Source organism: Eschscholzia californica, unplaced genomic scaffold (assembly GCF_041429995.1).
Source record: "Eschscholzia californica isolate CP2 unplaced genomic scaffold, dmEscCali1.0.p SCAF_3, whole genome shotgun sequence".
Lineage (NCBI taxonomy): Eukaryota > Viridiplantae > Streptophyta > Magnoliopsida > Ranunculales > Papaveraceae > Eschscholzia > Eschscholzia californica.
Genome location: NW_028238420.1, coordinates 19,203,091 through 19,259,573, shown reverse-complemented (window position 1 = coordinate 19,259,573; position 56,483 = coordinate 19,203,091). Strand labels below are relative to the sequence as shown.

Below are 56,483 nucleotides of genomic sequence, written 5' to 3'. Positions count from 1 at the left end.
GACGGCCAAAACGGATTTCTCTTTAAACTGATTTATGAAATCATTAAGAATCGAACCAAGTTTTTTCCGAAATGACCCGGGGTTTCTCGAGCCCAAAACGGAGTTTTTCTTAAAGTTGATTTTAGAAATCATAAGAGATAAAACGAGAACGCACCATTAGTCCAATTCTTCGAATTTAGACTTAAGGTCTGTAATGTGTCATGGGATGTCGACAAAAGTATCTCCTGGATTAACATGCATATATAATTCTAAGCCTTGATATATTATATGATTGCATGTGATGTGAATGCGGGAAACTAGTATGGCCATAGATTTATTTCTTTATTCTTGTTTTAAGCTCGGATGGGTCATGCTTTGTAATTAATTTTAATTTCAAGTTTATACGATCTGCGAATCGTTAGAGTCTTGTAATTAGAGTTTAGGGTCTATGAGTCCATTGAAAAGCTCAAGGATGAAATCCAAAGGCGAGTGGGAGAATTCAATAGAGGTTCAAAGATGACGATCTAAGATGAACCAAAAGGCGAAACAAGAAGAAAACCAAAGGAGATTAGATCTTCTAGGTTAGGGGACATACTAGGATCCATGTCTACTTGATTTACTTTCTCGCGCGCATTTACTTACTTATTTACGCTTTATGTCGTGGATGTTAGTTAGGCTAAATAGTTCACTATAATAAACGCCAGACTAGCGTAAAAGTCCCCAAAACGTAATCTTGAGTAATCGCCTATCCAGATTAAGACACTCGTTGCTCCTCTACCTTGGGACATAGCGGGTAGGTCTATCGAAGAGGCCTACACGTCTAAATGGTTCTACTCAACGAGATCAGCAAAAGAGTCTTGGATACTCGAGGCAAAAGGATAGATTAGTCATTCATTAATGAAATCTATCAACCAAGAGTCATAAGGTATGATCAGTGAAGTAGTTCACTCACCCGGAACGACGGAGTCAAAGGGTAGGGCTTTCGTCCGCTTTACTCTGAAGAACCGGGGTCTTGGAATCACTTATTCAATGGGGGACGATTTTATTGAATAATGTGGGAAAACAAAAGTTTTTCAAAAACGATAACGAGTTTTAAAACTTTGCCACTTCTTTATGTAGTTTTAAGATGACACAAATGAGTTCAACTCTGAATCACACCTAAGGGAGGTGTTGATCAACTTCCTAGAATGGAAGAATAAATCGAGAATGGTTCTCAGATTTAAAAAGAAAGCGTACTAGAATACCCAATCCCAATGTTGACTCATACCGAAGAAGATCAAAAGCCATTTGCAAGCAATCGTATAACATTCTCTTTGGAAGAGTAATGGATGCTAGCATAACCATTAAGATAAATTGAGGAAGAAATTCCTACAGAAGTCATAAATGGGGAGGTACGAGACCTCCAAGGCAATCTGAAAGTCATCCTAAGGGAAGACAACAAAATACATCTATCACCTAATTCAATATCGATTGAACAAAGATAGATAAGACCTTAGATGAGTCACTCAGGTTGTTACGAACAAACTGAGCAGAACATACGGGAATATCCAGTCTAAGAAAGGTTCTTAAGATTTGGTACAGGGAATCTAAGAAAGAGTTCTTGAGATTCAAAAGGGCAAAGGATCAGTTAAGTGAGACAAACATTTGATCAAAGAAAAGCAGTTGCCGAGTACATGATCAAGAATATTCCACATTATTGTGAATGTTTCCAAACAATGGTTAGACAATTTAAAAGAAAACTACCTTTAGCACCTGGAGGACAAATGGAATGGAATTATGAATTCCGGTTCCGTATCCTTGTTAAAAAAGTTAAAAACAAGTATCGTAAAATTCCTTCATCAGGTATTTTAAACCGGATCTGCGGCTCGGTAAAGCTCAAGAAAATCACATACTTGACTAAAAGAAGTAAAGATCAAAGAGGGAGCAGAAGCAGTAATGCTAGGGATGCTGAAAGGGATCAAAGTCTTCTTTTAGACACTGATCTAGCTTAGAACTTAATAGTAATTATTTTGTTCTTCTAGAAACATTTGATGTTTTAAACCAGTGGTAAATTAACTAAAGGTTAACATTGATAATGGCTGATATCAAGAGATTCAAACTCATTAACTTCAGCATTGTCGATTAAGTCTTAAGGACTAATTGACAAAGTCACCCCTTTTAAAAGGGCATAGAGACTAGTAATCTATTAGGACTCATACGGTGTTATGCAGACCTATAAGTTTACTTGCAGAAGCTAACGAGAGGCTAAAAGTGTTGAAGCCGTAGTTGTTGCAAATTCTACATAAGAAATTAAAAGCCTGAAATCTAGTAAAGATTACTAGAAATTATCAAGGTAGAAGATAGCAATCTTCAAATTAATTGATAATTAGAAAAGTTTAAAACCGACTACCACGGTAGTCAAACTAAACTGTCACCTAAGATATAATATGAGATTCATACACAGTCTAAGGCATGAGGTGAATTTGGAATAAACCTTGACAAGTAAAACTAAGTGGGTTAAAAGTTTTACAAAAGAGGCTCAGATTTACAACTCTCGTTATCGGAAATAATAGAGTTATTTCGCAAATCGTCTAAATTTGGTTTAGTATTTAAACGACAGTCCATAGACAATAAAACATTCCGAATAGTTTGTCAGATACGTGATCTGATGAATGAAACCCTATTAGGTGAACTTGGAATATTTATTGTCAAATCCCTAGTCCAGGTCATTGCATGGACAACAATGACTCACGAAGACTAGCATGGGAGTCGATGGGATAACGCAGTTTCATGGGCTATAGGAATAGTGTATTCGATTCGACTACGTGGGTGTGTCAAAGTTTTACACACTGGATAGCCCTCTAATGAGAAGTACATCACTCTTGATGAACGTCAAATACTTCTCAAAAGACAAGATTGGAGAGATTCCTCAAAACATGAGTGCTCAGCTCATCTTATGTAAGGAATGTCCGACTTTGGTTCCGTTAAACGTCGCGCCGTAAAAGGAGGTTATAAATGCGGATACTGAGAAGGACGGGATAGACATGAAGTTGAGTGGGTGCGCAAGAATGGATTATGTCCTCCCAACCATGTTAGGATGCAGTGTCCTCGGGCCACTTGACGAGCAACAACTGAATATGCATGGCCGTGCTCAAATGGATTAAAAGTTAATCATTTGTTTTGACAGTTGTACTCGAGATCAAGAAAGTCTGAATGACGTGACGTATCAGATGGGATACTAAGTGACATGGGAATCGAGCATTGTACTTGTTCTAAGTCCAAGTGGGAGTAGAAGGAGTAGAAGGAGTTGAAGGAGATGTCCTTTGACCAAGGTGACAATGCGAACAATTTGTCGGATAGGACAATTGATTTGGAAGATCATCAAGTCCGATTGATTTAGGGATCGTAGAGTTGTAGCTAGAGACCAACTACGATCGTCGAATTACGAAGTAATTCGCGACTAACTTCGATCGGATCCTTCAACGGGTTACACATAAGAGTGTCAAATTGATCTAAGATATGACTAGTGGGAGTGAGATATAAAAATGATAATGTCCCATAAACATATCTCATAGGCCTAAAAAGGAATTAGGCAAAGATAGTACAAAAAGGCCAAAAACAGGGTTTTGGGGCCTTAGCCGAATCGGGCACTTCTAGGGCTCGGATTGGGCTGAAATTTTGAGGGGAGATTTCTGACATATCCAGTAGTATGAATGCCAAATTTCGTGGTGTTTGTACACCTCCTCATTAAGTAATTGAGAAAATATTATTAGATGCTATTTTCGACTATTTCCTTAAATCTTATTCTAAAGGGTGTTTTAGGAAACCTTTGAGGAGGTGTATTCTCATTAGGGTTCTATATAAACACTTTTAGGATAGAGAATAAGGTGTGGAATTTCTCTCTATGTTTTCTTGCTCTACCATATCAAGTAGAGAGGAGAAAATGAGCTAATTCCCATTAACTATCTATCTAGTCAAGAAGAAAGGAGTTCTTCTTCCAACCACCATTGGTGTGCTAGCTAAACAACAAGGTGGGAGATCAAGTTGATTGCTCGTGACCCAAGTAGAGGAGCTACGCTTGAAGCTCTTGGTCTTCTCATAGGCAAATGGAAAGGTTCGAGGGAAAACTAGCGAATAAGGTATTTATCTTTCTAGTTTTACTTAGTATTATTATGGGCTTATGCATGTGATCCTGGGAATACTAGTGTAAACATTAGATGTCTTATTTCCGCTATAAACACTAGTAGAAGGGTGTAAAACCCAACAACCTCCACTATAGAGAATGGGTACCCAACCACTAGACCAAGTGGCGATCGACTTCTTTCAATTATACGTGGTTCTACTTTTATGCTACAAAAATTAACAGATTTTTTGCGTAAGTCAATGTTAAACTCGCTTCGGGCCACTAAAAATATGTTGATGTTGGTGCTATCGTGTTAGATGGTATCGTTTTAGAATTGGAAGTTTGTTTAGAAATCTCTCTCTCTCTCTCTCACTAAAAAAAACATTAACAGTGGGTGGGGTCAAGGTCGGCCCTGGCCCAAAGCGAGCAAAGCCTCGCTTTGGGCCACACAATTTTGGGGGCCACAATTCTGTTATCAATCTTAAGAAATGAGGGGCGCCTGTAATAAAATCAATGAGATAAAGCCCATTGTTACTGACTCCCACTTTTCCTTGTTTTTGAGTTTCACGTGCCTGTTACCATTCCTTTTAGGAATGGTTAATTACAATTTGGCCCCAAAATGTAGCTAATTACAGAATTTGCTCTCATATCTTATCTAATACTCAAATTTAGTACTGAAAATGTAATTCCATCACTTAACTTTTTTTTCTTTTTGTATTTTACTATTTTTTTTCAAAGTATTTCCCTCTTTAATCTTTTTATATTCTCAACCATTTTAATGTCTCGAAAATGACTCGCGCTTTAAAGAAGTGTGAGTCGACCATTTGCAGGTGTGTCTCACATACACACATCGATCTCACCGTTATCTTTTTTTTTCTCGTCTTTATCTCCTCTTTATATCTCTCTCCTCCCCCTTATTTCTTTCATTCTCGGATATTCATGGAGAAATACCCGACGAGACTCCTAAGATTTAAGTTAGTAAGAAAGCTATATCTCCGTTTTTTTTTCTAGTAGAGAGTGATATTGATAATCTGAATGAGTATAACCTAATGAGGCTCTGAAGATTTTTTTTTCAGTATGATTTATAACGCAACTTTAATCAATATAATTTGTATACAAGAAATTGAGTCGATTTTTTTATTGGTTAAACTCATGTGAACACTTTCCAAACTTCAACTACTTGTCGAACTATACAACTATGTGTTAACTTTTGCAAACGTGTGTGTAAATCTTGCATATACATGACTTCTAAAAATCCTTCCAAACTTACATACAAAATTCATGCTAAATAATTGATCGATCTCCAATGGAAAAAAAGTTTTTGGCCAAAGTAACTTTGCAATTATATATAATGTATAGGGCCAAACTTAGGTAATTCGCTTCGGGCCTCACAAAAGTCAGGGCCGGCCCTGGGTGGGGTTTGGAGGAAACAAAAGATTACTAATTTTTTTTTCCCACCAAAAAATTTGTAGTCCGAAAAATCTCTATATGTTCCCAAAACATAGACCTTTCAAATACTTCTAACGCTTAATATGTTAGTTATAAATGACTCTAAGACCAAAACATTATGTTCTCAACTATGGCGTTTTTTGTGTTCTTATTGCATGAATTTGAGTCGTCTGAACTAAATGGACCCAAACAATTCGAATAATCCAACGATTTTGACATTACGAACTACACAAAACGAACATTTTGAAATCTGACTTGAGTCGAATCAGATCTCGAGTCGGATTAAGATGTAACTTAGGTGCTGTTTGTTTTTTTATTTGTGTCTGAATCTGAATTTGCTGAAACTGAATTGTCTGAATTAAATTTGCTGAATCTGAATTGACACAATTCTTTGGCAAGTTGGATGTTTGTTTTTTCATCTGAATCATAACATCTGAATTAAAAAAATTAACTTTTATACCCCTATTTGAATTTTGGAAAAGAAAACAAAGAAACCCTTAACATCCCTCTCCCTAATAAAAAAGAAAACCCTAAATAAAATAAAAACCTTGAACTTTTCCTCTCTAGCAGTCCGTCTCTCTCTTCTCTCACTCTCCGGCGAGAACTCCCTCTCTCCGTCAAGATCTTTCTCTCTCAGGCTGTGGTGAGATTTGTCTCCCTCTTTATCTCTCTCAGTTTCTCCAAAGAAGGTTCAATCTCTCTGTCTCTCTCGGTTCCTCCGTCACTGAAGATCCGGCGAGATCTATCCCTCTTTCTCTTTCTCTTTCTCTCTCTAATTGAAGATATAACAGTTTTCGGTTTCTATATCTCTTTCTTTGCCGAAGATGGGCAGAGTTAAACCCTCGCCAGATCTGGCGAGGGTTACATCTTTTTCTCTATATTTTGTGGTGTTGTGAGGGTGGTTGTTCTATAGTGATGGTGGCTGTCTGGATTGTGATGGATTTTCGTGGGTTGTAGTGGTGGTTTTTGGATGGTCGCGGTGGTTTTTTGCCGGTGTTGGTGGTGGTTTCTTGCCGGTGTTGGTAGTGGTTTTTTGCCGGTGGTGGTGGTGATTTTGTTGGTGGTGCTGGTGGTTTTTAAGTGGTGGTGGTGGTGGTAAAATTGTGGACAGAATTCACGGGGGCAAAAGTGTCATTTAACAAATTTCAGATGTTGAGACAATGTTTCAGACTTGTTTTTAAGTCTGAAATTTATGGACTTTTTTTCAACCAATTCAGACCATAATCTTAATCAGCTAAACTTTCAGATTTTTCTAAATTTGAAAACAAACATCTGAAATCTGAATTGGCTTCCAATTCAGATTTCAGATCTAAAAATAATAAAAAACAAACAGCACCCTAGAGAAAAAAAAGAGCCACTACCGCACTACCTATGTGCACAAGTAGTCTTAAACATAAATTGAGTTTCGTATTTCTTTTTGTATCAATTGTATAGTAATGATAAAATCTGTACCAAAAAGTTAAAGAGGGAAATCAACAAGGGAAATACTCAAAAATAAAAAAACTCAACAAGGGATTTGATCAATGAACCATCTGATGATACTGAAAGGAAGTTTGATCAGAGAAACTGCCATGTTTGCAAGTCCGGCACAGCAGATACAACACGGGCACAAACAACTGAGCACACTCCTGCAATTCACCATTACAAAATCATGATTAGATCTTGCAACTTTTTCCTATACAACGAAATTTAAACAGATTTCCTATCAAGTATTTCAAAAAAGAGAACATATAGGTAGTGTCAAAATCTCAATTTTTTTTAGTATTTCTTGATGAAATGGAGAAACCAAAAGATTTCATGGACATTACTGATCATGTTGGGTTGTTCAATTTAAATTTGAAAAGGTCTACTTTGTACCAGGAAAATTGTAGAAACTTACATGAACCTAACCCGACCCACTTAACCCTTATATTTCTAACACTTTCAATCGGTTGTAAACTCATTATAATAAGCTAAATAGTGATACATATGGTACTTCTCTTGCAATTCTACATGGGCTCCGAAAAATTCAGAATAAGAGTCGAGTTTCTTTTTATTAAGAATCAGAGACTTAAGATCTCAATTCCATATACTCTCATTACAAAAATGTTAAAGGGCCTGAAGTTTGGAGGAGCAGACCACAGGCCGAAAGGTGATGTGACCAGCACTAATTGGTCAGGCCATGAAGAGAGAAAAAGGTCAGACCAATTGCGAGCCGGCCATGTCACCTTTTAGCCCGTGGGAAGCCCTCAATTTCGGGTCGTTTAGCATTTGTCTTCTCATTATATTGTTCTATTGCCAGAAAGTTTCACACCAGATAGAAAAAAAAATTAGATATTGCATGAATTATGATAATAATCTTTAAATCTTACTACAAAAATCAGAAGAAAAGAAAAGTAGATAACTACTCTCCAAGGAAACACTTTCTTTGAATATTTCTTTGAAAAGTTAAACAAAATTAAATACGGGAGTATTAAGTTCTTTTAAATGTAATAAATCAAGCTTTAATAGGAGTAGAAAAATAATTGAAGTTTCATGATAGGAAAACCCAAAATAGCTAGTAGAATTTTTACGATAAACAATAATAATATGTTTTTTTCTTTGTTATATGAGTTTTCAACGACTCTGTCGTTGTCCTGATTTCAAGACTTTGTAAGCCTTTTTATTCTGGTTGAAAGTTCAAGTCTTGTAAGTCTAAAAAAGAAAAGAAGAATAATGATAGCGAGAAAATTCAAAACACAATGGCTCAAATTTACGGGATGTTTTGGAGGGAGAAAAGGCATGGATGAGATAGAACGTTGACGCGTTAATTCTATTAAAAAGTGTTAAAAAAAAGTTTAAATAGTAAGTTCTTCTAACGTATACTAATTTCAACTTTAATATAAAAAGAATTTACGCTTCATTATAGATACCCCCAAAATAGCTAGAATGTTTATGGTTTTTTGACTTTACCCTCTCAAATACTAATAGGTAATTGACTTTACTTCTGAATAATTGATAATTAAGTTTGTTCCTATTAGGCTTATTATTTTGTTAAGGACACTAAGACAATGTTAGACGTATCAAAAGAGAAATGATTACTAAGAATAATGATCGGATAATGTAATTTTAGTATCTGTAATAACTTACTTTAGTGTTGTGTTTAGTCAAGAATATGATTTGTAGACACTTGTTTTGTCTGGATTATTTAATTTATTATTTCAATTCTTTACGCCAAATATGACCGTAGTAATTTGACAAAAGGGTAAGTCAAAGGGATACCCTCAATTACTAATTAGTACGGGGAAAGTAAAATCAAAATAGTCCAATTTTTTAAGATTAACATTGAGTAACTTGTTTCTTTCTTTACTAAATAAGTTTTCAACCTTTCAACAAAAAAAAAAAAACTTTCAACAAAAAAAAAAAAAAAAACAAAAAAAAAAAAAAGTTTTCAACCCCTTCACTTATTGCCCCAATTTCAAGACTTGTAAGTAAAATAGAAAAGAATTAAAACCATATCAAGTACATAACCTATAACTATTTCAAAGTTAGTGCACATAGTTTACTTTATAAAGTTCCATACTTGCATTACTTAATTGCTTTTCAAAATCTTGCAACAAAAAAAAAAATACTTTTCAAAATTAAGTTACAAATTTGAAGGTCTGACTAACAATTTGACAGCGTTTGAGAAAAAAATTTAACTCCATGAAATCAATGAAAGAAAGCCTGTAGTGGTTTTTATGGTTTTGACATGATATATTTAGAGGGTATTCCTATTCTATAGATGAAAGAAAAATCTTTCAAAGAATAAAAACTAGAAAGAGAGAGAAAGAACTTACCCAATGACCCAAATAACAGCCCCTACAAGAGATAAAACCAATGCGATCAAAGCAAACGGTAGTCCAATCAAGAAACCCAAAGGCCTGCATTCTCCTTCTCCCATTCTCTCTCTCTATCTCTCTCTTTCCCTCTCTAGTTATATATGTTTCTCTCTCTAGGAATTTGTTTTATCTTGAGCAAACGACCAAACCCTTTTTCACAACAAGTAATTTGAAGCAGAACGATGGAGAGCAGTTATGAACGATTTGGTTTCTCTTTGTAGGCTTTACTTTTACGTCGAAAAAGCCCTTTCCGAAGAGTTGTTCAATTCTTTCTCGCATATAATTATAACTTGACGAAAATAACCTTGAGTCTTACGGTTAATTTAAAAATATGTAGTGACGGGTTTGGAAAAGTTTATGGGTATTTTAGGTAATTAACGATTTCCATTTTTCGGGGAAGCTTCTTGTTACTAGACTAGATGAAAGCTTGACTTATGGAGCAATATAGTTTGTGGAATTTCAGTTTGAATATTTCAAAGAAGTCGTTCAAAATTGATACCTACCTCTCACTATAAGAGCTATCTCCAATGTAAAATTAAAATAGAATTTTAATTTTATTTGTTATTTATCAAGTTTCAATTAACAACCCTTTTTCATTGATTTTTAACAAAACAAAAAACCCTTTTTCATTGATGACAATATTAAGAGTCTCTATTCAAAAGAAGTCTCCAATCCAACACTCTAAAAACATAAAAATTGTTTAGGGATCTGTTTGTAATGCCTGAAAATAGAGTAGGAAAACTTAGTGAAGGCCATTTTACTACTGTCATATACCTCTATCCTTTTCATTATGTAAACCTTTTATACAAAAATGTCACTTAAAAGTGAGAGACTCTAGTAATAATAAAATATAAATCATTAGTCATTTTTTATATAACTTAAGGTGGCCAATACGTGGACAACTGTTTCTTTTTTTTATATGGACAACTATTTTCGGGTCCGGTGGAGTCAATTATGCTTGACTTAGTTGACTTTGATTTAATCAGGGGACAACTCCATAAAGTCTTAAATACTAACAGTTACTAACTTTTGGACCATTAACAAAATAATCGTTCAAAATTGAAAACCTAAGTTGTCTTATTCTTCATCATCTTCTTCATCATCTTCTTCTTCCTTCTTCTTAATCTTATTCTTATTCTTGTACTGCTACTAAAAGTAAACTATAGTTTCTACCACTTCCTTTTGTTTTTTATCAAATCCTAGATGAATGAAGAAGATAAAACTCATCAATCTCCACTTCCCTTATTTTTTAGTAAACTATAGTTTCTACCACTTCTCTTTGTTTTTTAGTGAACTATAGTTTCTACTACTTCCCTTTGTTTTTTCTCAAACCCTAGATGGGGTTTAATCAAACCCGACATTGATGAGGTAAACCTCTAACTTTTTTAATTTTATTTTGTATTTTCATTTGGGTAGTTTGAAAGAATACAAAACGATTTCAACGCAAAAAATCGAAGTGAAGAAGAAATTCTCAGAATTTCGTGGGAAATCCACGAAAATATGCTAGATTTTCGTGGCAACTTTCCTTCTGTCTTGCCAAATTTTTGTAGGAAATCTACGAAATTGACAAGTCAGATTTTTTTTTTACAAAAACTCAAAAATTAAGATTTCTCGTGTTTTGTCGATTTTCCACGAAGCACGAGCAACTCTACTTGTTTGTAAAAAAATCTAGGGTTTTGAAATTTTGATTTCTAAGTTTTTAAAGTTTAACGGGTTTTAGGGTTTTTAGATCTGGTCTTTCTGGTTAGTAATATCCTTCAACAATTCCCTTCCCTTTGTTTGATGTCATAATCTTCTCCAAAAAAATTCTCTCTCTAAAATTTTGGGTTGATGATGAAGTAGTTAGAAGAAGACCAAACTTACTTAAGGTTTATGGGAAAAGAGGGAGGTGTTAAAATAATACATCTAATTCTAAGAAGCTTGAGTCAAAATAATAGAGAGTTGTCCCCTTAGAAACTGGTGTCCATATAAAAAAATTTATTATTTTAGTTGTCCACATAAGATAGTTGTCCATATAAGAAAAACAGTTGTCCACGTATTGACCACCTTACTTAAAAGTTATATTAACAAAAAGGGGAGTGCTACAATGACAATTTTTTTTTAACTTAATGTCATCTCAGTTACAAGCGATTAGAGATATATGTACATAAGGGCCTGTAGGGTCGTGTCTCATCACGATCCATGCATGGATTTGAACTTTCTTCCTTACATTATATTGCCCATCCATTGAGTCAATGACCCTTAATTCCCACAGCCAACAATTCTTCACAGTTTCCCACCCAACATAACCTTATCAAAATCACCTTTAGGGTCCGTTTGTTACGTGGGGATGCTTGAGTAAGAAAATTCAACATTTTCTGATAGGTAAGAAAGTCAATTTTTTCACATGTGAAATAAAAAGTTTAACTGTTTGGTAGGTTGTAGGAAAGTTTGGAGGTGCTTTTAAAAAGTAATCCACTTTGAACCTCAGGGGTGCCGATAGTCTTAGTTGCTCCTCCGTGGGTAAGTCCTCCTGCTATGGTATTGATATTCCCCACTACTCTGGTGGACTCCTCTGGGACTTTGCTCGCCTTTCTAAAAAAGTAGGGCCCTGCTCGTTGGTTTCAGATATCGACCCGATTCCTGCCCTGTTTATTGGCCTCTTGTTTCGGTATTCGTAGGGTCGCTGTTCTTTGTGGATGTACTTATCCAGCTCTCGCTTTCTTATCATCTCCTCAATCAGATTCTTGAGGTGCCGACAGTCGTCGATCTTGTGGCCGTAGCCTCGGTGGAAGGCACACCATGCAGTTATATCTTTGGATCCGAACTCTCCTCGGTCGTCATTGGGTTAGGGCAGTTCAGCCTTTCCTTTCGCTATTAGTACCTGCAAGATTTCCTGCTTTGCTCTCGGTCCCTGGGTCTCCTGCTTCGCTCTCGGTCCCTGGGTGGCCTGACTTCCTCTAGTTCTCTTTTTTCGGGGGCGTTCACTTTCGTAAGGAATGTTTGCCACATCCTTCATCCGCAAATAGTTCTCCTCTGATAAACTGTTGTAATCTTTCTATTAGTTCTGCGAGGCCACTTGGCTTTCTCCCCGAGATATCTTTGATTACGTCATCCTGCCTGAGACCTCTCTACAGGGCGACAAAAGCGACGTTCGATTCCAGGTCAGGGACCTGTACCATAAGATTGCAAAATCTTTGCCAATAGTTTGCTAGAGTTTCGCTCTTTCCTTGTACCACATTGAACAGCTCGTCGGTTCCTCTTTTGATACTAGTGCTTCCTCGGAAAGCCTCGCAGAAAGCTTGGGCGAGCTGGTCAAAAGACTTTATTGACCCCGCGGCTAGCGCTTGGTACCATGCTGAGATGATCCTTTTAAGATGGTGGCGAATACCACACACCATATTTTTCGGTTGGTCGTACATAAGTTCATCCTCGTAACATAGTTGTTGATGAACACTCCTGGGTCCTGCACGCCGTGATAGTGGTCCAGCGTGGGACACTTGAAGTTTGTCAGTTTTTCCGACTCTAGTATTTCCCGGCAGAGAGGTGGCAGCTGAATTACCGTCCTTCTCCAGAGTTTGTCATTCTCCTTTTCTCTTGTTAGTTCCGCTACCTGGTGTATGAGCAACTCGCAGAGGGTAGGGTCGTCCACGCACCCCTCGCCTATCCCAGCATTCTTGGGGATATAAGGTTCGTCTGGGTTTTGCCCGCCTTGTTCCCTCAAGATACTTTCCTGACGCATCTGGTCGCCTGGTTGCAGGGTTAGGGTTTCAGGTGCATAGGTGTCGCCAGGCGAAAAGAGCGTCCTCGCGTACGTCCTGAGCACTTCTTTCCTTTCATTGGGTGTTGCAGCCCTCTTGGCTGTCTCAGCTTTGCGGAGGATTTCCTCCAATCTTTTTGCCTCCTCGTCCCTTCGGAGGTAATCAGTTTTGAGTTGTTTAAGTTCAGCCGCGAGCTCATCTGCGCTCCGAAGCCTGTGGCGTGTCCCACGTGGAGTGTGCTCGTCTGAAGACATGTTTGCCTGAAGAGCTCAGGGAAGTAGTTAGTTCTGAAAAAGTATTGAGTAGGATTCGGGTTACCAAATGTGATGATTTGCTGGAGAGATACCCTCCTTCTAGCGCCAAATGCTAATGTTGAAAATTGGGTCCCGGTTAAATCAGCATCGAAATGGGAGTTGATGCATGACAACGTCCGTTATGATGGTATATTCTGTTATGAGAGGAGAGATTCCCTTGTTCAGCTCTGCTCCAGCTCCTCGCTCCTTGATCTTGTTTGTCTGTTCCCAAGGAGGGAAAACCTGCAAAGGGTTCGGAAACTCCTCCGACGCTCAAGACAGTCAGGGTGTTCTTTGCAGTAAAAGAATGAATGTTGATTGATCCTTTTGAGGGGCAAGCTGTGATAACTCTATTTTTGGGGGTGATCCTTTTAGTATGAAGAAATCGTATTTTTGGGGAGAGGGTTTGTTTGTTCCCAAGAGACTTGTCCTCTGAAGGACGATGTGGGGAGCCTTTTATAGGAGAAGTTAGGCCGACTGTGATTAGTGGCGGTGGTGAGGCGGTGGCCGTCAAAACCGTAATAGAAGTTACCTCTTTTGCGTATCTAGGGGTTCTCTTCGAGTCTATCCCGGATCTCTAATAAGTGAAAGTTCCTAAGTTCAAGGATACTTTGTATATATCTTGCCGGAGTGATAGACTCTAAAGGAGAAGTTTCCTCCTTTAGATACGTGGAGCCCAATCGGGCTTAAACACTTCAAGATGTGTGGCCGACTGAGATCTTTCTAGAAAGTCTGGGATTAAGTCATTAGGTTGCGCAGCACTGATATCTTCCCAGTTTTGGGAGTAAGATATGGGCCGAACCTGTAGAGACCCCCCTTATTCCTTTAGAGATCCTAGGGCTGATCTGTCCATGCTGAGGGCGTTTTGTGCAGGGCTGGTTTCTTCTGGCCGACCTCCCAGTTAGGGGAATGTGTGGAGGACCATCAAGGATTTTAACTGTCCTGCTGCCTTAAGCTGAGCTGTTCTAAGAGACTTCTGGTCTGATCTTTAACTCTTCAGACGTTAGTCAACGTCTGGACATTTTATGCATCATCCGATAAGTTATGGTATGATGACTTTAGCCCAACCATTCAACCCTCTCCTCATTTGAGGCAATTCCTGGATTCAGATATACTGGTGTCAACCACCATTTAGATTGTCCAGCCATATAGTTACTCAAAAATTATTGTTCACGATATTTAGTTGATTCCGAACACAACTTCGAATATAATCTCAAACGACTTAATGGTCCTCGTGATGAAATGATTGAGAGTAAGGAAATAATTCAATAAGACCAAATTGAAGCACAATATCATCGACTTTGATCTCCTAAAAGGGCGAAATGTGTACTAACCAATACAGGCAAGACGCTTTGAGACCAAAATATTGTGTAGTTATATTACTCCTCCCATACTTTATTGAAAAATTTCACTATGATGGAAAATTTTGAGGTTTCAGTCTCAAATTTTGAGGTTTCAGTCATTAATATTGAAGCGCAATATCAATGACTTTGATCTCCTAAAAGTGCCAAATGTGTACTAACCAATACATGCAAGACACTTTGAGACCAAAATATTATGTAGTTATAGTACTCCTCCCAAACTTCATTGAAAAATTTCACTATGATGGAAAATTTTGAGGTTTCAGTCTCAAATCTTTTGCTTGGCTAACAATAACTGGAGAAAAATGGGACCAAGTCGATTGAAACCCATATTTAGATTGTAATATATTTCTATCTAAATGACGAACAATGAGAATTTAGGTTCCAGTAAACCTGAAATCAGAAGCATAAAGACAGAGAGAGTTGAAATCACTAAACTTCAAAATAAATTATGAATGTTTAGGATTTTATATTCAGTCGATTCCAACCACAAGTTGGAACATTATCTCAAACATCGACTTAATGGTCCCCGTGTAGAAATGATTGAGACTAATTAATTCAATAAGACCAAATTGAAACGCAATACCAATGACTTTGATCTCCTAAAAATGCAAAACGTATGCTAACCAATAAAGTTCCTCTATGTACCTGTACATATCAGTGTGTATGTTCTTCCCTTTTCTTGGTTCCCAAATTATTGAGATATCACTACCAGGATCATCGACCCAAATACCAGGAGCAAGAGTTTAGCTTGAAATGAAATCGGTACACTTTTTTAGTTTGGAATTCTCACCTTCAATGTTACCACTGTTTCCTGTCGTTAAAATCAATTATATGTTTAGTTCGAGCTATATACTTTTATCATCTCAATTAAAAAAACACAAGTATTAAAAAAATATGAAGTTGAGACATTGTAATAACTAATAAGGACAACATCTCGCATGCTTTATCACAAAAATGGTGCCTAACAACCATATACGCAAGAAAATCGAGTAGGCTACCATGCCTATCCTTGCCCTGCCTTGTGGCTCATGAAAAAGCGGTCTTTAGATACACAGATTTAAGATTATAATAGTTAATAATGATTCGTGATTACTATAAAACATAGATTCTAGGATTATGTTATTGACAAACAAAGAAGGCCATATATTTGCTAATCCTATGACACAACTCAGAGACACACATTTCCCTCGTATCCCTTGGCAATGAAGGTGATGGATTGCTTCTGGTTCCAGGGACTGACCACCCCGAAGATCCGTCTGCTGCCGAGAATATTGTCAGTGGAGATATCCCAACTGAAGTCGAGCCAAACCCTCAGCCGGTGTTCGAGATATCAAAAAAAGGTTTGAATAAAGGGACTGACCACCACATGCAACCGATACTATAAGGTTACATTATATATCAAAACCAATCATCCAAGTAGGAGAAGAAAACAATTTTGTATTTAAATTCGATGTAGAAAATGGTATTCGAAAGAATAATATGTACAACCATATTAAGCTAATTACCGATCAACTATTATAGAAAGAACAATTACAAAGGTAATGTATATAAGAATATGGAAGAAATAGATTGTTGTAGTGCCTTTATTATAGTAAAACCAAATGGAAGCTAGAACCGTGTCAATTGTTAAATAAGTAACTAATGCCACTTCAAAAGAAAAACAAACATTAAAAGTCTAAGAACATAAATAATAAAAATAAAATATCCTCATGGTGTAGATGTAGACTCTGATGAAATTTTAGCATTTGAATCAAGAAAGAATTTGGATTCGTCCGAGTTGTTTAATTTTTCAGACTTCACCACTATAACTTGCACCCGTTCTTCATCATTTGAAGTTTCAACTTTTGGTCTCACATTGAAGATATAATGATTGTTGATTACACCACTAATGGTGTCCATAAATGTTTCATCACTTTCTTCTTTCGAAGCATACAAGTCCTCGGCTGAAATGCCCATTATCTCTTCTCCGACTTCCTGAAACGCAGTGACATATACTGTACCTGTGGAGTCTTGAAGTTGTAATTGTAGAATATACCTAAAAATACACTCAGTAAATGACTTATCACATTTGTGGCAATGCCACTGACAATCTTCAACCATTATAACTTTTTTGCTGCACTGACGGCCTCCAATCATTAGTGGGCAAGAAGGATATGCAAAGTTTTCAATTTTCACATATGAAATAACATCGCTAACAGTGATGAAGTCAGGTCTATCAGAGGTCCCCAATTGATCGTTTTTTATTTGGGAAATAAGAGTACGCTATTTGTTAAACATTCTTGATGAACCTGAAGAAATTGGTTTGATAAGGGCAGTGATTCTAGTGGTGTTGACCCATGTTTTTAAATCTTTCACCTTAGGAATGTCTAGTTCAACAAATAATTGAGTAGAATGTTAAATTGATAGAGACACAAGAAATATAACTAGCAAAGGTGCTTTCATTGATTGAATGGGATACATATTTATAGAGATTACAATAGGGTTTGTAGAGAAATAATAAATAAGGAAATATTACAAAGAGGAAACAATTAAAATTACAATTGCTATATTATGTATTTCTTTCTATCTTGGGGAGATATCTTCTAGATATCTTCCTTTTCTTCAATATACTTCAATATAGAAGGAAGTGTTCCTACCGATCTTCCGTTAAAATCACTTACTATTACGGCCTTGACATAAAACTGGATTTACTCCAGACTCAAGCATATCCTGAATCTTATCCCCTTCTTCATTGAAAATATTTCCCCACAATGTGAATTCTACACTAAAGCCTGACATGTCTCTCAGTTCAAGGGTTCTTTTTTGAGTTTGAGAACCATCCTTTTTTAGTGATAGTTGTAGTTACATCTAACTTTGAAACTACACCAATTATATAAACAAAAGAATTAGGTTGCATGGTTTCAACCTGCCTTATGGGTTGAAACTTAAATTTGTAAGTAGGTATTCACCCTCTAAACACAATTGAACTGTAGAGTACCTCTTTAGATACATTTCATAGTCATTGTTTAGGTGGTTAAAGATCTTTGAGGCTGGTTTCATGATTCCATTAGATATCATATACACTTTTCCAGTCTCAATGACATCATAAAATTTGTCGACTAACTCGTTAAAACACCTCACATGCATTTCTCCACCATCAGAATCAAGAACATCGAATGAAAATAATTTACCTGGCCCCTTTGGATTTGTGTAGGTTATAATTGTATTTTTTTTAGTCACCCTGGCTTTAATTGACCATCTTTTTAGGTACAGACTCAGAGCCTTAATAGGTATCTCTCTGACAACAACATTTTTCTTAGAAACAACTAACTCATCGCTTTGGGTCGAACAACTTGACCTCTTCATTTTGCTACATAATATTTGATACAAGTAATTATTAAAAGAAACCAGCAAACATAAATGTATGCCTAAAATCAACACTAATTTATCAAATACGGAAATGAACATCCCGCCATGATAAATCTAATACTAAAATCAACACTAAGTTATCAATAACTACCCCACCATGACAAATTACTAACTAATAACCAAAATAGGTTATACATCTATAAGAAACATCAAACTCGATTTAGGTTTGTCTCTTTTTTGTTAAGCTCTTATTCTGGGAAGAAAAACTACATGGTGTATGCATAGGAAATGGAGGACATTTCACATAATAAAGTAAAGATGAATCTAGTATCACTTTTATCTAATAACAAATCGAAAATGATTCAGCCTATCAAAAGTAACTAATAAATGAGATTCAGATATATTTCTAACCACTAAGAAGAATACAATCCGATGTACGAGTGGCATGAGCTCCCTTCAACGAAACAAATAAGAATAAATGTTAGATCTGCAAAAGAAAATGAATATACAATAAGAGAGAGGCCATCAGATCCATACTAAAATTATTCATTCATAAAAATTCAGATTTGTTGTCAATTTATTGATTTCAGATCAAAATATTTTATAATCTGTTTCATCTTAAACCTACCAAATTTACTGATTTAGACTTAACCAAGCTCATTTTGGATTCAACTCTTTTTGGTTAAGCTCTTATATTGAACAACAGATGTATGTATGGTATGGAGGATGATTCATGTCAGAAATGTATACTCATATGAATTTGTGAATTCCAATCTACTGATTATAACTTCATTTATAAATTGTAATGTACTGATTTAAGCTTTTGTAAAGAAAGTAGAAAACTTATAAAATGTATACTGAGATGGATTTGATAGTAGAATCGTCCAAGATGTTGTGAAGGATTTTTATACTTAAAACCCTAGAAAGACTTCGGTTGTTTTATAGAAGAGTTTGGGTGACTGAAATTTTGTGATTAATGAGAATCAGAACGTTGAAGAGAGTCGTTGAAATTCTTCATTGCTGATATTTATTGTGTATTACCATCAGTCTCTTAGAGGGAGGGAGACTGGTGAGGAAGATGGAGTTGTTACGGTAGAGAAAATATTGGGACTTCGGTTCTTTGTGACAACAGAATTTATGTCATAAACACAAACCAATAGAATTTTGCATATCAAAATTGAAAAGTAGGATATACAATAACTTGCTCGGGATAAGCTCCGTCTTCGAAATAGAACTCTTGTCTTCCACCTTTAGTAGGATCATATCCGGGTTTCATCTTTGCCACATCACTTGTTAGCAACACGTAAACCCAACAGTACACAGTACGAACTTACAGTTTGTTGCTCATATGGAATAATTAAAAGACTCATAACCAAATTACACTAATCCATAATCAGACAATAAAATTGGAACAAATCAAAGGCTTCAGATTTTCCAGGCAATACTAACAACCCTGTTACCATGTTTTTATTCGGTCTTCATTGATCTAAATTACACGAACCGTAAAACATAAACCCTATAACTTAATCCCAATAATGAGCAAGGAATAACTTGTTAGCAACACACAAACCCAACAGTACACATTATCAACTCTTACAACATAGTTTAAACTTAGCTTCCCAACACAACAAATACTATCTAAAACTACCCCAAGAAGAAACAACTCTATGACAATTAGTTAATCATATATGATACAAAATAATGTAAACCTGTGTGAAAGAACTGAAATGGAAACACGAACAAGAATGAAAGGGAATGACATAATGAACACCATTGAGGATGATATGTGAAGACATAAGATTAAATAGAACTGCATCTAAAGGATTGAATTTATGCATTATTTAGGGGAAATACATATAAACGGGGTAGTGTAACTAAAAACGACGAAAATCAAGGCATGAGTGTGTTATCCACTTCCTTTCCTTTAGATGCAGCAGGATCTGAAACTGCCATCGGAAAGTAGATAATTTTGCGGCTAATGGCATTGACACCCATCAAAGTGAATTTTCGTTGGCATGGTGCGCAATAGACTCTCAGGTACGACATGTTAACACCTTTCACGCTTTCGGTGTTGGGACAATGTCTCTGTCAACGGGGGCAATCAGGTCGTCTGTAAACAGGGATAGCTGGTATAGCTGCATTAAATGATGATGGTGAAGGTGGACGGGTGGGAGATTGCGAGATCGATGTCGACGAAGAAGGAGAAGGTGGGCTATTAACAGATGGGGACGATAGACGATTGCCGGATGAGGATGATGCACACGATGATTCCGCCGACAAAGATATAACAAACCTGTTGAACAGATTATGAATTAAAACTTCAAATTATGACATGAAATTGACAAAGACAAAGAGAAACACATATCCTATCGGACAATTAACCCCCAAAGATTGAAGTTGTGGAGAGGTGCACAATGTTTTTTTCTGAACAATCTTTATAGAGAGGAAGACCAAAATTTATTCGGTTACAATATCTTACCTAGAGAAGTTTGATTCTTTGTTGAAGAGAGGACCATGAAATCTTTTTTTTGAGGATCTGGTTGGTGAAGATTAGGGAGCACCATGAAGATATTTGGGTCACTGATTACTACCGCTAAGATTTGGGGAAGAACATACCTTCAGAAGTTTGATTCTTTGCTGAAGATTAGGGAGATACTTCTTCCATGAAGATCTCTTCTTTTCTGAAGATGTTGGTGTGTGATTCACCATTTCTTCTGTCATGATTTCAACAATTAAAAACCATTAAATCACCATAAAGAACGAAGAAAGAAAACCCTAAATCTCTGAACCTAAATTGAAAAACAATGAACCAATAAAAAATAATTAACTGGCATGATTTCAACAATTAAAAATCATAAAAATCAAAGAAACAGAACCCTAAATCTCTATACCTAAATTGAGGGGAGAAAAGTACAAGTCGATTTAATTCGACCATGAGAAAAGTCATGAGGAACAATCATGCAATTGTACAGGCCGAATAAGTTCGACTAAGAGCAACAAAACTGTTAAAAGACAGTAAACTGCGATTCCTCACAAAAGGAAATAAAAGGTAAAGATGGAATCTAAATACCTACCGCACATTGCGAATGTGATTCGCAGGAGAAATCTCAAGTAGTTGATAGGAATCCAAATTGTTGCTCAAAAGCCCTTAAGGTCAAAAGTTTATCTCAAGAACTAAGAAGATTAAGTTCTTTCTGAAGAGATAAAAGACCTGCACAGAGACAGAAACCAACTCTAGCTTTTGGCCAAAAGCCGAAAAGTATGGAATCTATATCTCATCAAGCCATGAAGCTTGATAATTTAGGCAACGCAAAACTTAAATTAGTTTTCCATGATAAGAAAACTGAGAAGGATGGAAACCTTAGAGTTTCCCAAAACTAGATAAGACAAATAAGATTCTCCTAAGCCAAGTTATGTCCATACACATGCTTCAGGAGTCCATCAACGGATTGAAGCACGCAAGAGTTGGAATCTTCGATTCATTGAGGTAACCGAAGTAGTTTGATTCCTGAGGAATGAAGAAATCTTGAATCACGAAATTTCAAGAAGGTAAGTGGGAGTAACAAACCTTCCCGGTCCGTATACAGAGTACATACAAGACATTGAGTACAACATAGAATTGTTGTTAAAACAGTCAAGAACTGACCCAATAAAGGATCACACACAAAAGGATAAAATGCCATTTAGGGCATCAAAGGTCTATAAGTATAGATCGATTAGATGATAGGATTAAGAATTCTTGAAGTCCAAACTCGAAAGGTCCATGACTCGGAAAAGTCTATGAGAACTTCGACCCAAAAACCCATGATAGAGAGCGTTGCAAGACTCGGAGTCTAGAAGACACCAATGAGCAAGCACGCATGAGAGAGATAGTTATGTACAAAACATAAAGTCGATCATGTATGACATGATTAGCATTTAGACATCAAGAGCACTGATGTCAACATCCAAATTCGGATTGAAGAATCTGAAACACTACCTAAGTGCATCCTAGAAGGTTGTAGGATGAAGTAGTACTAAAGTTGATTAGCAAACTTCCAGACATGGAAGGAAAGTTGGCTGAGAGCGTTTCTAGCCGGGAACTATTGCAAATTCTACAAAAGAAATAAAGCCTTAATACAAGTAAAGATTACTAGAAATTATCAAGGTTGAAGAGAGCGATCTTCAAATTAATTGATAATTAGCAAAATTTAAACTGACTACATCCGTAGTCAAACTAAACTGTCACCTAAGACAAAGTATGAGACTCATACACAAGTCTAAGGCATGAGGTATATTTTGAATAAACCTTGTCAAGTAAATTGAGTGGGTAAAAAGAGTTTTATAGAAGAGGCTCAAATTTACAAACTCTCGTTATCAGAAATAAATTAGTTATTTCATAGTCGTCTAAATTTGGTTTAGTATTTAAACGACAACCCACGGATAATAAAACATTCCGAATAGGTTTTTCTTAAAAGACGAGTTTGGAAATCATAAAAGTCAAACCAATTTTTCCGAAATTGACCTCGGCCATTGAAGGCCCAAACGGAGTTTTTCCTAAAATTAATTTTAGAAATCATTAAGGACAAAACCGAAACGCACCATTAGTCAAAATTCTTTGAATATAGACTTAAGGTCCGTGTGACATATAGATGTCAACAAAGTATCTCATGGGGTAAATCATGCATTATATGATTATTATGATATGAATGCATGTGATGTGAATGTGGAAACTAGTATAGCCATAGAAAGTTATTTGTCTTTCATTCTTGTTTTGAGCACAAATTTGTGCACGATGTAATAAATTTAATTTCAAGTTTATACGATCTGAGTATTGTTCGAGTCTTGGAATTAGAGTTTAGGGTCTATGAGTCCATTGAAGAAGCTCAAGGATGGGATCCTGATTCCAGTGGGAAAATTCAATGAAGGTTCGAGGATGTCGATCCAGGCGAACTAAGGCGAAAGAAGAAGAATCCTAAGAAGATTAGATCTTTTTAGGCTAGGGGCCATACTGGGATCCATATATGCTTGATTTGTTTTCTTACGCGCATTTACTTATTTATTTACGTCTCTGTCGTGGATGGTTAGTTTAAAGTTCATTATAACGCATGCTAGACAAAACGTAAATAGCCCCTAAAAGTAATTTTGAGTAAAATGCCTACCTAGACTAAGACACCCGTTGAGACCTTGATCTTCGATGGCGGGTTTGCCTCTGCAGAGTTTCATCTATTATCTTGGACAATGCAGGTAGACCTATGGCAGAGGTCTACGCGTCTAAATGGTTTTACTTAACGAATCAACAAAAGAGTTTTGGGTATCGAGGCAAAAGGATGGATTTGGCATTTACTGCCTGCAGTCCATCAACCAAGAGTTATAGGAGTATGATCAGTAAAGGAGTTCACTCACCCAGAACGACGGGGTAAGGGCATGGCTGATTTTTTTATAATATTGAGGAAGAATCGTCATGGAAGCTCAGTTGTTTTTCTTGAAACATGTAGCAACAGTCTGGGTTTTCTCTTCGAGCCATTGATATAAGTTCGAACACCTCCTCGGCAGTATAAAATTTACTCTCCAATTAAGCAAATCACTAACTTAAAAAGTGTGAGACAAACTGTACTGGTCAAAAATCGTACTAGGCCCACTTCGCCTACATGTCGCCTGGACCCAGCCTACTACAAATTATCACTTGGGCCCAACCCACTCGTCCACTGGTTGGACACTCTCCAACGTGAAATTCGACCCATTGGAAGTCTAAAGGTCGCTAAGCCCTTGCGAACGTCCATCTAGACGAACACTAACCCATCAAAACCAATAATACTCCAAGCACCCCTTGTGAACGTCCACTTGTTATCTCTAAATCAGTACTCTAGACGACGATAACCTACCTTCGAACTCCAGTAAACTTGAAGCTCTTTTAGAATCACTAATCCATTTCATTTCTCCATTAGCCAGAAGTTCCGATCGAGTGGACCTCTAGACCTGCTCCAAGAGGCCAACCTGACAAACTATCTCGTAAAGTCGAAGTTCTTGTCACTCTACCAGTCGAGCCACATGATGATGCATAAAATGTCCAGACGTTGACTAACGTGAGAAGAGTCAAGATCAGACCTGAAGTCTCTTGAAACGACTCGGCTTAAGGCAATAGGACAGCTAGACACCTGGGAGGTCAGCCAGAAGAAATCAGCTCTGCACTAAACGCCCTTGCAGTGGATAGATCAGCCCTGGGATCTTAAAAAAGAATAAGGGGGGTCTCCACGGGTTCGGCCCATATCTTACGCACAGAACTGGGGAGATATCAGCGCTGCGCGACCTAATGACTTAATCCCGGATTTTCTAGAAAGATCTCAGTCGGCCTCACATCTTGAAGTGTTTAAGTCCGATTGGACTCCACGTATCTAGAAGAGGAAACTTCTCCTTTAAAGTCTATCCGGCAAGATATATACAAAGTATCCTTGAACTTAGGAACTTTCACTTATCAAAGATTCGGGATAGACTCGAAGAGAAACCTAGATACGCAAAAGAGGTAACTTCCCTTACGGTTTGACGGCCACCGCCTCACCACCGCCACTAATCACAGTCGATTTAACTTCGCCTATAAAAGGCCCCCCACTTCGTCCATCACAGGACACGGTCTCTTCACCCCAGAAAAGATCACCCTATAGTCAGAGTTCTCATAACTCACCCCCCAAAAGGATCGATCAATATTCATTCTTTTACTGCAAAGAGCACCCTGACTGTCTTGAGTGTCGGAGCGGTTTTCGAACCCTTTGCAGGTTTTCCCCCCTCGAGAACAGACGAGCAGGAGCAAGGAGCAAGGAGCGAGGAGCAAGGAGCTAGAGCAAAGAAGCAGAGCTGAACAGAGGAATCTCTCTTCTCCAAAAATAATATAGCATCATAACGGAGGTTGTCATGCATCAACTCCCTTTTTCATGCTGATTTAACCGGGAGCCAATTTTCGACATCAGCACCACCCTCCGACGATACAACACGGCGATACCCTTAGCATTCCATTTATTTACTTTAATTATGTGAGGGGTCGAAATCGCGGGTCATTAAGTCGATAGGACAGGGTTGTTGACTGGAATTCGAACCTTCACCTGTTAATATTTTTAAGGGCACCAACGACGTCTTTGGGCTTAACCTGTGACAAGAGACAAAACACACGTGACCGTAAGATCCCTGGGACACTAGGATGGTGTCGGCCTAAGGGGGCTCCGTCGGTCAAGTTAGTAAGCTTGCAAGAGAAGTAATGAATACGTGGATATTATCCCTAGAATGTTACCGTTGGTTGGATAATGGTCGGAGTTTAGACACGACTGGTAGAGTGGCCGGAGCTCGTTCTCTACAGGTAGACTGACTTGTTTGAAGAGAGATTGTGACAGCTTATGAGGTCTGTGTTTGGCTAAGGCAGCCCTGATGAGGTTAGCCTCGTTCAGGGGTATGTATCGTAAATAAGGCAGCCCTAGTGAGGTTCGCCTTGGTCGGGAGTATGAATCGTAAATAAGGCAGCCCTAGTGAGGTTCGCCTTGGTCGGGAGTATGTATCGTAAATAAAGTGGAAAGCTTTTAGGGTCTAACCTCTTGCGTAATCACGTGGTGATGTAGAAAGAGTCTGACTTCTCTAAAGTGAGCAAATCCTTGATAAAGTAGGTGAATCCTTGATAAAGTGGTTGGAGGAGAGATAATAGACAAACCCTTGATAAGTCATATACTTGTACTTTCTCGGGAAAGTATGTATTTGTTTCTTCAAAGGTCCCGTACTTGATAAGGTCATGTACCTTGGTGACTACTTAATAAGGTCTTGCTTCCTCTATAAACAATACTTGATAAGGTCCTGCCCCCTCTATGAACGGTACCTGATAAGGTCTTGTATCTGAATGTAAGAACGTAACAGTACTTCGATGAGAGGAAGGGAGCAGGACTATGTGATAGAGAGGGATTCTATGAAAGAACAAGACTATTAGAGAGAGAAAGTAAGTTGTGAGTTGGTATTGTAATGCTTGACAATAATGTCAGATGAATATTGGGTCTATTGGACGATAACCAGATGTATTTACCGATGAACAGATGCTCGGGTGTTTTTTGTCGGAAGCTGGGATGTCTTTGCCAATTTCCAGATGATCTGTATTATCCTTGGTTCAGTCGTTTTATAGTGTGTTGGGTTGATCGTTACCCAGTGATGAGTTGTCTCTTTAAGGCGTTAACGCATAGAGTTGTCATCATAAATGTGAAGACCGTAACCCACCTAACGGGTATAACCGGAATATTGTCATCTTGAATGACAGTAATGTTTACCCAACGGATATACGGAAAAAGGTCTATTGAGGAGGTGAGGGCGGACCTCTTTATCCAGGACTGGATGTGCTTGTGTGTTTTATCGTTGCTTCGGGGCGTCTAAAGATAAATGGATCAGGCTCATTAGCCATGAATTTATGGGCTTTGGTCATGGTGTAAGCCCATTAATCGTAGATTTCTAGGGGCGCTCCTGGTGACGTATTTTGGCCCGTACTAGTTTACTGACTTGACCGTCGGAGTCCCCTTGGTCGGCACCATCATAGTGTTCCCAAGACTTCACGGTTCAACTTGTTTTGTTTTTGTTTATCTACAGGTCCAGCCAGAACTTCGTCCATCTCGAGGTCTAAAGCCCAAGTTTGTCGGTGGTCCAACAATCGACCTTTTGTTAATTGTGTGACTTTCTACCGGCCACAGTAATTAGGTCCAAAGTGCAAAATGACTAAAACCCTTTTTGTGGAAAGATAAGACCCTAATCCCTTTTTGTGTTTTGTTTTGGGCCTTATCCCCATGGACCCTAATGCTGAACTTCAAAGTTCTTAAAAACTTTAAAGATCCTAAGAAAGTTCCGAACAAATAACCCCACTAAAGATCCTTAAGAACGAACAACATTATTTGAAAAATGAAAACTCCGTTGAAAGCTATAATATAACCAGTTGAACTTCAACCATCTTTTAAAGCATCACTTGATCTAATGATCATCAACCGTCGGATTAGAAGCTTTAACTTTGTTTTATAATTTTAGGCAAATACAAACACAATATGAGAGATGATTTATAAAGAAAAACTCTAAAAAAAAATCCTATGTGGCACTCTAAATTTTAGAATTTGAGTATTGCATTGGAGATGAGCTTGGAGAGAGAGAGAGAGAGACCGACAGAGACCAGATTGTTAGAGAGAATTCGATGGAAAACCCTTCCTTTCGGGCTAATGTTTGTGGATTTGGTGTGTGGGCATAACTAAAGTCAGGTCCAAGTCTTTGGACAAAGTCAATGAAGGTGGTATGTAGTGGTTGTAAAACTCGTTTTGCCCTTAAAACTTTCAAAAGCTCAAACACCTCGTTGGGGCTTCCCTACTTATTGGGCGTAACAACAAATTGGGCTTAAATCCGCTTGGATCAATTTGAAGCTTGACCCAAAATCGTGACTAAAATCTCTTCAAGTGATAGATGAGAAATAAATCTTGGGTTTTGGAACGATTTTGAAGAGTGAGAAAATGTTCAAGTTCGTGGGATTTTTGTTCATCTTTCTCTCTCTACTTAAAATCAAACCAACTGTTTCTCAACATGACGAATCTCAAATGATTTGCACAGAGAAAACTAACAGCTTGATTTGCGACCTTCATGACATTAAAGTCGTGATTGATCGATTAGGTACATTTTAAATTCTTCCTCCTTTTCTGATCAGTATTCAATTTTGTTTTCTATAGTTCAATTTTGATTAAAAATGCCACAATTATAAGTAAATGTGTTTGATTATGTGAATGTTGATAAATTTGAATGCAGAATCCACATTGGGGGAAAGAATTGAAAAATTAAATACTAAAATTGATTTACTTGAAGAGAAAAAGAAATTGATTGAGAAGATGGACGATGCAATTCTTTCTCTGGAAACTACTTTGATCAATATAAAGGTTCAAAGACTTTGATTAACTCATAATTTCTCTTTTTTGAAGCTTTCACAACTATATTGAAATCTTTGTCATTATATCTTGATAATTTTATAGTTGACTCCTTTTGTTTTTCTTAAATATGAATTCATTATGTATATGGTAAATTTAGTTTAGAAAATTCATTTTGGTGTTTACTGTACTATAAAACATGAAGTCGAGCTTAATATGAGGTATCATTTTTTTTACTCGACTTGCTCTAATCACATGTGTGGAGATGTGACGATGTTTACTGAAGTCGATGAGACATTCGGGCAACAAGTAAAGGTCGGAAATAACACCAAAATGACAGTAAAAGGGAAGGGAAATGTCAGATTACATTTGAATGGTTTTAATCATATCATTACAGGAGTATTTTACGTGCCGGAGTTAAAGAACAACTTGCTGAGTTTATGGAAGTTACAAGAAAAGGGGCTTGCAATCCTTATATATGGAGTGTGCAAGCTCTATCACCCAAACAAAACTTTAATTGTTCAAACCACAATGTCAGCAAATCGAATGTTCATTCTGTTTGCTAATACACAAGGGAAGAAGGATGCAACCTATTTTTACACAAGTTGAAAAGATCTCACTCACTTACGGCATCCTAGATATGGTCACTTGAGTCGTAAAGGTCAGTAAACCTTGTAAACGAAGAATATGGTATGTGGACTGCCTCACCTTCCTCCCATCGTGGTGATGTTCATGGATTGTTCTAAAGCGAAGCAACATCGAGATTCTATTTCTACGAAGAGTGCATGGAGAGCAACTCAAAAGCTGCAGCTGATACACGCGCACATTTGTGGCCTAATGGCTCCTCCATCAAACTGCACGAAGAGGTAGATTTTTATGCTCTATTGACGACTTCAGTCAAAAAACATGGGTTTATTTCTTGGTAGAAAAGTCTGAAGCTTTAAATTCATGTGAATGCTTTAAGAAATTGGTTGAGAATGAGGCATGCTTGTATATGAATTGTCTACACACTAACAGAGGAGGAGACTTCAAGTCAGATGAGTTTTGCACATAACGTGGCATAGAAAAGTAGCTTACTGATGCTTACACCCCACAACGAATGGCGTGGCTGAGAGAAAGAATCGGACAGTGATGAACCTGGTCTGTTTCAATGCTTTCAGAAAAAAAGATCCCTAAAACCTTTAGGCCTGAAGCAGTGAATTGGACCATATATGTGTTAAATAGAAATCCCACAAACATTATTCACTAAAAGCAGTGAAGGTAAAGTGCTCATGGTAAGTATATATGTGGACGATTTAATTTAACACCGGTGATGATGAAAATATCGTATCTGATTTTAAGATTTCTATGATGGAAGTCTTTGACATGACTGACTTCTGAAAGATGAGATTTTTCCTTGGCATTGAGGTGTTAAAGAAATCTGATGGAAATTTTATTTGTCAACGGAAATATGCAACTGAAGTTTTGAAGCTTGAAGTATGTTTGGGAGTAAGTAAACAGTCTAATTGTGCCAGAATTCAAGATAAATAGAGATGATTATGGAACTGCTGTTGATGGGGCTTATTTCAAGAAAATTGTGAAAAGCCTAATGTTAGTGTAATCAGTAGATACATGGCTAAACCTATTGAACTTCACTTGCGTGCTGCCAAAAGGATCTTGAGATATCTAAAAGGCACTACTAACTACGGGATTATGTATCAGAAGGGAGGGGCAGATGAAAAGTTGCTTGCTTTGACAGACAGTGATTGTGCAGCTTATGTAGATGATCCTAAAAGCACATCTGGCATTTGTGTTTATTTTGAGTGCGAGAGCAGTCTCATGGCTACCCAAAAAAACAGTCCACAGTTACGTTGTCAACCACAAAAGCTGAATTTGTGGCAGCAGTTAATTGTGCATGTCGGACTCCATGGGTGAAGAGGGTGTTGAAGAGAACGGATCATGCACATCAAGGTTGCACTACCATTATGTGTGAGAGCAGTTTCACTTCAACAATCCAGTCATGCACGGAAGGAGCAAGCATATTGATGTACAATTTTCTTAAGAGATCTTACTAAGAATAGAAAAGTGGAGTTAATTTATTGTGGAACTCGAGACCCAGTTGTTAATTTAATGACAAAGCCTTCGAAGTTAGAACTAGCATTCCAAAAACTTAGAGAGATAATGCGAGTATGTTAAGATACAGATGTAAAACTAATTGCTTTCTGCTGTTAGTTTGAGGGAGGGAATGATGAGTCTCACGTATGGAGTCTAGTATTTGGGTAAAGGTTTACTTAGTCTACTTACCTGTTTTTTAAATAAGTCAAGTTCTTAAGTTCTAGGGATTGTCACTTTCTGTTAATCATGACGCTGAGAAAATGCAGTCATGAGTTCGATTTAAGGTATCAGTTATTGTAGAGACTATCTAACAGTAGACTTTGCACTTCAGTAATGAACAAGTCATTTATTCCGTTTTTGTTGAGCTTTTGCATAGTTCCATTCAATAGTTTCTAACAGTCTATTGTGCCAAGAAGGATCCACTATCCTGCAACTGAGTGCAAATAAAAGATTTTTTATTTATCAACTCCAAAAATACCAATTGTAGGCATTTTTCACAACAAATGTGCATGTCCAATTATGTAGTAGCTATAAACTTTAGTCACATTGTGAACATATATCAATTATACACTTGTAGGTGAGTTTTTTTTTCCTTGAGATGGATAAAAGAAAGACCCTCTTGAATCCACATTCACTAGATTCTTGTTTGATGCTAAATTCAGGCGTAATAATTTGTATATTTGCTAACGTATAAGATGTATTGCTTACATGCGGTAATAAATTTGCCTTTAATTCAGAGAGAATCAGGATCAGCTGTCGAAAAGGTTAATGCACTAGAAGAAGAGGTATGTCTTTCTTCTTTTATCTGACCTTTTTGCTCCTTGTTCACTGGTCATATTATCATGGTATGTTGTGAAGGATTTTCAATATTCTGGTTAACTGATGTCAGAAGAGGGTTTCAGGTTAGACTTCTTTGGGCTGCATCAAGAAAGAACAATTTTGAACTTCACAGTTTAGAATCTAAAATTCAAGATGTGGGTGTTAAACAAGAATTGGTTACATCAGAAGTTAGAAAGGTAAGTTTGTTCTCACATCCATTTTAGTCGTTCCACACATTCCTCTTATAAGCATATTACTTGCAGTTGTAGTAGTGTTTCTCGTGAACTACATTCGTACTCATCAGGTTATTCATTGTACTCTTTACTACCAGATTGAGAGTATTGTAACAGAACAATGGGTCCAAATTCGGCAGCTTGAGCAAGGACTACAAGTTACAGAAGTATTGCTTCCTTGAACATATGTTTAAATGCGAAGTATGAAACTAAAGGTAGTTTGTTAGTATTATCGTATTATAGCTAAAAAATTGTTTTTTACCAGATGAGGACTTTAAGGACTCGAAGAAAACTAGGGTCCTCCAGATGCACATTCTTGAAGGTAATATGTTCCTTGAAATTCAAAAACCAGTATTATTTTTCTCTTTAGAATGTATAATAATTTGGGCGTAGATAATCTTCTGAGTGTGTAGAAAACAAGAACAGCTGGAGCTATCAACCATTTAATTATATGATAAACGCTGTATCTTCCTCGTGGTTCATTGTTAACAAATATTTGTACTTCGTGTATCTTATAGTTAATCAAGAACTTATATGGAAGCTATCATTCAAAACTCACTTGGGCCCTTAGCAAAGAGTCTCCTTTAAGTTCTTACACATCTCAGGCGCTTTATCAATTCAAAAAGATCACGTCAGCAGTTAAAAGATATCATCACGAGGTACATCCATTACTGATTCATTCCCTATAAATCGGTAGAGAGAAGCATTTGAGAGTCAATTCTCTATATATCTACGTTTTATATGGAACTCGAGTTGCATGTTTCATTCTTATATATCAAGACAAATAGTATCAAGGTTGCTGATTACCTTGTCTGATGTTTGGTTAGAGGATAGAGTTACCATGTGTTGAAACTGTCGTGTTGCAGTCTCTTCTAGACCCAGAGTGTCTCTAAAGCTTTGTGCTCCTCCTGGTGGGCAGAGAGGCAGTGAACCTACAACTACAAGTATAACACAAGAAATAACCTAATTGGCGTTTCAGACCACTGAAGATCAATTTTTGATGGGCTTGGAGAGACCGCAGATGTAGTCCATAGTGAAAAAAGTGTGAGAATCTTACAGTCAGAATTTCCCAAAATGATATTTTTGTGTATTTTCACAACAGGCTGACAGATTCAGTGTCTCTGGCCTGGGAGAGTGTGACATGTATCATATGATTCCTTTTGTAGGGCTTTGGATTTGCTTCTTTTATAGATCTGTACAAGAACATATTTTTGAGGTTCATAATGCTCTTTACGTTCTCCAGAACTTAACACAAGCTCATCAAAGAATGTCGATTCCATCTTCTATGCATGTATTGTTGTTGTTTCACCTATTTGTATGATGAGATAGTAAGACCATGGCATTATGGAGATTTGTGTCAAACCACAACTACTTGTTTGGCAAGTTTTAGTTTTCCTTAGAATCCATCTTTCTGCTGAACTAACCTAGTGGTTTGCTTGTAGATGCAAGGTTTTGTCAAACGAGAGATGGAAAGGAATGAATTTACAGCAAGTATCGCCAACCAGGAAGTGGTGTTCTTCGTGGTAAAGTACCACTAAAATTTATGCTATTAAATTCAAAATAGTATATTTGCTTTACTTTTGGACTCTTAATTTACTAAAGGATGCCATCGTTTCATCATCAATTATAGATTTGAGTTTCTTTTTTTTTCATTTCAGGCCTCTGTCCTGGTTACATTCCCGTTTTTTAGTATCTGGATGTTTCTCCTATCATAGTCTGATAACGAAGGAAATAAAATGTGAAGCCTTTTGTGAGCAGCAAAGTTGGAGGAGAGCAGGTAGGTAATATAGTTACAGCATTCATTTTTGTATCCCCTCAACATCTTCTAGTTTGAAGGGGTTATAAATGTTGAACTAATTATATCTAAAGTGCCAGGTTTCATGTTTGAGACTTCCTTTTCACTTTCACTGTTATAATCAGTCAGAAAATCAATCGGCCTCGCCGATGCTGCTCTAGATAAAACCCGGAGCTTAGGTTGCAGATTACCTTCACCATGGAACTGTCTCGACCCCATGATTCAGGAGTTTAGAGCAATGTTTATAAAACAAAGATTAATGAAAATAACCTTCATTGTTTCAGTTTGAAGTACTAAACCAAAAGCAATAAACAAATTCATTTAAATAACATAACTACATCTATCAATTGGCCACTCAATAACCACGTAGGATTTTTTAGAGTTTTTCACAAAAAAAACTTTCTCCACTGCAACACTCAATTTGGATCTCAATAGCATCATTTAATGTTGAGATATCTCGAAAGAAACTCAATATTTGAGATTTCTTTTGAAGAACTCAATCGGTCACTCAATATTAAAAGCAAATCTACTCATCTAGGAAATGACACCTAAGTTATTTTGAAGTTTTTAGAGTGTCGCATTGGAGATGTCTTTTGAATTGAAGTTCTCAATATTGACATCTAGGAAAGAGAAATTCAATTGAGCTTTGACACATAATAATTTGAGTTTCTTTGGAATTTTCCATCGTAGATGCTCTCAGAGGAAATTTTAATTCTAAATTATCATCTTGATATATCTAATATTGTTTAACTCGTCATTAACTCATCATGTTTAAACTTTGCCAATAAAAATTAAGTCTTTATATAGGTGCGGATTCTTTGGGACATAAAGAAAAATATCTGGGGCATAAAGACTAAGTCGAGATTGACTTAGGTGAAATATTATTTTTTAACCCAAAACTTCACGTTGTTATTTATAGCTCCTAATCTTCATCTTGACCTCTCCTCCATCACCACAACTTCCGACCACTACCATCATTTCCAACCACCTTATCTCTCGCTCTCTCTCTCTCTCTCTCTCTCTCTCTCTCTCTCTCTCTCTCTCTCTCTCTCTCTCTCTCCTCATTTATTATTCGATTTTGTTCTACAAATCGCTGAAGTGTTCTCTCGAATCGAGAGCCGTCTTTGATTTGATTCCAAATCAACTCAGCCATTACAATTAGGGTTCAACAATCACTTCTCAATGCAATGTTACTGATTTCAATTTGAATTGAGGTTAGTTACATCTTTAATACCTCTTCTAGGACCTGAATTGATAGATGAGAGACAATGAGATAAAGAGGAAGAGAGAGAGGGAGGGAGAGATGAAGATTTGAGGATAAAAAATAAAATATTTAATATTTGGACCCAAATAAAGATGTCTCGTAGGTCAAATCTTGTTGACCTTGAGACTTCTCTTTATACTCCAAAGTCGTGGCCTTTATATATATCTTCACAATAATTAAATGTTCTTTTACAAAAATTATCATATCTCATAAGAAAATAAAACAACTTTAGAGATTTACATTGGAGAGACAAAAGTTAGAAGATCTTTATTTTAGGCCAGCGCTTTGGGGAAAGCTAAATAGTTTCCGGGGTGTGAAGACTTGGTCAAAAATTGGTCAATTTTGTTTGACAATTTTATTTAGGGGGAAAACAAAATAGCTTCTCCACCTCAGCTCTCTATCTCTCCACCTCACCTCACTCTCTCTCCACCTCACCTCACTCTCTCTCCACCTCACCTCGACCAAATCGGAGAAGACAAAGAGGTGAGGTGGAGAGAGAGTGAGGTGAGGTGAGGTGGAGATAGATTGAGGTGAGGTGGAATGTTTTTTTGTTATTTCCCCTTAAAATTTATTTCCCCGAAAAATCTCTAAAATTCTACATATTCCCTTTAAAATTTCACACCCCGGAAACTATTTAGCTTTCCCCAAAGCGCTGGCCAAATTTTACCACATATAAATAAGAATCTGAAACTTGACAAATTGGATTATTGTAGTTTTTTTTCCGAATTTTGCATTGGAGATGCTCTTAGGCCAAACTAAAACTAAGAAGGTTCACGGAGCGCCACGAGGCGTAGGTAAGAGGCGCGCACGAAAAACAATGAGATGTTTTAAATGAAGTCTTGGGTCGTTTTAAGAACACCCACTACCAGGGCGTTCCGGGTAGGCCCGTAAACGGTAGCTTATCAGATCGAATATAGGCATATCCGAATTCGATAAGCTATCCGAATCCGATAATTATCCGACGGATATTAAAAATCAATATCCGAATCCGATAATATTAACGGAAATCGGATAATATCCGAAACTTTAACAAAATTTCAAATTTGTTTCTTTAAAATTTTTTTACTATTAAATCTAAATAATAAATCTCAACCATACATTTTATATATTATTATGAATAAATTTAAATTTTTATTAATTTTTTATATTTCTTATCGGATACGGATATTTATCGGATCGAATATGAGTGTATTCTTATCTCATAAGCAATATCCGAATTCGAAATTTCGAATATTTTTTTAAAATTGGAATACAGATGCGGATCTGATGTCGAATATCCAATAAGGGATCAGGCAAGAATCTTTATTGATTTTAGAGTATCTCTACTCAATCTTAAAAACCTTGAATGCCACATAAGATTTTAGAGTTTTTCTTAAAAACTCTCCATTGCAAAACTCAAATTGGATAACCAAGATAACATGGAGGTAGTTAAAGATATTTCAAGAAGGTACTCTATCTCTGAGACTGATATTCGAAACACCTTTTGGCATCATCATATTTGAACCCAATGTCACCAGTAAATTTTCGATATCATGCGCATTGGGGAAGGGTTTAAACCCTTAGATGCCTTGAGGGTCAAACCGAGAAAGGTGGCGAAAGGGGATCCACAACAGTGGTGTACTTAATTTTAAAGGTGCCTCCCCCAAAGCCTTATTAGCGCCATGTTTCTTCACACTCCCCATCTGAAACTTTCCTTCAAAGGGGCGCTAGTAACACTTTAGTGGGGCGCTTCTAAAATTACCCTAGCGACCTATAGAACCTTCCGCTAACATAAGCAAAATAGAGTGAATCGGTTCAAAAATTGGTATCGAGTACGTTGAGAGCGTCGAAGTTGAGAGCGTCGAAGTTGGGATCGAATAATGTCGGGAGGGTCATCACAGGAGTGAAAATCCCTTAAAGCAAAAGAAATATCTTTGCTTGAAACCCTAGCTCTTTCACTCTAAGAAACCAATCTCATAAACATAACAAATGAAGTCGATTTAGACTGACTGAAACAAACAGGAAAAACCATGTAAATACAAAATCACCAGGTCATCTACAGGCATGACATGCTATTGCTTCCACGTCTGATTTTTGGTTCCACATGAGAGATGGGGAAAAAAATTCCACTGATGCACCAAAAGAACCAAACTGACCTTATTGCCACCAATTCCTCACAGGTGAAGGGATTGCTCGAAGCCTCCATGAACAAAAGTCGAACAAACTGATGAAACAAGCAAGTAAAAGAGCAATCCAACAACCAAAGAGAACTGGAAACTTGTGTATTGGCAAAAGAGCAATCCAACAACTAAAGAGAGCTGGAAACTTGTCTCCTATACATAGATGAAAAATAGACACCCAAGTCTTTGACAAAGATTAAGATGACCCGCAAAACCGAACCCAAAAGTTATAACGTACCCAACCAGATTTCTCTTCAAAAAGAAGAGGTCACGTTCACCAAAGTCTTATAAGTAAAACTAAGATGAGACGCCTCGTAACTGGCTGCAAGTAAAAACAAGTACTCGGAAGTACCCGAGTAAATTATAAATAGGGGAGGGTTGGTGAGTCCAAGTGAGGAAAAGAATCAAAATGTCTAATGCGAGAAAGATTTTGCGGAGCCAAATATTGGTCAGTTTTAACCAAGTTGATAAGTCAACAGATTAAGATTACACATGAGCAAGTTCCCTTTCTTTTCCAATTACTAAGCTTTCTAGGTAGTACGCTTACTAGGAGATCATAGCGGATTTGCTAGCTAACAAGCAGCTAACAAGAGTGAGAAAGCACGGAAAGAAGAGTGACAAGCGTACTGCTCTGCTACGGGAATAAATGATTCAGATGAGCATGCCGCCAGCGTTATCCTGAGCCAGGATTGAACTCTCCATGGGAAAGCAAAGATGAACATGCTCTCCATGGGACGAGTCAAGGTTACAGAACCTGCTCAACTTTTTGTTAGAGAGAATAATAACTTCTTGTCGAGTTCATAAAAAAGTACAGAAAGTTTGCTACCTAAGTTATCAAGAATCGTACAACGGCCTTCATCAAAAAAAAAAAAAAAAAAAAAAAGAATCGAACAACGGGACAGAAAAATGTCAACATGCTGAAAAATAAAATCAAACTGCCTTAGACTTATTCAACACTCCTAAAATATCAGCCACTTTTGTAGAAATATGGGAGTTTTGTACAGAAAACTCCATTTCATTCTACCAAACATTCATCACACGTCATCGTTGCAAGCTGATTGAATGCAGCAGCAGATCAGTATGATACTAATTTAATGATTGACAACAAAATAAAATACAATATCAAATTTTAGTATTAAATCAATATTTATAATAAATCAATCATATTTTTTAGTCAAAGAAAGTCACTCTTTGCACAACTTGAAGACTAAAACATGCAACATTCATATCTAATTACTAAAGTTGGTATTGTTAAGCAACTCATAACTATATTTCAAAAGTCGAGAGACCCATTTTCTTTGTAACCTTTCGAATAACTTGAATAGTAGAACTCCATTGTCACAATGAACTATTAGTGTGTAATATCGGGTAACGATCAATAAGATGCAGCCACAAAAATGATATTAGAGAAATAAGACCTGAGAATTTCCTGATATGAGTTAGAAGTTCCTTTCAACATTGCAAGTAATACACAATACAGTGTAATCTCCCTCACTTATAACAAAAAGAATGGCATTATCGTCTAATCTATTGAAGATATCATTACTATTACGTCTAATTCTTTTTTCTCTTTTCGATAAATAAATCTAAATCCAAGTGGTTCCACCTTTTCACGCTCTTCATCTAGTCTTGTCTTGACCTACAAGAGGAAAAACAGTATGCACCACTCTTCCATCAAAATAAAGCACAAAAAGGAAGAAAAGAGTGGAACTATAGAAAGAACATAACATGATATTTTAATCAACCATATCTTATTTTCTTAATATTCCCTTCCCTTGGGCCTAACCCTTGTAAAGTTATAAACCAACAGGATATTGTTATGTAAAACTACCTATAAGGTAAAGAATTTTAGGGTAATGTTGTATTTGAGTCACATATATGTTCCACGTGATGTGAAAGGGTCACACTTTATTAATTTTTGCAGTTTCAACTACAAACTAACTGGAATCTTAGTTTTGAATTGGTTAGAATTAACTTAAAACCGGTCTTATCGTTGTTAAGCACATGCTCTTTTCATTCAACTAAGAAGCAACTTATAGTCAATTTTCACAAGTAGTCTTAGAAGTTTTTTGTAGCAAATTGCTGCAGCAATTTATGTTCCAAAAAGCTAACTAAATTGTGGCAAAAGTATGCAACAAGTCTAGCAAAATTACGCATTAAAGACAACACTCATATCTAGGCTAACCGAAGTCTCTAAAGTTTGCTCATCTCCTCTCAACATGTTACTCACTCAAATTTGATAAAAGAAAAAGAACTCCTTCCTTATGAAACATACAATTGCCACTGGTTGAAACTTGTGGTTTTTTAACTTCGCAAAGAAATATGTTACTGTATTATAAAAATTTGGAGGTAATTGATGGAAAAATGAATGAGAGTGGCATGCCTAACAACATCTAATTGTCACTGTCTTATTTATTGTAGGGAAACAAAAGAACTTGTATAAAGAAAGATATATATATATATATATATATATATATATATATATAAATTTTAAAAGGTATTTGGTTATTCAAATACAAAATAACCCAGAATTTAATGACTTGAGGGAGCCAAGAGCCATTAAGACCACTCCCTAAGAGTCGACTAGAATAAGCACACCATAATGCAGCTGACAATGACAAGCTAGCAAAATGGGCCAGGAAAAAGTAGGGCAATATGTATTGCAATTGTACTCTTTAATAGTAAATAGTACTATATTTCTATCTTCAACAAAAAAAACAATGGGTTTCTATCTAATTATGACTATTTAGGATTACATTTACTACCTTTTTTATTAAGGGATTTGCAAGATAACTTTCTCATTTATTCATCATTGTAGAGTTTGATCCAACATTGCTAACTGAGTAACTGGGCCTTTCCTTTTCAGAGAAACAGATGAACACACGCAACTACTCCATAAATTGCCACAGTGGCTACCAAAAGGATCTCTATAATAGGTTGCTATAATTTCTTTTATTTGTTCTACATAAGTACATAACATGATCAAAAGCAACCGCGGATTTGTATTTTGGGGCTTTTGTATAATGAACAAAAGTTTCAAGAAGTTTTTGTTGAGTAGGAAAATGGAGTCAACTAAATTCGAAACCAGCTAGATTCGAAAAAGTTAAACCTTAACCAATAACCAGAACTAAAACAATCTTGAATTGATTTATGAAACTTTGCCTTATCAATTAGACTACCCCAAAAAACCTAATTATTAAATAGATTCAATGAGTATTCAACAATTATCAAACTAATCTACTAGAATTATAAGTTGTATAGAAGTAGTAAAATTGATTATGCATCAAAGAATGGAACGAAAGAATAAATTAAAGATTGAATTCGTACCGAGATGAAGATTTAAGTACCTTCAGGAAGCCAACCATAACGGTGAGAGACAGATAACATTGAAGTTAATAAAGCAGAAGAAGTAGCAGAGTGGAATGGCATCAAAGATTCCACACAACAGCTTAACTCAATAGGTGACCTTTGAAGAACACATCAATAAGAATTTAGTATACACCAAACTAGAGAGAGAGAGAGAGAGAGAGAGAGAGAGAGAGAGAGAGAGAGAGAAGTGTTTTGCTTGGTCAACCTGAAAATGCCATTAGAGAGAGGTTTCTGGTTGGAGATGCGAAATGGAGAGCGAGTAGGCTTAGCTTCAGAAGCGATTCTAGCAGCTGAGTTGCGAATGGAGGTAGATCGGAGGAAGGACCTCGAGAAGGAAGCAGCAACAGCCATGGATTTCCTCCTCTTCGATTTTTGCTGTTGCAGGTAAAAATGAGTAGGCTTACGAGGAGGGAGGGTTTTAGGTCTTTGAGACGTTCCTAAGCGGGCATTATTGGTTTTTTTTTTCTTACGAGGAAACGGGCATTATTGGTTTAGAATTGAAATTATGGGCGAAAAACCCAAAATCTAGACTTTAGATTATGTATAACCAGCTTCCTGTAGGCTCCTACTTTATCGAAAATATTCAGATGACTCTGAATCTGTCGTTAACGTCAAATAACACACTTTTTCATCTTCGTCCATGGGCCCTTTACGCATACTCATTTAATTGGGAGTTTTGAGTGAATGGCCCAAAAAGTGAGGGTAAATAAGTTTTATCCCCACCGCAAAACATCAATAAGAACCCAGTCCAAAAGGTCAGTTTTTTGTTGGGCCCGAGATAACAGGTACAAAAAAAATTGTGTCTTTTATATCCTACTACCATTAATACCCTTTTTCTTTATTTTGTACATTCTCTCTCTAAAAAATTTCAGAGATCTCTTCTTTCTCTCTCTAAGAAATTTCAAGAACTCTCTTCTTTCTCTTTCTAAGAAATTTCTTGAACAAATTTGGTGAACAAATATTGGATGGTTAGGGTTTTGGAGAAGTCAGATTCGGTTTGATTTTCTTGAACAAATTTTGTGAAAGTTTAATGGTGAGGAAATATTTTGGAAAAACCAGATCTAAAAATATTTTGGAATGGTTTAGGGTTTTGGAGAAGACAAATTCGGTGAAGAAATATTGGTGAAGAAATTGGAATGGTTTGATTTCTTGAACAAATTTGGTGAAAGTTTAATGGTGAAGAAATATTTTGGAAAAACCAGGTCTGGCAATATTTTGGAATGATTTAGCGTTTTGGAGAAGTCAGATTCGATTTCAAATTTAATGGGGAAGATATCTTTTTCTTGAAAAGAGATCGATGAGTTTTAGAGAAACTATACCCGGATGAAAAACTATACCCGAATTTCAGTGAAGTACTTTACATTTTGGAGGAAATGTATATGAATTTTTATTATGTACTGTACATAACAAAATTCCCTGTACTTTTTTTCGAAAATTGTCGATTAGATAACAAAATGTCCAATACATAAAAAAAATTCCGGTACATAACAAAATGTCGTATTAATTTTCAGTGAAATATTTTACATTTTGGAATGGATGTATAGGAATTTTTATTGTTTACAGTAAATAACAAAATCGTGTAAAAGATTATTTTTCGTTCTTTGTAAACAAGAAACAAATCAATGGGGTAATATACGAGAGATAATTAAGGGGAAGAAATAAAAAGAATAGAGAGAAAGAAAATTTGTAAATGACAAGTTTGTAAAGAAATCAGTTAGAGAGAGAATTTGTGGGAGATAATTAAGGAGGGAGATTTTACGGGAGATAATAGGAGAGAGAAACACAATTTAAATCTGGGAAGAGATAAGATTGAGAAAGACACGTGTCGCGCTAGAAATGGAAGAACGTGGATTTGCACGGTTTTGTAGGAGGGCATATTTTGTAATTTTTGAAAAAGCAAAACTTGAAACGGTAATTTAGCCCCCTCTTCTGATTTGCACGGGATTTTTATGCATGGCATTTCCGTAATTCCACGAAAAAGCAAGGCTGTTTCATTTCAGTTTTTAAAATCTAACTCCTTTGGACCTGCCCCTCATTTTCTCTCTGCAGTGGGCCTGCTCCTTATTTTGGGAGAAGAAATGGGTCTTTTGCCCAACTCCTCTTAAAAAAATTATGTTTGTTTGTAAAATTCTTTTTCCCTATTCCAAAACTACCCTTCCGCGTTGTCACCTCTCTCGCCACCTCATCATCTTCTCCGATAAGGTCGCCGACCAGCCAAAATTTTCGGCAACCGACCGGCCAATATTTTTTTTGTTTCTTCTTGGATGGACAAGTTCTTTCTTGACTTATCATAATTAACTTAAAATTAACAGAGTAAGATAACAATAGTCAGAGTTTGGCACTTGAAATTTAGTAGTAAAAGAAAATGAAACTTTGATTTCCAAACTCATGGTTTGAGTGAATCAGATGATTATACATGTCTGAGTGAAGAATCTTCTTAACAAGAGTAATGGTTGGATCTATATCTCTCAGAATTGCATTTTGTATACCTTCCCAACGTCGAAGTTCATCAAGATCTTTCTGTTTAGAACTTTAACGAGATTGGGTGCACTAGCAACATGGTGATCAGATGGTTTGATAGGAGTACAAAAGTGGGGTTTAATGCATGGAGTTAGAAGATCAAGTGTAGATATAGGTCTTTGAAGTTGGGAATGAAGTAGTAATCTACATCTGAGAAGTAGAAGAGCTGCCATTTTTAGAGAGAGATGAGCTGGCAAGAGAGATGACAACGCGGAAGGGTAGTTTTAGGAGAGGGAAAAGAATTTCATGGACATTTAACGTTAACGACGGAAAGGGGATGGTCTGGGTATTTTTGATTGAGTATGAGGCTATGCGGGAAGCTGGTCTTAAAACGGGGGGGGGGGGGGCATTTGGGAAGTAACCCTAAAAACATCACCCAAAAATAATAATGTAAAAGATCAATTTTTAAACTGCTGACAAGATATATAATTATGGTGTTAACAAGACAGTCAATTTTTTTCCATAATCTCCTTTTTACTCTTCTTTGTTGACAACATATATGAAAATGTTGCTATAAACTGTTGACGACATATACAACTGTGTTGTAATAACAGTTGAAAAAGACCCATTTTAAGCTCAACCCGAGTTGATTTCCAAATGCATGTTAATCTGAAAAAAAATGTATTCGGTGAAGAATCTCTCTCTCTCTCTCTATCTAAATGCATGTTAATCTCAAACCGAGTTGATATCTAAATGTTTGTTTATCTAAATATCTGTTAATCGGTGAAGAATCCCTTTCTATCTCTGTACATATATCTAAATGTTTTAATTTCTCTTAGGATAATGATTTCTCTAGGGTTTCTGAGTTGATTTCTTTCGATCATAGTAAGTGAAATTAGTGTTTTTTTACCTATGAATCTTTATATTACTAAAATGATTAATGTCACTTTATCTGACTCTAATTTGTTCCCATTTGTGAGGTTTAGAGAAATAATATTTACTTGATTTTGTTCATTTGAGTTGATTTCTTTCGATAATTGTAAGAGAAATTAAGTTTTATTTTACCTATTAATTTTTATAATTACTGAAATGATTAATGTCACTTTCTCTCTCTCTCCAATTTGTTTCCATTTGTGAGGTTCAGAGAAATAATTACTTGATTTTGTTCATTTTGCAAGGACAATTTTTTAATATGTGATCAAATTGGTCATGAATCATTTCATTGTCCATGGATGTACTCGAGATGCATTAACGGCAATTGCAATGGAATTAGGAAATTGGAGATGTTGGCTAGACCTCATTCATCTGGAAGGAAGTTCATTTCGTGTCAATTCCCCGATTGTGGTGCATTTCAATGGTTGGATTCTGAAATTGCAAACACAAATTCGTCGACTTCTTCGCCGTCTACAAGATCCGTATACCAAGAAAGTTGTTATGGTTGTGGGAAAGGTAATCATTACTTGCAAAGTTGTCATTGGAATTCTCTCTTTGTTATGTCGACAAGTGCACCGGCAAAATGAAGCTCCTAATATATAAGAAGATTCCTAACAATGGGATGCCATTTCTGAAATGCCTAAAGTGTGACAAATTCATTTGGATGTCTGATGCATTCTCATTAATGAAGAACAATCCGAAAGTAGAAATCAATCTTGAAGATATATGCAAGGAAGTCGTAAAACAAATTGAAATTACATTCTTAATCTTCTAAATTATGTTGCAGATTTTAGTTATGTAAGGATATATGTTAATTATGGATGTTAGTTATGTAAGGATAGATGTTAATTATGTAATAGATGTGTTTTTGGTTGAAATTGTTTTTTTTTTCTCTTTGATTGTTTTGTTTAGTTTTGGTACTAAAACAATTGATCTGAATTTTTGGGAAGTTTGGAATTTATTGTTTGATTTAAACTTGGACAAGGTCACATAAGTTAGGATTCAATATTCCAACACATACGGCATGTTGACACACCAATACATACATATTATATACTCAGATTCATAATAAAAACACTTACTCTTCAAACACTGCTCTATTATCGATTCCAACACATATGGCATGTTGACAGACAAATCTACTCAGCTGCCAGAGCTCGCAAGTACATGTGTTTGTGTTCAAATGAACCATCAAACTTTCCTGACTTGTGTTGTTAGTAACCTCATACAGTTTGGGGGAGTTGCATATAATCGTGTACTCTGTAACAAACTTCTTCATTACAGTTAATTCCTTTATCTGCCTTAGTACCAAATGTTCATCACTCCAGTCCACAAACATGTTTCTTCTCTTGGTAAACAACACTCTCAACATCTGATTAAACTTCATGAATATCATGGTCACTGGCTTATCCCTAGTGGTGGCCAACGGGCCGTGCCGTTCCGTGCCGTGCCCAGACCACAAAGGTCTAGGCACAGAAACGGCCCATGGGAACGACCCCGCCGTTCCCGTGGCGTTTCCGTTGCGTTTCTGGCCGTTTCCGTGGCTGTTCCGTGGTCGCTCCCGTGGTCGCTCCCGTGGCTCCGACCCATTCATAAATGTTTTTTACTTGTCAAAAAAAAGTAATAAAAGAAATATTACATTTTTTTTCAAGTAAAAAATTGTGATGTACAAAAACTTTAGAGTCTATGTCATATCTTTGTTTATTTTATTGGAAAAGAGTTGTATAAAGACTCTTCACATTTACTTTATATTTTGTGGTTTAGGTGTGGGACTATCTTTACCACTTTATTTGTTTATTTTTTTGAAAATAAGTTTTAGTTTGTTTCAACAAAAAAAAAATCTAAGTAAACAAAAAAAAGTAAAACCTCTTTTGTACTACACCAATTACTAATAAATGGGGTGGGAGTGTACAACACCCTCAAAAGAGAGTGTTGTACACCCTAAGTAACTTTTTAAAATTAAAAAAATTAAAAGTGTTTTGAGGATGTTAGTACACTCTAGGTAATGCTTAAAAATTCAAATAACTAAATTGGGCCGTTGCTAGCATGTCGTTGTTGCCGTTTCCGTTCCGTGTCGTTCCGTGCCCACGGGTCGTGCCGTGTACGATCCGTTCCGTGTCGTTCCTGCGTGTCTGATGGGCCGTGTTTAACGGTTCTGGGGCTCTAAAATCCTAGCCCCGACACGGCACGCCAGACCCGTGACGGGTCGAAACGGCACGGAACGGACCGTTCCGTGTCCTCAAATAAACGGGCCGTGCCGGTCCGTTTCCTTGTCGACACGGCCCGTTGGCCACCACTAGTTATCCCAATTATTAAAAGATTCACTCGTGCCATTAGTAGTATGTTGACATAGTGATTGTCTATCATAATAGGACCTAGCCCAAGTATCCAAAGGCTCTTTAACTAAGTATTCATGTGTTCCAGGATTTAAACTTTTCAACTGATTCATATAGCTTACATGTACATGCTTCCTAAGTGTTTGCCCTACTTGCCACATGAGACTATGCAACGTGGTATTCCTAAAAAACTTTTTAAAATTGGCATGCATATGTCTTAGACAAAATCTTGAATTAGACTTTTCAAATACTATCTTAACAGAATTGACTAAACCCTTCTGCCTGTCACTCATAAATGTCAGCTTCTTAGGATGGAGTGTTAAATGGGGTTTTAAGGCAGTCAAGAAAGTTGTCCAAATCACTTCTTTCTGAACACCACAAACCATGGTGCTGTAGGGTTTTGTGTATCCTATACACTAACTAGTGTTGTAAGCGGAATCTCAAACATCTCATGTTTAACACTAGATTGCCCAGGATCGACATGCATAAACTAATCAATGAACTAGAGAGGGATAAATACCTTAACGCGTTTTTCCCTCGAACCATTCCAATCGCATGCAAAGATCGAGAGCTCCAACTGTAGCTCCTCTACTTGAGACACCGAGTGAATAGACTTGATCTCCCTTCCTTTCAGACTGGACTTACTAGAAGGTTGAGAAGAACTCTTCTTCTTGACTAGATTGATAGAATGGGAACTTTTTCTTTATATTCCTCTCTCTCCAATAGCTGTATATTCAGAGAGAGAGAGCTGTATAATTTTCCTTAGAGAAAAATCCACACCTTTTCTGTTCTCAACTGACCCAATATATAGACAAACCCTAATTAGAATCTCATTCAGATTAGGTTTTCTATTTTCTGGGTCACAGAAAAGATAATTACCAAAATACCCTTTTTGGGGTATTTTGATAATCCCCTTAAGTGTGGCCGGCCAGGGCAGCCCACCATGGGCCTTATGTGGCCGGCCCACTTACTCTGGTCGGCCATCTCATGGCCGGCCCAAAGAGCCTTCCTTCTATCTTGTCCCGAATCTCCATTCGGACCCTTTCGGCCTTTCCAGTTGAATCCCATCCAACTTTAGCCAGTTCCCGTCTAGTCAATTCTCTCCGATCAAGCTACCACTCTTATGTGTAACCCGTTGTAGGATCCGGTCTATGTTAGCTGCGAATCAACTCCTTGATCCGACGATCGTAGTTGGCTTCTAGCAAAGCATTACGACCCCTAATTGGACCGGACTGGATGATCTTTACGTGTGGTCATCGTTATCTTAACTGACAAATTGATCGCATTGCCACCTTGGTCGAAGGACACTCCTTCGGAAGGACATCTCCTTCGGACCGAACGGATAAATCCTTCAGGTGCCTAGTGATATAACCTTCTTAAAGCATCCATAGCAGTAGCTGCAAGCAGTTTGCCACCATATCTTCCCTTTGAAAAGCACCCATCCAATCCAACAATAGGCCTACAAGAACTGACAAAATTGTCAAATGCCACTTAAACTATACATTAGAGTCAACACCGTACTCTTCCACACTTCCAGGGTTTGTCCATGTATCTTTGCACACAACTTAGGTATGTAAGAAAAAGATCCTTTGAAATTACCCCATATCCTCTCCTTCAGTATATTCACAAGTCTCCAAGCCTTGTAGTAGTTAATTTTTACTTCGCGAATCCTCAACATACCTAGGGCTAAATCATATGGCCTGAAATAGTTTGGGTCTTTTCTGCATTTTGCCTCCATTGCATCTGCACAAAACCTCACTTTGGCACACACTCTTTTTCCTTCACTTCTTAAGTCTTCCCTTTGCACTATATAATAAGCTTAAAAGACTTATTTTTCTTCCAATCCAACAAAACCTTATTGTAGATGGCATATGCTCTGATACACTTTCCTAGTTGTCTAGTATTGTCAAACAACATACCTGCTTCAAAGCCCCTCACTTTAACCACACTTTTAGTTTCACACTCCCTCCCATTGTGTTCTTTCTGTAGTTCCTTTGTGTCATTCTCAAACTGGCAATATTCTTTCTTCTTTATCGCCAACAACTTCACTTCTAGATACATTGGTTTCATCCTCTTCATCTTCATCTGATTCTTCATAAACTTCAATTTCATCATTTACATCTTCATCCCCAATCACTTGTTCCATCTCTGCATCCTCATTATATTCATCGTCATCAAACCCAAACCTAGGTTTAAAAAGCAATTCCTCATCCTCGCTTTCATCGTTAGTAGGAATCCCATATAAATTGAGTTCGGTGTTGTCTTCTGGATCAGGCTCAAGCTCATAAAATTTGGGAGTAACGTTTCAAGATCTATGCCATCAAATTCAAATCCCAAAACGAGGGGATATCGGGATCAGCTGTCAGGTTAAAGGACGGTAATTTCAAGTCTCCCCCTCGTAAAACATTTTAAAAAGTGTAACAACTAATAGTTCATTAAACAAAAAACAACCTACTATATACTTAATATACTCACATGAACTTTGAGTACGTGATGGTGGTGGTGTACTAGTCTTTACTAGTGGTGGTTGTGTAGAACCTTGAGTAGCTGGTGGTGATTGCGTATAACTTTGAGTATACACTATATTCTTAAGTTATCTGTTTTAGTGTTGACATTCTATTTGGCTAAATCAGAAAGATGGAATCAATAAATATTCTCTAACTATCATGACATTCTATACAAGACATGTCTATCATAATTAACACCATGAGGCATTGATGTTTCACTGAAAAATGTAACAGGAGATGCTTAACTATCATGGACGGGTAGAAAAGTAACAAAATTAAACCCCCAATTTTAAGATTTCTCCCAATTTTAAAAACCCTAAGATTAGAACAATCCCAATTTTAGAAAACTCCCAATTTTAGAAAACTCCCAATTTTCAAAAATCCTAAATATTTGAAACCCAAAATTGAAGCTCATAATATGTAGAAAAGTGAAAGCAAAAAGAACTTACAACTTCTTTGAACTTGTATACTTATCTCCAAATCGATTTCTGCAAAAAAACTCACAATGTGGCCCCAATCGATTTCTGCAAGAAACAAACTAATAATTTTAGAAAAAAAAGGAAGAAGAATAAGAACAAGAAGTCAGTGGAGAAGATGAAGGTCGATTGAGAGAAAATGGAAGAGGAACAAGAGCTCACAATTCAGTTTCTTTCTCCTAGTCGATTTTATTTGCAAGATATAGAGAGTGAATGAAAGAAAACGAAGGTCGATGGAGAAGTTTGACAGTCGATGGATTTATTTCTCCTAGAGTCAGCTCGCGGGCCGACTGTTTAGGTTTAGTTAACATGTGGGGTTAAAAAATAGGTTGGCTTAGGTTATGTAGAGGGTAAAATAGTATTTCTCATTTGCTTAGGGTAAAATAGTATTTTCATCTCAAAAATATTTTTGTACTTTTATATTTAACTATATTTTTTGTAATATAGAGTCCAAAGTGCAACTCTGGAAAAAAGGAGCCCAACCAGCAAGTGAATTGCACGAAAAGGGGTACAAATAACAAATCTCCCTATATTCATTTAATACCTATCTACCTGAACTTCAAAGTCCTGAAACTTCAAAGTTTTCAAATTTTTTAAGAGATCTAGAATGATAATATTCTGAAACTTAAAGTTCTAAAACATGAAAGTCTTAAAAGATTTAAGTCTGAAACATTAAAGTTCCAAAACTTAAAAATTTTAGAACATTTTAACTAAAAATTAAAGTTCTGGAACGATTAAAGTTCTGGAACGATTAAAGTTTTAAAATTTTAAGGGTCTTAAAGATTTCATTTTAGATCTAAGTCGTTTAAAGTAATGGCAGAAATTACAAGAATTGTTAGATTATCTTAAGACCCAAAATTTAAAATATTTGACATCTCCGTCGATATATGGTTTCCAATTTTGGTTTCGGCAAGGTCTGATTTTTAGGCAAAACCAGGCGTTCCAGCGAAGGGGCTTCCTCCCCTTCCTCGGAAAGAGGAGGGAAAGAAGAAGAAGAAATGGAAAATAACAGAATGAGAGAGAGAGAAAAAAGAGGAAGATCACAAAGAAGAAAGAGAAAAAAGAAGAAATGGAGAAAAAATTAAAGTTGAAGGTTTGAGGTTAACGACCGATGACCTTTTACCGGATAAGAAAGGGTGTCATGGAAAAATTTTAAAACTTTTTTGGCTCTTGAGGACCAAATCGAACTGTTAGAGACTGCTGGGGCCAAACAGCGTGTTTGGCACAAATTAGGGCCAAACAAATCCTATGTTTTATGTACACCTCTTGTAGTTAGAATTTCAAAGATCCACCTGAACAAGTGGAACTTTGAATTCGTCAAATTTGTGAGTAAATTTGTCTCCCAAGGTTCTTGGGCCAGATTTTGGGTAAGTTCTTGATGTTTCATAAGTGAGGGTTATTCGTTGTAAACCAATTAACTAATAACACTTTGAAGATCAGATAAAAGTTCTAAACGAATAACCCCCTCTAAGAACTTTGAAGTTGTAATGGGAGTATTAGGTTGCTGCCTATAGGAAAGCTTATCTTAAACATGAGGTGCCTACAGGAAAGATTATCTACCTCCACCTCACTCATGCAAGCATGAGGTGCTTGTAGCTAGCCATCCCATTTCACTCTACCTTATAGGGGTCGTGGTGGATTTGGGTTGTATGAGAATGTATATGAATACCACTATTTCCTTTAGTTTTGTAGTTTGAACACCTGAATGGCTTTTGGTAAGTTGTGTAAAGTCAATATACGTTAATATCTCTTGGTACCTATATTTTTTTTCTGTATCTCATCTATCACACAAATATATATTATAACACGTTATCAATACGAAGATGAGCAACTTAAAAAAATGATCCCCTTTTGTATTTCTCGCCAGCAAACTTTTACAATACACTTTTTTTTACCAACTTACCCTTATTCCTAAATTTAATCTCAAGTCTCTTTCTCTTTGTCGATAAAAAAAGGTGGCGGATCACCGACATGCTGACCAATTGCTAACGACCCATCGTTCATTTTTCTCACCCTTTTCTCCCTTGCCTTTTTCTTTCCATTTTTCTCTCTCTCCCTCCTTGTATCTCTTTTTCCAACGAAGGGAGAATTCCCAGTTCATCGTTAAAGGAAGAAGAAGAAGAAGAAGAAGAGGAAGAGGAATATGAAGAGGAAGAGGGAGAGGGAAAAGGAGAAGGAGAAGGAGAAGGAGAAGGAGAGGGAGAGGGATATGGAGAGGAAGAGGAAGAAAAAGATGAAGATGAAGAGGAAGAGGAAGATGAAGAGGAGGAAGAAGAATAAGAAGATAAATGGTGGTTTCGAAAAGAGGGTCATTTTGAAGTTGGAGTCTCCCCATTGTCGAACAAAGAGAGATGCGAGGGTGAGGGAAAAGGGAGAGAGAGAGAAAAGAAGAAGAAGAAGAAGAAAGGAGAGGGAAGAAGAAGAAGAAGAAGAAGAAGAAGAAGAAGAAGAAGAAGAAGAAGAAGAAGAAGAAGAAGAAGAAGAAGAAGAAGAAGAAGAAGAAGAAGGAGAGAGATGGTGGTTTCAAAAAGGGTGTCATTTTGAAGTTGGTCTTTAAGGAGTTATTCTGGTGAGTTCGTCATCTGTAAGGGTCAAAATGGTATAAACCCCAAAGTTTATGGGTACTCATTATTTTAAGGGTGTTTATTTAGTATCCGAACCAACTAAACCAATCCGATCTAAACAAATTTGGGCTGTTTGAGAACTGATCCAATTGTTATTCGGATTGGTTTGGATACTAAAACAACGTCAAACCGAATGATTTAGTCGGTCCATGGATTTGTTTAATGGATAATCGAAAAAACAGAACCAAACCATTTATTATTATCTTTTTATATTATTATATATGTAAGAATATATGATTGTGCATGATGGATGGTGGTGATTCAATTGTTTATCGTTCTTCCTCGAATATTGATAAACTATGTCGAATTAATCACATACATGTAGTCTTAATGATTTTTGAGATGATAAATTTTTAATAGGTTTTAGATATAATTGTAACAAGTTTTAAAGTAGAAACTCGAAATTTCGTTCTTGGTAAAATTCTAACATAGTTTGGTTTGGTAACCGAATCAAACTATGAACGGATCGGTTTGGATCACCCCTAATTATTTATTTTTGCTAATACACCCCAAAAATTCAAAAAAAAGGGAGCGCCTTTAAGAAATATATGGAGGGGGCTTTTGTAAAATGTGGTACCTGCCACACGTTAGATACAAACATAACCAAACCAGTTTGCTGCATAACACAAGGCGAGTTATCATTGGTTTCTTACTTTAATAGTCTGACGTGGCATAAGAAGGGGGACCCGAACGGGACGACCAATGAATGACGTTGCTGGCCAGTTGAGTAAATTCTCCCTCTTCACACAACCCCAACCCTCATCGACTTCTAGAGAGAGAAAGAGAGAAGAAGAAGAAATCAAAAGCCAAGATCAAGCTCTAGTTTCAGAGATCAGTCATGACTTCTTCTAAAGAACGTGACAACTTCGTCTATGTAGCTAAGCTCGCTGAGCAGGCCGAGCGCTATGACGGTTAGGGTTTCCTCCTTTTTCCTCTTTTTTCCCTTTTATCTATGTAGATCTTCAGTCTGAATGTCAAACTTTTTCATTCGGATTAGGGATTGTGAGTGTTTTGAGATAATTAGGGTTTTTGATTTGTCAATTTTACAGAAATGGTGGAATCAATGAAGAATGTTGCTAAACTTGATGTAGAACTAACTGTTGAAGAGAGGAATCTTCTTTCTGTTGGGTATAAGAACGTAGTTGGATCAAGGAGGGCTTCATGGAGAATCCTCTCATCAATTGAGCAAAAGGAAGAAGGAAAAGGAAATGAATTGAATGCTAAGCGGATCAAGGAGTACAGACAGAAAGTTGAAGCTGAGCTTTCTGAAATCTGTAGTGATATCATGACTGTGATGGATGAACATCTTATTCCTTCATCTTCTCCTGGTGAATCGAATGTGTTTTACTATAAGATGTGAGAAATGTTATTGCTATTAAAGATCTGGGATGTTTTTTTTTTTTTTGAGTTTCTAGGTCATGTTGTTTTCTATTTTATGCAGGAAGGGAGACTACTATCGTTATCTCGCCGAGTTTAAGACGGGTAATGAGAGGAAAGAGGTTGCAGATCAGTCGCTGAAAGCATATCAAGTAAGCTCATTTTATAATAGCCTCCTTGATCAATGTTTGTTAAGAGTAGGATTTGATTTCATTCTTCAGATCTAAGTTCTTATTGAAGTTAAAACCCTCTTTTAATATATTATATAACCTGAGCGAACTTCAATTGATCTGATATGGAGATCAGTGAATATAATTTAGCTTCTTGTTTTTAATTTTTTTTTTCTAGTCTTGATCACTCTAATGCATTTACTCGAGTCAATACATGGTTGAGAAGGTTCTGTTTGTTGCTTTCGAGTCAGTTTATGTCTTTTTTGTACGTTTCATGAATCAGAAATCAATTTTTTTTATTAATCTAATTTATCTCACTTTATTGCTTCAATTGTGAAGTCAATTATTTGGGTCAGGTCAGGAAGCATGTGAATTGTTATCTTCGTTGAATATTATTTTGATTGGAAATTTGGAAATTGCTTCCGGCTTTGATTCTATTTATGTATGGATTTTGTTTATGTTTCAAACTTCAAACTATACTGTTTTAATTGGGTCGTTGTATCTTTGTCGTGCTAACTTCAAGATTGGTTATGTTATACGAGAAAAGATGGTGAAGTGATAAACCTCTACAGATGTTTGTGATAAGTCACTGCTTGGTATGCAGGAATGTATGCAAATATTCACCTACCACTTCTGCCGTAATTGTGTTGATTTAAGTGCATCACCAATTTGTAGTTATTATTCCAATTTGTAAGCTTACTAATGACTAGAAACAAGTTCCTATGAAATCCAAACTACCGGGTTGGAAATAGTCGCATAAATTATCTAGGTACCTAAATTATTAAAAAATTGTTTGTTGATTTTTCTGCTGAGCAATTTGATGTTTTTAGTCACCAGGGTGCAACACATCAGATTTATAAGTGTAATTTTGAAGCAAATTATCGTCACTTATAGCCATGAAATTCCTACGTCTGTACACAGACTTTTGAGACTTACTCGAAGGGTGTTGTAGTTGATTTCCTGTCTTGACTCAAATCTTTCTTATCTATATGTCTTAACTGAAAGCATCAAGTACGCTACAAGTAACTTGTTTTCTAGTTGCAAATGAAATGGTCTACTAAGGAAACAGAAGTAGTTTCAGTCATACTGAAAACTAACCACATTGTACGTCTTGTGTTGTCACCTCTCTTTTCCAGATAAATTAAGCAACTCCAAATTGTGACTCATGAAGTGTCTATACCTAGTTCAGCAGGTTTTTTAGTATCTATTCTGATTTCTGCATGTGTTGTTTATAATTCCCACTTATAGCATCTTCTTTGATTTGGTAAAATTGGTAAATAACATTTCTTCTCGAGTAAATAAGAAATTAAGTTAAAACTAAAAGTTACACCAATCAAGTGACTTTCATTGATCTTCTCAAATGTAGATAATATGAAGGTAGAATTTTCTTCTTGGAGATATGAAATGTTGATCAATGAAAACTTGCACTTGCAATTTACTTCATGTATCTGTTTTTGCATGTTTTCAGCTTGCCACCACTGCTGCTGAGGCTGATTTATCTCCCACACATCCAATTCGATTGGGCTTAGCTTTGAATTTCTCAGTCTTTTATTATGAGATTATGAACTCCCCTGAAAGGTTAGCATGATGTATCTGTACATTTAATTGTCTACTACTGTGACGTCGAAAGTTTCCAAAAACTGAGTTTCAAAAACTTATGATGTCAGGGCTTGCCACCTTGCTAAGCAAGCATTTGATGAAGCTATAACAGAGCTGGACACCCTGAGTGAAGAATCTTACAAGGATAGCACTTTGATTCTGCAACTTCTGAGGGATAATCTCACCTTGTGGACCTCTGACATCCCTGAAGATGGAGGTAATGCATATTAATAATCGTAATCTGAAATTCTGAATGGTTACGTTTGATTGTTAATTGTTTGCCAAATTTTAAGCGTTAACTAATTTCTCTCGCCAGTCATTGTGATGATGTCTGGCTCAAATTAGCAAGGTGTGCGTATGAGGCTAAGAGAGACTTTCCGTCATGTCCCATCCTTCTGTTTGTTCTATTCTTTACTTATTTTACCAAAGAAGTAAAAAGAAAAATCTCCTCTAAATGTCGTCCAAATCGTTCTTAAAAACCAACTATTATTGTTGTTCTGCATGAAGCACCATTTTCACCTCTCTATTCGTTCCCCTTCCTCTTCTCATGATCAAAGCGGTGTTACTCTTTAACTCTTTGATGCTTAGAAAATAATGTAACATTAAATGCTTATGGTCTTTTGATATCCTCTTCTAGTTCTAGATCTTATCAAAATCTGACCCCATGCTGCTAGAAGTTTCATCTGCGCTACTGTGGTTGAAAAACTAACATGATTTTTTCAATGCTAGTCGTTGATTAGTCCAAAAAATGAGTTGATGAACAAAAAGTTAAATTTCATACAGCTCAGTTATTACTTTTTTCCCATCGAAAATAGGACTGAAAATATGTTGTCTTGAAAACTGTAATGTTTAGTATATAGTATTTTCTCTAATGCAATTTCATTCCTCCAGAGTCACCCTAATGAACATCAGTTTGTCACATATTTCCCATCTGATATTTTTATGTGATAGTTGGTTGTAAACTATTATTGTTGTCACTGTAGAAGACGCCCAGAAATTGGACGGCTCCACTAGAACTGGTGCAGGCGATGATGCAGAGGTACGTGACATTTTCCCTTCTTCCATTTAAAATACTAATCAAAACTTTTAGTGAAGTAATCGGAAGACAAAGAAATAACATGAACTTTTCTGCAGTGATAAAGCAAAAACAAGTTTAAAGCTAGCCAGGTGTGCAAAACGGTAGAGAGAGGCTGTCTGCGTAAAACAGGGATTGAGATTGGCTTGTTATTAGTCAGGGAGATAGGACTTCTTCCCTTTATGTATTTTTCATCTTGTTTCTTTGTGTGATGTTATTATCGAAGAAAGAGGGTATCAAGTAAATCGATGTTTTATACATCGTGTAGTTAGTAAGTCCAGTAACTCGCTCTTTTGCATTTTGTGTCTTTCTCTGCTGTTGTTGCCATGGTGAGCTGAATGTTAATGGGTTGTTTTATAGTATCTAAAGACAATGAAATTAACCAAGTTCAGTGATGTTTCCAATGGGGAAAATCTCTAGTCACTATCTGTACTTGTGGCTCATTCTCGATTGTCTTACAATCCTTAGTTTTATTGGGTCTTAAAGAGGAAAAATTGGGAACTTTTAATCTTTCATGTCATGTTTAGGTTGTAGGAAAAAAATGCGAATGTAATTCCTAGTATTTGTAATACCTTGTTATATTGTTTGGATAAGATTTGTAAAGATTGAATTTGTGTGTAGTATATTTGGTGGACTCTTTCAAAGAAAAGTAAATCACAAAGGCACCTTCCCTTAGGTTTGGCATTTTCCCGTAGGAGGAATCGCATTTCGAGGTCGGCTAATGGTCATTTCAAATTGCGATTTTATTTACCCAGGCCTAAAATAGTAGTAGGGCAGTTAGAGATGTGGAAGGGTGAGGGATGACATTTTCTTTTTCTTAGTCAAATTTAGTTTATGCATATAAATACCATTAAGCATTTTGGAGTTGATATCAAGAAAGAACAGCATTCATGCTGGACTATCTGCTTGAAGCCTAGAACAATAAAGCTAAAAGGATACAAATAAGTAAAGTCTGTCTTCGCATAGAGAGTTGGGTCCATGGGTATAGACCAAAATAATGTTTAAAAGAGGTTTATGATCCAATCTTCCCAAAATATGGATATTTAGTCCTTTTACATTATAGACATAAACACCCTCACTTTCTAAACACGGAACCGTCAATATCCCACGCTCAAATTTCGCGCGTTTTGGAAAGATAGATTTGGGCGTGATTTGGGGGATTTATTGGCAAAAAATGAATTGAAACAAA

At 36.6% G+C, this 56,483-nt stretch overlaps 4 protein-coding genes across 7 annotated transcripts; 2 read left to right on the top strand and 2 right to left on the bottom strand.

Moving 5' to 3' along the window:
- Positions 1–6,964: 6,964 nt before the first annotated feature.
- LOC147548884 (taximin) lies at positions 6,965–9,535 on the bottom strand. Its single transcript, XM_086666557.1, has 2 exons — positions 9,328–9,535; positions 6,965–7,158 (listed from the first exon to the last, which is right to left on the bottom strand). Exons 1-2 carry the CDS (start codon positions 9,429–9,431, stop codon positions 7,035–7,037), a joined length of 228 nt encoding a protein of 75 aa, XP_086522683.1. The 5' UTR covers positions 9,432–9,535; the 3' UTR covers positions 6,965–7,034.
- Positions 9,536–27,447: 17,912 nt separating this feature from the next.
- Positions 27,448–33,274, top strand: LOC147548883 (myosin heavy chain-like protein). Of its 2 annotated transcripts, XR_015238110.1 has the most exons (10): positions 27,448–27,756; positions 27,889–28,016; positions 30,836–30,883; positions 31,001–31,114; positions 31,249–31,317; positions 31,416–31,472; positions 31,669–31,809; positions 32,593–32,673; positions 32,809–32,927; positions 33,026–33,274. XR_015238110.1 is itself a non-coding variant. In XM_086670622.1 (9 exons), exons 1-9 carry the CDS (start codon positions 27,600–27,602, stop codon positions 32,863–32,865), a joined length of 852 nt encoding a protein of 283 aa, XP_086526748.1. In that variant the 5' UTR covers positions 27,448–27,599; the 3' UTR covers positions 32,866–33,274. The 2 variants fall into 2 exon arrangements, 1 of the variants encoding a protein (XP_086526748.1); XM_086670622.1 differs by having other exon boundaries at positions 32,809–33,274.
- Positions 33,275–37,131: 3,857 nt separating this feature from the next.
- Positions 37,132–40,248, bottom strand: LOC147548882 (protein NUCLEAR FUSION DEFECTIVE 6, mitochondrial-like). 2 transcript variants are annotated; one of them, XM_086672400.1, is made up of 4 exons: positions 39,943–40,210; positions 39,716–39,834; positions 37,269–37,422; positions 37,132–37,221 (listed from the first exon to the last, which is right to left on the bottom strand). In XM_086672400.1, exons 1-3 carry the CDS (start codon positions 40,086–40,088, stop codon positions 37,403–37,405), a joined length of 285 nt encoding a protein of 94 aa, XP_086528526.1. In that variant the 5' UTR covers positions 40,089–40,210; the 3' UTR covers positions 37,132–37,221; positions 37,269–37,402. The 2 variants fall into 2 exon arrangements, with proteins under 2 accessions (XP_086528526.1, XP_086528525.1); XM_086672399.1 differs by lacking the exons at positions 37,132–37,221; positions 37,269–37,422 and adding an exon at positions 37,772–38,007 and having other exon boundaries at positions 39,943–40,248.
- An 11,378-nt stretch (positions 40,249–51,626) lies between these two features.
- Positions 51,627–55,698, top strand: LOC147548881 (14-3-3-like protein D). 2 transcript variants are annotated; one of them, XM_086666555.1, is made up of 7 exons: positions 51,627–51,984; positions 52,123–52,429; positions 52,515–52,602; positions 54,089–54,198; positions 54,288–54,436; positions 55,203–55,258; positions 55,354–55,698. In XM_086666555.1, exons 1-7 carry the CDS (start codon positions 51,912–51,914, stop codon positions 55,354–55,356), a joined length of 786 nt encoding a protein of 261 aa, XP_086522681.1. In that variant the 5' UTR covers positions 51,627–51,911; the 3' UTR covers positions 55,357–55,698. The 2 variants fall into 2 exon arrangements, with proteins under 2 accessions (XP_086522681.1, XP_086522682.1); XM_086666556.1 differs by having other exon boundaries at positions 51,680–51,984; positions 55,206–55,258.
- The last annotated feature ends 785 nt before the right edge of the window (positions 55,699–56,483 follow it).

Excerpts from the sequence above, each read along its gene's own strand:
- LOC147548881 (XM_086666555.1), top strand. The coding sequence starts at position 51,912 with ATGACTTCTTCTAAAGAACGTGACAACTTCGTCTATGTAGCTAAGCTC. Across the intron at positions 51,985-52,122 it reads GCAGGCCGAGCGCTATGACG|AAATGGTGGAATCAATGAAG; the intron begins GTTAGGGTTTCC and ends TCAATTTTACAG. Across the intron at positions 52,603-54,088 it reads AGTCGCTGAAAGCATATCAA|CTTGCCACCACTGCTGCTGA; the intron begins GTAAGCTCATTT and ends GCATGTTTTCAG.
- LOC147548883 (XM_086670622.1), top strand. The coding sequence starts at position 27,600 with ATGTTCAAGTTCGTGGGATTTTTGTTCATCTTTCTCTCTCTACTTAAA. Across the intron at positions 30,884-31,000 it reads TTAATGCACTAGAAGAAGAG|GTTAGACTTCTTTGGGCTGC; the intron begins GTATGTCTTTCT and ends AGAGGGTTTCAG. Across the intron at positions 31,115-31,248 it reads TTACATCAGAAGTTAGAAAG|ATTGAGAGTATTGTAACAGA; the intron begins GTAAGTTTGTTC and ends CTTTACTACCAG.
- LOC147548884 (XM_086666557.1), bottom strand. The coding sequence starts at position 9,431 with ATGGGAGAAGGAGAATGCAGGCCTTTGGGTTTCTTGATTGGACTACCG. Across the intron at positions 7,159-9,327 it reads GCTGTTATTTGGGTCATTGG|GAGTGTGCTCAGTTGTTTGT; the intron begins GTAAGTTCTTTC and ends GGTGAATTGCAG.
- LOC147548882 (XM_086672399.1), bottom strand. The coding sequence starts at position 40,088 with ATGGCTGTTGCTGCTTCCTTCTCGAGGTCCTTCCTCCGATCTACCTCC. Across the intron at positions 39,835-39,942 it reads CTCTCTAATGGCATTTTCAG|GTCACCTATTGAGTTAAGCT; the intron begins GTTGACCAAGCA and ends TGTTCTTCAAAG. Across the intron at positions 38,008-39,715 it reads TTATGGTTGGCTTCCTGAAG|GTCAAGACAAGACTAGATGA; the intron begins GTACTTAAATCT and ends TTCCTCTTGTAG.